This window comes from Helianthus annuus, chromosome 5 (assembly GCF_002127325.2).
Source record: "Helianthus annuus cultivar XRQ/B chromosome 5, HanXRQr2.0-SUNRISE, whole genome shotgun sequence".
Taxonomy (NCBI): domain Eukaryota; kingdom Viridiplantae; phylum Streptophyta; class Magnoliopsida; order Asterales; family Asteraceae; genus Helianthus; species Helianthus annuus.
The window spans coordinates 80,546,809-80,618,897 of NC_035437.2; the positions used below are offsets into that span (position 1 = coordinate 80,546,809).

General features: G+C 39.6%; 1 protein-coding gene and 1 non-coding gene across 3 annotated transcripts; both read right to left on the bottom strand.

Moving 5' to 3' along the window:
- Positions 1–21,048: 21,048 nt before the first annotated feature.
- On the bottom strand, positions 21,049–27,089 carry LOC110940605 (omega-hydroxypalmitate O-feruloyl transferase). Of its 2 annotated transcripts, none has more exons than XM_022182157.2 (2): positions 26,390–27,089; positions 21,049–22,174 (listed from the first exon to the last, which is right to left on the bottom strand). In XM_022182157.2, the coding sequence occupies exons 1-2, from the start codon at positions 26,879–26,881 to the stop codon at positions 21,278–21,280; spliced, it is 1,389 nt and encodes a 462-aa protein (XP_022037849.1). In that variant the 5' UTR covers positions 26,882–27,089; the 3' UTR covers positions 21,049–21,277. The 2 variants fall into 2 exon arrangements, with proteins under 2 accessions (XP_022037849.1, XP_022037848.1); XM_022182156.2 differs by having other exon boundaries at positions 21,049–22,177; positions 26,390–26,992.
- A 25,917-nt stretch (positions 27,090–53,006) lies between these two features.
- LOC118492612 lies at positions 53,007–53,113 on the bottom strand. Its single transcript, XR_004894618.1, has one exon. It is a non-coding gene; the product is annotated as a small nucleolar RNA R71 (small nucleolar RNA).
- Between the last annotated feature and the right edge of the window lie 18,976 nt (positions 53,114–72,089).

Genomic DNA, 72,089 nt, shown 5'->3' on the forward strand with positions numbered 1-72,089 from the left:
TCCACTTCCGAACTCACCGAGCTTCGTTGTAGGACCTCTTGCACCTTTGGATGAGTGTAGATTGCTTGAAAGATGATGTGAGGGTGGTGGTATGGTGGTGGTTGTTGGCTGCTGAAACAAAGGAAGAAGGAGGAGAGAAGTTTGCAAGTGTTGGAGGTTTGTGAATGAGAGGATCATGATCTTTAGGTTGCTTATATAAACCAAGTTCATCTTTAACCACCATACAATATGTTCCTTAATCCACTAGCAATCAAATAAAATATTGTAAAGAATTGTGGGGTGTCCCCACTTTCTTCAACCGGTTTTGGGGGGGGGGTATGGGGTTGGGTTGTAAGTATTAGTTGAAATCTAGTTGGGGAAACCAAGTGTTATATTTATGTGTTATGAGTGTTATTAATATTTAGTGGGTTAGGGTGTTCGGGGACCCTAATTAGCTCAGAAAAATAAAAACAATGTGTTTGACAATATTTTTATGTTTCGGGTAAAGTCCGGTTGTTCGGTTCGGTGTTGTTCCGTTAAAGTGCTTAATTAATCTGTAAAGTGTCATACATATATATTTTTGTAACGTTTTTAATTATCAACACTCAGGAAAGCATAACGGACTATTTAATGACTTTTCTGTACACTATTAGTATGTTAACAAGTACATGTAAGTATAACACAGTAATCAGAGAGCAGTTAAGTAATTCCACACAGTCGTCAAGCACTTTAATTATCATTAATGAATTGTACGGAATACATGGAATTTTGAGGGTTGTCACATTCTCCCCCTGTTAAGAAAATTTCGTCCCGAAATTTAGCTCGTGGTTACTGAGGAAGCTAGTTGTGTTGCGTTGGTTTCCTGGTTTTCCTGGGGTGTCACACTTTCTAACTCTTTCAACAATCTTAAATGGTCCAACATATCGAGGTGCAAGTTTTCCTTTCTTTCCAAATCTTGTCACTCCCTTCCAAGGTGAAACCTTGAGTAGGACATGGTCTCCGACTTGAAATTCCAAAGGCTTACGTCGCACATCCGCATAACTCTTTTGACGGCTTCTAGCTGTCACAAGATTATCATGAATTTTCTTGATTTTGTGTGTCGTTTCCAGAATGAGCTCAGGTCAATAAGCTGAGCTTCACCGATCTCATTCCAACAGACAGGTGAACGACATTTTCGACCGTAGAGAGCTTCGAATGGTGCCATATTAATGCTATCATGATAACTATTGTTGTATGAGAACTCGATCAATGGCAAATGAGAGTCCCAATTACCACCAAAGTCTATCACGCATGCTCTAAGCATATCCTCCAAAGTTTGAATCGTCCTCTCAGATTGTCCATCTGTTTGGGGATGATAAGCAATGTGTAACACCCCAACCCGGAAGGGCTGACGTGTCACAATAACGGTAACATAAACAAAAGTCATAATTCCATTTATTTATTTATTTGATAAGGATACAACCACACGACTATTAAAATTAAGATTAATATACAAGCGGAGACATTCATCTTAATTAACTAACATCTTCAGATTTATTCCTAGGCTTTATTCTTCTCTCTTTTCCCCTCCCAAAGTAACCTGTGGACCTGTATATACAAAAAAAATTTACGGAATGAGCCGAATGCTCAGTACGGAATTTTAGGCTCAAATAACAAATAATGCTTCATATGAAATCTTATACGGATGGAACTTTAGGCGAAAATGATACGATGCAAGAACAAAATTTCATAATCATATCTTACGGATGTACCCATGAGCAAACTTAAAACGTGACAATACACAGGTAGCTACTCCTGCATAATTATCACATGAGATGGCGAATTGGCATACCCGTTATCCACCTCCTTATACTTAAATCCTAGGATCGATCCATACGCCTCCTAATAGCCTTATGTACCACACTTGTACTTAAGAGACGCCGTGAACTGATCTCTCCGTCACGGATGGAGCACATGATGTTGATGCCACAACAACATGCTCGTGGGACACTCCACGAGAAGCGATACTCAGGGTATCAGAGTACAAATGGTCTTATTCACATAACTTATAAAACTTATTTTCATAACAAAACGGAACATATATTGGAACATGCGATAATGAGTATAACAACATAATACTATCGCATGACATGCAAGTTAAATCAAATGATTAGGATAGGAATCGAACGGACTGTCAAATGAATCGATAATCAAAGACGTGAGGAGTTTTTTAACAGATATAGTAATTTAGTGGTTTTATAATAATTTGAATATGAAGCAATAAAGAGTGGGGTAAGGATCCGTACCTTAATAATTCCAAAGTGAAGCTACCTTGTGCTAATATTTTAGATTTATACGGGCAGAGTTTAGACTACTGATTAATCTTTTAACCTAATTTAAATAACATGCACACAAGCTAGGTTAGTAACTTAATACAGCATTTACGTCAATTTACGAGATCAAACCCTCACAACTATTATCAAGTGCAATACTTAATAATTCAATCGGATTCACAACGAATAACAGAGCATAGTCCGAATTCGAACAGCACTCAAATATTCAAGTTGAAATCACGACGAATAATCAAAGTACAAGCTCAATTTGAGCAGCACTCGGACAATCGTTGGATAGTTATAATCGATCGGACGTTGAATCGTAATAGCGATCGAGTTATTACCCTGATTGCGGCAGCGTTTCGAGGTCTGTGTGTGTTAATTGTGGTAAACAGAGCATAACTTCGTGTATAATTCGACTTTTAACGTCGATTTTGTGCCAGAATTCAAGTCCCAACCTCCACTATTTATACACGAAATTTGACCCTGTCGCGTAGCGCGAGGGGTACCCCCATGGGCGTCGCGCTACGCGAGGGGTAACCTATGTTTATAGGGTAGCTACGTGTGTAACTAGGCTTGCTGTGTTGACAGTTTCTTAAATTTCGAATTTGACAGATAGTTATGAGGCTAATCGTAACTAGGGTTTTGCCCCCCCCTGAGTTTTAGGGGCCCTGATCCTGATTCTGATGATTCTGAAAATTTTAGGGTTAGTGCAGAATTACTTGGGTGTCTTAATTAGGGTTTTCTTAGTGGTTAATGATTTTAAATTTAGGGGCATTACAACTATTACCCCCTTAAAAGAAATTTCGTCCTCGAAATTTTTGCAAATAAGCATATAACCTATCGCATAAGTACCAGAAATGAAAATTTTATAGCAGAGTTACTAACTTATATAACTAGAACCTCCTAACCACACATGTGTATCTGAAATTTATAACTAAGGTCATGACTATACTTGTCAATTATCCTATATATGTGCCCTAATGGTCCTTCTTAAAATATTCTTTCCGTATGAAAAGTTAATAGAGACTTACAGATACTTAGAGTGACTATTAGTACTGACATTTCCTACATAGATATACTTAGTCATAGCTAAAATATCTTCTCATAAGGTAAAGCATAATTGACCGTAAACAGAAACAAATGAACATATATCAAATAGCAAGATTTACCGTTACTCGACTAAAATTCTATTGCGAGAATAGATTAGGGTATAGAGAACGAATTGATTCTTCAGATTCCCATGTTGCTTCGTGTTCAGAGTGATTTTTCCAAAGGACTTTAACAAACGGAATTACTTTCCTACGCAAAACCCTTTCTTGTTGATCTAAGATGGCTTCTGGTTCCTCTTCGTAGGACAAATCTTCGTGAATCGTAAGTAACGGATAACTAATGACGTGGAGTGGATGATAATTATATCCTCTTAAAGAGGATACATGAAAAACGTTATGAACGTGAGAGAGTTGAGGCGGTAAAGCCATTCGATATGACACTTCTCCAATTCTTTCAAGGATTTCAAATGGACCGATGAAACGGGGACTAAGTTTCCCTTTAATTCCAAATCTACGAACACCACGCCAAGGTGATACCTTTAAGAATACGTGGTCACCAATTTTAAATTCGAGGGGTCGTCTATCTTGATCTGCATAGCTCTTTTGTCTACTCTGAGCTTCTTTCAGTTTTTCTCGGGCTATAGTGACTTTTTCATTTGTAATCTGAACTAATTCTGGCCCTTCAATAATCTTTTCTCCGACTTCATCCCAGCATAATGGTGCGCGACATTTCCGACCGTACAAAAGCTCAAAAGGTGCCATGCCAATACTTGCTTGCCAACTATTGTTGTAAGCGAACTCAACAAGACATAGATATTCATCCCAGTTTCCAGACCATTCAAGTGCGCATGCTCGGAGCATGTCCTCCAAGGTCTGAATCGTACGTTCTGACTGCCCATCTGTTTGTGGATGGAAAGCCGTACTAAACTTTAGTCGTGTCCCCCAAGCTGCCTGAAAACCTTTCCAAAATCGTGAGGTGAAACGTGGGTCTCTATCGGAAACAATGGAAGATGGTGTGCCATGGAGTCGAATAATTTCTTGAAGAAATATTTCGGATAACTTATTAACCGAGAATCCTTGCTGAATTGGTAGAAAATGTGCTGACTTTGATAATCTATCGACAACCACCCATACAACATCATTCTTCTTGAATGTCTTAGGTAGACCAGTAACAAAATCCATTGTGATCTCATCCCACTTCCATATGGGAATATCCAATGGCTGCAACAGACCGCTTGCTCGTTTGTGTTCAATTTTCACTTGTTGGCAAGTGAGACATTTACTTACGTATCGAGCAACGTCTTCCTTCATGCCATTCCACCAGAAGTTCTGTCTTAAATCTCTATACATCTTGGTAGATCCTGGGTGAATCGAAAATGGTGAGCTGTGAGCTTCGGCTAACAATGACTCACGAAGGGTGGAGTCATCGGGTACACAAAGTCTTTTGCCGCACCAAATCACCCCCTGATGGTCTATACTAAATTCAGATTGCTTACCCACCTCGAGATTTTGCACAATTGCCCAAAGTTCTCCATCTTGCTTTTGTGCTTCTTTAATCCGGGATATGAGGTTGGGTTCAATCTGCATTCTAGCTAGATATCCATCAGATTTACTAACCTGAAGCCAAATGTCCATCCTTTCGAGATCCCTCCTAATATGAGGTTGAATTTGTAGGCAAGATATAGTCCCGGAATTCTTTCGGCTTAATGCGTCAGCTACAACATTGGCTTTGTCTGGATGGTATTGAATATTTGCGTCACAATCTTTTAAAAGTTCTAACCACCTTCTTTGCCTCATATTTAGCTCCTTCTGCGTAAATATATACTTGAGGCTCTTGTGGTCGGTAAAGATGTCACAACTTTCACCATACAGATAATGTCGCCAAATCTTAAGTGCAAAGACGACTGCGGCTAGTTCTAAATCATGTGTAGGATAGTTAACTTCATAAGGCTTCAACTGACGGGAGGCATAAGCGATAACCTTCCCATGTTGCATTAGCACACAACCTAATCCTTTCTTTGAGGCATCACTGTAGACTTGGTAACCTCCTGATCCAGAAGGGAGAGCGAGTATCGGAGAGGATACAAGTCGTTTCTTTAATTCTTCAAAGCTTTTCTCTTGTTCCTCATTCCATGAGTACTTCACCCCTTTCCTTAGGAGTTTTGTGAGTGGTAAAGCAATTACCGAGAATCTTTCAACAAATCTTCGGTAATAGCCAGCAAGACCCAAGAAACTTCGTATTTCGGTAACAGAAGTGGGTCTTGGCCATTTTGTAATAGCTTCAACCTTTGTTGGGTCTACCATAATTCCCTCTGCTGATATGACATGACCTAGAAATGACACTTGGCTAAGCCAAAAGTCACATTTGGAGAACTTCGCGTACAATTTCTCATGCCGCAAGGTTCCAAGTACTTCATGTAGATGTGCTTCATGCTCTTCGCGACTCTTAGAATACACCAGAATGTCATCGATAAAGACAATAACGAATTTGTCTAGGAATTTGTGAAATACGCGATTCATCAAATCCATAAAGACTGCGGGTGCATTAGTTAGCCCAAAGGGCATAACCAAAAATTCGTAATGACCATATCGAGTACGAAAAGCGGTCTTGGGAACATCATCATTCTTAACCTTTAGCTGATGGTACCCAGACCTCAGGTCGATTTTTGAGAAGAACTGAGCCCCTTGAAGTTGATCAAAGAGATCATCAATGCGAGGCCGAGGATACTGATTACGAATAGTAATCTTGTTCAGCTCTCGGTAGTCAATACATAAACGCATACTACCGTCTTTCTTCTTCACAAATAAGACCGGAGCACCCCAAGGTGAAACACTGGGTCTTATGAATCCTAGATCTAACAATTCTTGCAATTGTTCCTTCAACTCTTTTAGTTCCATCGGAGCCATACGGTATGGAGCTTTAGAAATAGGCTCGGCACCAGGGATCAAATCGATGGTGAATTCTAACTGACGGTCGGGTGGTAATCCCGGGAGTTCATCCGGAAATACATCAGGATATTCACGAACAACGGAGTGGCTATCGATACTCTTAATACTAGCAGAAGTATCCTTAATCGATGCTAGGAATCCAGCACAGCCGTTTGATATGGATTTTCGAGCCTTAAGCGCAGAGATAATTTTAAGAGTTTTATGAGCTTGAGTTCCCTGATATATAATATCAGGATGATGAAGATCACCGAAAATAACTCGGCGAGAATGACAATCTATAGTTACACGATGTCTAGACAACCAATCTATTCCTAAAATAACATCAAAGTCACACATATGTATTGGAAATAGGTCTGCCTTACACACAATAGATTCAATACGGATCGGACAATCTTTATATACGTAAGTGATTACGGATGAAGTTCCTATGGGAGTGGAAATGGTAAAGGTGTGATCTAAGAGAGTTGGTCTTATCGGAAGATACTTAGTAAACGAGTGGGATACTAAAGAATGGGTCGCTCCTGTATCGAATAACACATAGATACTACGTTCACCAATCTGAAGGATTCCAGATACAGTACCTGGAATATTAGCAGCGTCAGTAGCAGAAAGTGCGAAAATTCTTCCTCCAACATTGGGTTGATTATTCTTCTTAGTATCTTTCTTAGGACATTCCTTGATCATGTGTCCAGTTTGGCCACATCTAAAGCATGCTCCTGTACTTCGGTGACATGTGCCCTGATGTCTTTTACCACAAGTATTACATAGAGGATATGTAATTTGATTCGGGTTTACTTGTTGATTCAGTGGTTGAGCTCTAATAGGTTCTGCATACAACTGAATCTTGTTTTGAGCAGGCCTCGGGTTTTGAAGTCTAGGTTGCCATGGACGTGCTTGATTTCCAGAGTTTTGATTTCCTTGCACTTTACGATCTTGATGCTGTGGTGTAGTGGATGATTGGCCGATTTCTTGCTTAAATTGGCCTTCTCTATTTCTCTTCTTATTATCCCCAGTTCGAGATAGGAATTCTTTCCTTTCGAATTCAAAAGTTTTGATTGCATCAGCAACTTCGGTGATATCCTTAAATTTCATGTACATGATCGATTTCCGAATTCGATCATTAACTGCCCACTTGCATTTTTCTACCTGGACTTCTGCTGATCCTGCAACATCTCCTACAATACTAGCCAACCTTGAAAATCGAGTAATGAACTCAGAGGCTGGTTCATCACTCCCCTGTCGAATTATTGCATACTCCCTGATATAAGCTTCTTTATCAGCGGTCGAAAAATACTTATCGTAAAAGATATTACGAAAGTCGACCCATGAAAGATTAGCGTCAAAATCATCCCCTCCTTTGACTTGCTTATATCCTTCCCACCAAGTTTGTGCGTCATCTTCCAATTTGTAGGTAGCTAGTCTAACTTTGTATTGCTCCGGAACTCCAAGAACTCCGAAGATCTTTTCAACATGAGCTATCCAGTTTCTTGCTTCGACTGGATTAGTAGCGTGACTAAAGGATTTCGGCTTTTGTTTTTGGAATTTACTAATCCATATGTCTATACTATAAGTAATATTGTTAGTGGTATTCTCACGAGTTTCACCACCAGAGATTGGATTAGTGTTAGTGCGTTCTGGATGAAGAGTTTGTTGAATAACGGCCTCAGCTGTTTGAGCAACCAGGTTTGGAAGCAACCCAGCAACAGCCTGGTTGATAGCATTAATTATGTTTGGATCAACTGGAGTCTCATTCGAAGAAGTGTTGTTACGTTCATGGTTAGTACGAGTATTCCTACGTGGCGGACGACGAGGAGGCATCTATAGGAATAGACATAGGAGTTAAATCAAATAAGAGATCAAGTTGAATCCTATCATAGATATCTACCCATTCCTCACAGGTCTTAATTACTATTTTCAAGTTTTCTACAGGAAAGAGCCTTTGCTCTGATACCATAGCTGTAACACCCCAACCCGGAAGGGCTGACGTGTCACAATAACGGTAACATAAACAAAAGTCATAATTCCATTTATTTATTTATTTGATAAGGATACAACCACACGACTATTAAAATTAAGATTAATATACAAGCGGAGACATTCATCTTAATTAACTAACATCTTCAGATTTATTCCTAGGCTTTATTCTTCTCTCTTTTCCCCTCCCAAAGTAACCTGTGGACCTGTATATACAAAAAAAATTTACGGAATGAGCCGAATGCTCAGTACGGAATTTTAGGCTCAAATAACAAATAATGCTTCATATGAAATCTTATACGGATGGAACTTTAGGCGAAAATGATACGATGCAAGAACAAAATTTCATAATCATATCTTACGGATGTACCCATGAGCAAACTTAAAACGTGACAATACACAGGTAGCTACTCCTGCATAATTATCACATGAGATGGCGAATTGGCATACCCGTTATCCACCTCCTTATACTTAAATCCTAGGATCGATCCATACGCCTCCTAATAGCCTTATGTACCACACTTGTACTTAAGAGACGCCGTGAACTGATCTCTCCGTCACGGATGGAGCACATGATGTTGATGCCACAACAACATGCTCGTGGGACACTCCACGAGAAGCGATACTCAGGGTATCAGAGTACAAATGGTCTTATTCACATAACTTATAAAACTTATTTTCATAACAAAACGGAACATATATTGGAACATGCGATAATGAGTATAACAACATAATACTATCGCATGACATGCAAGTTAAATCAAATGATTAGGATAGGAATCGAACGGACTGTCAAATGAATCGATAATCAAAGACGTGAGGAGTTTTTTAACAGATATAGTAATTTAGTGGTTTTATAATAATTTGAATATGAAGCAATAAAGAGTGGGGTAAGGATCCGTACCTTAATAATTCCAAAGTGAAGCTACCTTGTGCTAATATTTTAGATTTATACAGGCAGAGTTTAGACTACTGATTAATCTTTTAACCTAATTTAAATAACATGCACACAAGCTAGGTTAGTAACTTAATACAGCATTTACGTCAATTTACGAGATCAAACCCTCACAACTATTATCAAGTGCAATACTTAATAATTCAATCGGATTCACAACGAATAACAGAGCATAGTCCGAATTCGAACAGCACTCAAATATTCAAGTTGAAATCACGACGAATAATCAAAGTACAAGCTCAATTTGAGCAGCACTCAGACAATCGTTGGATAGTTATAATCGGTCGGACGTTGAATCGTAATAGCGATCGAGTTATTACCCTGATTGCGGCAGCGTTTCGAGGTCTGTGTGTGTTAATTGTGGTAAACAGAGCATAACTCCGTGTATAATTCGACTTTTAACGTCGATTTTGTGCCAGAATTCAAGTCCCAACCTCTACTATTTATACACGAAATTTGACCCTGTCGCGTAGCGCGAGGGGTACCCCCATGGGCGTCGCGCTACGCGAGGGGTAACCTATGTTTATAGGGTAGCTACGTGTGTAACTAGGCTTGCTGTGTTGACAGTTTCTTAAATTTCGAATTTGACAGATAGTTATGAGGATAATCGTAACTAGGGTTTTGCCCCCCCTGAGTTTTAGGGGCCCTGATCCTGATTCTGATGATTCTGAAAATTTTAGGGTTAGTGCAGAATTACTTGGGTGTCTTAATTAGGGTTTTCTTAGTGGTTAATGATTTTAAATTTAGGGGCATTACACAATGCTTATGTTGGTGCAGTTGTCTGTCGACTACATCTTAGTTCGAGTCTTAGGTTAGGGCTGATTGTATCATGCACGGAAATTGAGAAATCATGTTTTAGACATGGTTCTGCTTATGTGTCATAGGGTAGTTTCGCTTGTGTGTCATTGGGATGGTTCCGCTTATAAGGTAATGATATAGTTCCGCTTATACGTACATGTACGTATAAGCGAAACCTACTTGCCTATATATAGGGTCATTCAAAACTATGTAGCAATTAGAGCAGTTGTGTTGTGTAACGGCGAAGCCCTGCCGAATCGTCTCCAGAGCTTGTAAATTGTTATCAAGTGCAATAAACAGAGACAAATTAGTGAAATCAAGCTAAACAAAGACTGAATCAATGAATTCCGCCTCTGATTCAGTCTGAGCACTCTTCTGATAGACTCGTCAGGTCGTCTAACGATCCTACATGTGGTATTAGAGCTCAGGAGGAAGAGTTCTTACCGTTTAGCTCGTTTTTCGCTCAAAATTCTGATTTCTACACCTTCTTTTATCAGTTCAGGAAGTTTTAACGGTCAAAATTGGATCAAAATTTCACAGATTGTGTGTTATTGGACAAAGACAAATCTTTGAAAATTTCGGACCAAATTACGGACTAAAAATGGGACAAATTACCTTCAAACTAGGTTTCGCTTATTCGAACAGCAGGTAGTTTCGCTTTTATGACCACCTAGTTCCGCTTTTATGACACCAAAATCAGGTAGTTTCGCTCCAAACATCAAGAGGTTCCGCTTGAAAGGTTCGCTTCAAGTGACAAGTTGGAGTTTCGCTTGTAGAGTTCCGCTTGAGAGGTTCCGTTTCAAGGGATAGTTGTGATAGTTCCGCTTTTGTGAACAGATCAGTTTTGCTTATTTGGACAGTGTTTCGCTTGGTTGAACAACACTGGTAAGCTTATAAGACATCAGTTGTTCCGCTTATTTGAACCAACTGGTTTCGCTTCAGTGACCAATTTCCAGTAGTTTCGCTTTTGTGTCACTTACTCTTGGGATTTCGCTTTTGTGACATTTTGAGCGGAAGATTTGTCGGGTTTATTTGAACAATGGCAGAAATGTTTGATGAAAAGGAAAACAATGATCTTAAAAGGTTGAATGATTGGTATCGAGGATATCTTAGTAGTTCTTATCAGAAATTGCCCAAAGAGGTTTGGAGTAAACGTTTCGAATGTTTTCTGAGTAAGAAAGATGAAAAATTGGATGATTTGGAGAAACGTTTTGATCGTTTGATTGACTATTTGAAGGAAAATCAAATAGTAATAACATAAGCTGACATGATATCAAAGTTTGCTAATGGATTATCAGCTGAATGGGATGATTGTTTGAAAAATTTGAGAGAAGATTGTAAATTTTCAAAATTATCTCTGAATAAATTCATTAGAAAACTTAAAAATCACGATTATGAGAATTATCAAAAGAAGAGAGATGTGTTGGATAAGACAAAAATGAATTTGGATGATTTGAATTTAGATGTGATAAATGAAATAAACAAAAGAATCAATGGTTGTTGGGTAGCAAAAAGAAATTTGATATATGATATGAAAAGAGGTTGTTATATTGATGATAATGGAAATCCTATTGATTTTGTTACAATCTTTGGTGCAGGTACATATAAGATAGAGAAAGAACAAGTACCAAAGGTTGAAGAATCTGTGAAGTATGAAACTTCAAGTTCTGAAACAGTGTGCTTCAAATGTGACAGCTTCAAGACTGAGAATGAAAAACTCTTGAAGGATGCGGAAAGTTTGACATCGAAAGTCAAGAAGTTGGAAGACGAGAAGCAAGCTGATATTAAACAGATTCTTATGTTGCAGGGAAATTGTGAGAAGCTGAAATATGAAAATGACAAACTGTTAAGTAATTTTGACAGTTTGACATTGGAAAACCAGAAGTTGAAAGATAAGATTAAAGACCTTGAAAGCAACAAGAAATCCTCAAAAAATGAAGATTTATGGATAAAGCTTGAGAACAAGAATTTGAAAGCTAATGAAACGAAATTTCAAGAACAGATTAAAGTTTTGGAAAATGAAAAGACTGTTCTTGAAAACATGAAAAAATGAGAATGATAAATCAATCAAGTCTCATCTTGAAAGGATATCTCAGCTTGAAAATGAAGCTGAGAATTCTAGAAACAAGATCGATGAACTTGAAAAGAAATTGACAGGTTTTGTGACTGCATCAGACAGTTTGAATTTTCCCTGTCCGAAACCAATCAATTCTGTTCCAATAAGTGACAATGTCACAAACTTTGACAATGTCAAAGTTGAAGATTGTGATGAGAAATCTGATGATGTAAAAGAAAAATTTCAGAAAACTGTTCTACAATCGACTGAAAAGGGAGAATGCTCTAAGCAAAAACCTTTGAAGAAGAAAGTGGAACAGAAACAGAAAAATAAAAATTTGAAAAATGTTCAAAAAGAAAATAAAAGCTCATCAGATCAATCATCCAATCGAAATCAAAAATTAAAAAAATTGAAAAATGAAAACTCAAAAACTGTTGGTAATAAGTGGTGCAGGTTGGACCACAGTGCTCAAAAGCCAAATCCAGCAAACATGAGGAAGGAATATCACCAAGCCAGACAATGCTATGATCTGAGCATTTGGTGTAAAGGTGGTACATGGTACGATAACAGAGTGTGTTACCGATGCGGTTATCAAGGACACATTGCTGTTAACTGCCAGAGAAGGAATTTTGAGACAAGAAGATGTTTTAACTGTCAAATTAGAGGTCACATTGCCAGAGATTGCCCAAGGAGATCGAATGACAGATTGAGGGCTAAGTCTCAGAAATTGGCAAAGATTCCAGTCAAAGTCAAGCCTCATGAACAGAAGGTTCTAAAACCTAAAGTTCAAGAACAGACAATTCAAGAAAAAAAGCTAAACTTTCACAGGGGCAGAAAGACAGACTGAGGAAAAAGAGGAAGAAGGCGAGAGAGTATCTTGAGAAGATATTGTCCTCGGGTTCACCGAACAGATTGAATAAGAGTTCTGATGAATCAAATTCCGCAAATGCAAAGTCAAGCAAGACGAATTCATCAGATACAAATCTGAGGACAAAAGAGGAAAAGAAGAAGATGAAAGGTGTCGGCGATGAATCTGGCTCATCTAAGTCAGACAAGCCACACTCAGGCAATGATTCTGGTTCGTCAAAGCCAGAGGAGCCATTGGTTGAGGTAAAAAAGGAGAGTTCAGGTTTAATAGTGGATGATGCAAACTTTCCACCATTGTTGAACAAGAATTCGAAATCACCCAAGGACCGTCAGGCTTGGGTGAATCTGTTTAAATAAGAAAAACCTGACTTGCCGGAGTTCCCAGGTTGGTAAAAGTGGAACATGAATCGGCACATTTCTTGAGAAATTTCACTCTGGTGATTTTTCGCCTTACATGTGGTAAATCAGGGACATTAAGTTGTACTTGATTTTCTACAAATGGTTTATGGTAGAACTGGAAATGATAAGTCTTTCAAATGTTTGAAGAAAACAATGTGATGAAGTAACCCCAAACCTACAAATGATTGGTAAACAAACTAATTTTTTCGGAAAAACCATTTTGATTAAAACAAACTTAAGTGTTTTGAAATCATAATGGGAAAATAGTTTGTTGTGAGGGGGAGTTCTGATTGTTTACGCCAAGTGGATGGCGAATTGATGCGATTCGATACCATGTTGTCAAACTTTGTACAGTTTGTTTCAAATTTTCCCAGAAAATCAAAATTGAAACATATTTTTATTTTAGGGGGAGTAAAAATTTAAAAAATTTGAAAATTTGAAAATGTCAAAAATATCGAAAAACTTAAAAATGAGTTTTGGTGCGAATAGGGGAAATGATAGTACATCAGCTAGACTGGCACAGTACGCTAAAGATTTGTAATGTATAAATGCAATTAAGCAGTCTCGCTAAAGATGTGCCGATAGGTTTTCACAGAATTAGTAGATCAGTTTGAGATATAAACATAAATTTCACTTACGTTTACGTGGGGAACACCTCCAGGATATATAGGTAACCTCTGAAATCCTGTTTGAAGGGTCCCGTATTCTGAGATACTAGGTCTTTATGCTCAGTGATATCTGGGGTGTTATCCCGGGACTTCTGCTGTATGGAAGTACTGACCTAGTCCCCGGATAATACTTTCTGCAAAAGCTTTGAAATATAAGCTCGCCCTGAGCATGCTGATGAAACAATAAAATTGATAGTCGCTACTGTTGAAAACAAAAGATCCTCTAAAGGGGACACACCTTAAAGTCGAAGCCGTCATCTCTCTGCGTATACGGAAGTATCGACCTGAGCTCTCACGGCCCTCGCACTTACCCCTTAACAGATATCAGCTGTGGTATACTCACCTGTAAGACTGAATACTGGGGTCTGGATACGGGAGTATATTCTGAGGTGGGACACATGTAGATGTTTAAGTTCTAAAACACTAATTCTGTATCCCGAACAGGTTGAACATTTTGTGAGAATTTAAGTGGATCAATATATCGACAATCAATGCGAACTGTTTAAAAGTTTAAAATGAAATAACAGCTTAACGGTGCTAGTGTTTAGTCGGCAGCTGATATGATCCTCTTGCACGAACTCACAAAAATATGTTTGTATATATTTCATTTCTGCATTTAATTGTTGTTATTGCTTTTATGTTTCATTTTTTGAAAAGTCCAAAAAGATTTTTGACAACTGATGTTGGAGAGCTGAAATTCAAAATATTAAAGGCTAAACATAATGAACAAGAGGTTTGGTTAAATTGATTTGATAGGTTTAATCAGATTTTGGAAAGTTTAAAAGTTAATAAATTGTTAAATGTAAAAAATTCTCGAGTGATTAGCTGATTCATTAAGTTGAATCACAATTGTGTTTGTTTTGTGATAGAGTGTTTGAGTTGAGGTTTCTGATCCTGTTGCTACGGAAAGCCAGGAGATACATCAGAACCTGAGAAGAAGTTTAAACTGATAAAGCCAGGAGTTGATTTCCATGGTGATAACGAATTCCAGATGGCGATCCCAGCTTGATGATAGGGGGAGTCTGATGAAAGTTAGAGCCAGAGAAAGATCCAGGTTCATAATTCCAGGAAGAGTTCCTGAAGAAGACCGATTAAGAGTGAAGAGCTGTCAATGTTTGAAGACTCTCACTGAAGATTCCGTCAACATTCAAGGGGGAGTTTGTTGGTGCAGTTGTCTGTCGACTACATCTTAGTTCGAGTCTTAGGTTAGGGCTGATTGTATCATGCATGGATATTGAGAAATCATGTTTTAGACATGGTACCGCTTATGTGTCATAGGGTAGTTTCGCTTGTGTGTCATTGGGATGGTTCCTCTTATAAGGTAATGATATAGTTCTGCTTATACGTACATGTACGTATAAGCAAAACCTACTTGCCTAATTAGACGACCTGACGAGTCTATCAGAAGAGTGCTCAGACTGAATCAGAGGCAGAATTCATTGATTCAGTCTTTGTTTAGCTTGATTTCACTAATTTGTCTCTGTTTATTGCACTTGATAACAATTTACAAGCTCTGGAGACGATTTGGCAGGGCTTCGCCGTTACACAACACAACTGCTCTAACTGCTACATAGTTCCGCTTGAATGACCCTATATATAGGCAAGTAGGTTTCGCTTATACGTACATGTACGTATAAGCGGAACTATATCATTACCTTATAAGCAGAACCATCCCAATGACACACAAGCATAACTACCCTATGACACATAAGCGGAACCATGTCTAAAACGTGATTTCTCAATTTCCGTGCATGATACAATCAGCCCTAACCTAAGACTCGAACTAAGATGTAGTCGACAGACAACTGCACCAACAGCTTAGATTTAGTTGGGTTCCCATAGCAGATTGCATGGTCTTCCAAAAATGAGATGAAAATTGAGCATCACGATCAGATATGATGTCCAAAGGAACACCATGTCAAGATACAATCTCATCAACGTAAATCTTTGCAAGTTTATCAGCAGATAGATCCTCGCGAATCGGAATAAAATGAGCTGACTTCGTTAATCGATCGATAACAACCCATATAGTATCATGACCTTTAGATGTACGCGGTAATTTAGTGATGAGATCCATCGCAATGTTCTCCCACTTCCAAACCGGTATCTCTAGTTGTACAAGCAAACCAGATGGTCGTTGATGTTCAGCCTTGACTTTGAGACAAGTTAGGCATTTCGATACGTACAAGGCAATATCCTTCTTCATACCCGGCCACCAAAACTTAGTACGAAGATCCTTGTACATTTTATCAGCACCAGGATGGATAGAATATCGAGACTTGTGAAATTCGTCCATCACTAAAGTGCGAAGATCGTCTTGTTTCGGAATCCACAAACGATCCTTGAAGTAGAGCAATCCATCGCCCTTCGCTCCGAGTTTAAGCTCAAGTTGATGTGGTAATTCCCTACCTATCAGATTTTGTGAAACACAAAATTGCTGAGCTTGAAGGACATGAGTTTGAAGATCAGAGAGAGTCCGAACAGAATGAAGCTTGACTCGCTCCTTTCGACTAAGCGCGTCGGCTACGACATTCGCCTTACCAGGATGGTAGCGAATCTCGCAATCGTAATCGTTTAAGAGCTCAACCCAACGTCGTTGCCTCATGTTCAACTCCTTCTGATTAAGAATGTGCTGGAGACTTTTGTGGTCTGTGAAAACCACACACTTCGTGCCATAGAGGTAGTGTCTCCAGATTTTGAGAGCGAAAACCACAGCTCCCAACTCAAGATCATGATCGTATAGTTCTTCTCGTGAAATTTCAGTTGTCTAGACGCATAAGCTATGACTTTACCTCGTTGCATAAGAACGCAACCAAGTCCTAGATTCGACGCGTCACAGTAGACAACGAAATCATCATTTCCCTCAGGCAAAGATAGAACAGGAGCTTCACAAAGCTTCTGTTTCAGCGTTTGGAATGCTTCTTCTTGTTTGGGTCCCCACTCAAAAAGCTTATTCTTCTGAGTCAAAGCAGTGAGTGGAACCGCAATCTTTGAGAAGTTCGAAATAAACCATCGATAATATCCAGCAAAACCATCGAAATAATCCTTAATAGCAGTTATTTGGATGGATCCACATGAATACCCTGCTCGTTGACTATATGACCCAAAAACTGAACTTCTTTAAGCCAAAATTCACACTTGGAGAATTTAGCAAAAAGTTTTTCCTTCTTCAGGAGTTCCAAAGTCAAACGAAGGTGTTGCTCATGATCGGATCGAGACTTCGAATAAACAAGAATATCGTCGATGAACACAATGATGAACTTGTCTAAATATGGTTTAAAGACCCTATTCATTAAGTCCATGAAGATGGCTGGGGCATTCGTCAAACCAAAAGGCATGACTGTGAACTCGTAATGCCCATATCTTGTACGGAAGGAAGTTTTGGGAATATCTTCTTCGAGAACACGAAGTTGATGATACCCAGAACGTAGGTCGATCTTGGAAAAATAGGTAGCATCTTGCAGCTGATCAAAGAGATCATCGATTCGAGGTAGGGGATATCGATTCTTGATGGTAAGCTTGTTAAGCTCACGATAATCGATACACATTCGAAAAGATCCATCTTTCTTTTTCACAAAGAGGACAGGAGCACCCCAAGGTGAATAAATCGGTCGGATGAATCCTTTTCAGATAACTCTTGAAGCTGTTTCGATAACTCTTGCATCTCCGACGGTGCAAGACGATAAGGTGCTTTCGCAATCGGGTTAGCATTGGGTACAAGGTCAATATGAAACTCGACTTGACGAACTGGAGGCAAACTAAGCAGTTCATCAGGAAACACCTCTGGATAATCCCGAACAATCGGAATATCCTGAATACTCTTGTTCTTGCCCTTCTCCTCAGTGACATGTGCCAGAAAAGCAACATATCCTTTTCGTAAATACCTTTGGGCTTTCGTACACGACATGAGTTTCAAACCAATAGATGGTTTCTCGCCACGAACCCCTAGGACATCACCAGACGAAAGAGGAATACGAACGATCTTATCGAAACAAACAACTTCGGCATGATGTTTGGTTAACCAATCCATTCCTACGATGATGTTAAAACTCCCAAGTTGCATTGGCGTGAGATCAATAGGAAAAAGATGGTTATTAAGGTTCAACTGACAACCACGAAGAACAGAATCGAGTATGAGAGGTTTACCAGTAGCAACTTCGACAGATAAGGGTTTCCTCAGTTTAGTTCTAGGTATCGCAAGTAAAGGCTCAAAAGATAACGACACAAAACTCCTATCAGCACCAGAATCGAAAAGAACAGATGCAAGTTGATTGTTAACAAGGAACGTACCGTTAACAACCTCGTTGTCCGCCCTCGCCTCGTTCGCGTTCAGATTGAATGCTCGTCCACGAGCGGGATTCACATTCGCGATCGCGTTCGGATTCGCATTTGCATTTACCAACCTCGGGCAGTTGTTGCGGAAATGACCCAACTCTCCACAATTGAAACACGAACCAGGTGGGAATCTCACGGCATTCCCCTGAACTTGTGCTGGAACCTGAGCAGCCTGATTTTGGCAAAAACGGCAAATGTTGGCCAGATGCCCAAGTCTACCACACGTAGTACACTGTTTACAGGCCTGTTGGGCAACATGGTGACCCTTGCAACGAGCACAGTGAGGTGCGGTACCAGCATATTGCTTCTTCGCAGGAGGTAGGGCTGGTGGGTTCTGAGGGTTCTGGTTGGTGACAGCAAAGTTATGGGAAGACTTGAGCTTCCTCGACTTTTTAGAAGTCTCACCCTGCTTCTTACCCTTACCCTTGTCTAGTGCAGAATCAGCTGACTTTTTCTTATCACCCTTATGGGTCAATTTCCCTTTTCTGACCTGAGACTCGGTAAGTGTAGCAGCCAACTCAATCGCTTGACGGACAATGGTAGGATTACTGCCAGTCACAAAACCGTTAAGATCATTCCTTGCTAAAGAGGGAAAGATCTTGCCCATCCATGTGGGCTAGTGGTATTAGGATACCATGGGACATCAAATACCAGTCCATAGCATGAAAAACCAGGGATTAAAACCATTAGAATAGGTGGAAATGACCAGATTCAATGTTTCTACAATTCTGATGTGCTGGGGACTGCTTACAGACCGTGAGCATAGGTCCATACGGTCCGTAAGGACCTTGTAGACCAGTAACTTTCACTTAATTACAGTTTTGCCACTGCACTATGTTTCGTCGCGTTTCGGCACTTCTAACACCCGTCAAACCCATTTTCAAGCTCCACAATGATGTTAAAGCAAAGGAAACATGAAATATACTCAAAAACATCTTGGATGTCGGTTCGTTTGGTCGTACGGTTGCATTGTTCGGTTAATTACGATGGAAATCGTAACGAACGCGTGTAGATCCAAATTGAGCGACGAATGGAATCTTATCATGCCAATCACTAAAATAAAATATTTTAATGATTACATAAATTTTTGGGTGTCCAGATATATTCAGAACGTAAGATATGCGCGAAAATGCAAACTTATGCACTTTTTGACGCTTTTAGTCCCTGCTTGATCAAGAAAGTTTGTTTTTGTGCACCAAACACCTCAAAGCCTATTTCTAAGCTATGTAAAGGATATTTAGGGCATATTTAACTTATGATCAAGTTTCGGAATGTTCGTTACTATACAAATCGGTATAGTTTCGCAGTTTGACACAAATAGTCCCAGCGATCGAACAAACTTGATTTTGACACACCAAACCATCCAAAACTTATTTCTAAGTTATGTGAAGGTTATTTAAGGTATGTTAAGCCTATGTCACTATTCCGGAGTGTTTGTCGCGTTAAACTGGCTGCGTTTACGCACCAGTTTGCGTATAACCTTCCAGAAAGCGATTTAAATCTTGAAATCGGAATCAAATCAAATCGTAAAATCACCAAACACAAATACACATATAATAACACCAAAACACATTGCTTTATTAATAATTGATATTGTTTTACATTATACATCGATTACAGAGCACAGTTGTCACATTTTCATCGAATCGAATAACGAATTTTCGAAATATTCGAATCGAATTTTTTGAAAAAAAAAATTAACTGAATTCATATTCGGTTTGATCAGTATTTGAAACTCGAATTAGAATCGCATTCGAACCAAATTCGATTTAATTCAAATTCACCCTAAACAATAACTTATTTTACTTTAATTTTTAAAACTACTACAAACTAATTATATTTGACATAAAATATATTTATCTGCAAAATTAACTATCAATATGTGAAAACACCAAAATTTAGAAGGTAGGTTGGTTACTTGTAGCGATTTAAGTTAGATAAAAATTTAGAAATAAGTAGTATGGGCTATTTGTGAGTAGGTTTGGTGATGTTATGTATAATAAACTTATCACTTATGGATGTAGCTCATACTTTGACAAAGTTTAGAAGTTATATGTGTGTATATGTTTGTGTGTGTGTATACATATATTAAAAAATTATATACAAACGGAATTCTAATTTCGAATCGAAACAAATTGAAAATCATAAATTCGTATTCGATTCGAATTCGATTACTAGACTCGAATACGAATCAACTCGAATTAAAACCTTATTAATCGAATTCGAATCGAGTCGAATTTCGAATTTTTCGAATCCGAATCGAATTCTAAACACCCCTAATTAAATATATGTTACTTTTAACCAAAATCTACGCAAATAATTTTTATTTACAAATGTATATAAACATAAAAGTAAAATATAAAACAAGGTGTGCCCGAGTCTAGCTTCTGGTTAAAAATATACTCAACAGCCATGGGCGTAGCATAGTGGGGGTGGGAGGGGGCGGCCGATCCCCCGAACTTTTCACTCAGTAGTGGAGAGTATGTAGTTTTCGTATAGAAATTTTTTGGTATGTACGTTTTCGACCCCACGGTTTTATAGAAATTTTTTGGTATATACGTTTTCGACCCTTGGTCGGAAATCTCAAGCTTTGCTACTGTCAACAGCAAAGCTTAAGTTTCTTAAATCAAATGAGTTAAGGTCAATCTCGGATGAGCTCTAGCTTGCCTTGACAAATAGTTTATAAGTATTTATATAAAATATGTTTTACTCACGAATCATCAAATAAGAAATTCAAAATCCATATACAACACCACCACCGGCCATAGCATCTTTCAATAGTATAAAACATATAGATATATTCTTATGTCTTGAAAGACATAAACCTTAAGTAGTTGAATATATATATTATGCTTCATAATCATTATATATTCTTATGTCTTGAAAGACATAAACCTTAAGTAGTTGAATATATATATTATGCTTCATAATGATTAGGCCAACAACTTATGAAACAAGACCTCAAACTTTTCCATTTCTTTGCTAGGCAAAGCCACCAACACATTGACTTCATTGTTGTCGCTTGAACCAACAATGTCTGGAAATAGCAATATTATATCTTTCCTGTGATAAACCACGGGACAACTGTATCTGGGTTTCCCCCAGGGGTATTCCACATCAGCAAAGCCTAACCGCCACCATGATGATATCAGAAACTCCCCATTTGGAAATCCTTTATTCACCTCACCCCAATCAATCACCGATTGAGCATACTCACCCGTCATTCTATTTGTACCTTGGGTCACTAGTTCCACTAGTTTTACCAACGGTGCTTCTTCAATCTCTTTGCAACGAGCCGATGCATATGCACTAAGAACCGCATTGCCAGCTAATGATGATGGCAGGTTCAACCTTGACCGGATGTCTACAGCGTATAGAACCGTGGATACCCTTTCCGGGTCATAGTCCGACCCTGATGACAAAGCTTTGCACCGCCATACATGGGCTGCAACCACATTGAAACCTGTGATTTTGGCATTGCTTGAGCCCCCCGACCACCCATCTTTGGCTTTCTTTTTCAGACGGGCTATGTCATTTGAGGTGAGATTGAAGATCTTGAAGTTAAGTTGACCTTCAGGGCAATCAAAAACTGTGGGCTTTGGGAGGTCTACTCCGGTGGGGATTTTGACTAGTTCCGGGTGGTCGAACTGGATCTGTGGCGGTGATCTTGCAGCCAAGAGGTAGCGGTCGTTGCAGGGAACGGTGGCGAGTGGTTTACCAGCTGCTAAAGAAGCAAGATTTTCAAGAAATGTTTTAAAGCTTATGCCATCAAAAGTTGCATGATTTGTTGCCACTCCTAATGCAAATCCACCACACTTGAAGGATGTCAACTGCTACACACACATACCACAACTTTAGCTGTTCATATTAGTTAGCTTAACTAGGGATGCTAAACGGGTACTAGTGTTCGTGGGTTACCTGAACCCGAAAATTTTACACGAACCTGAAGCCGAAATCATATCATACATATGAACCCGAACAGGACTCTTTCAACCCAAATTTTTTATTTTTTTTCTGAAATTAATATATGAAAATTAAAATTTACTTAAATAACACAAATGTATATAATAATGTTATAGACACCTCGTTTAATTCATGACATAAAATATATTGTTAAAAAATATAATACAATATAATATAAGTGTGTTAAACGGGTCAACCCGCCAACCCGACCAGGTTGACCCGAACCCAACCCGGTAAACCTAAACGGGTACGCGGGTTCAACCTGAAACTTGCCCGAACCCGTTTAGACTAAACCTAAACCAGCAAATTTCGTGTTAGGTCCGTGTCGTATTTTCAGATCGTCTCAGAAATTCACACCCCTAATCTTAATCAACCCAATCCCTGAAATTCACACCCCTAATCTTAACCAACCCAAGCCCTGAACAACTGAACGTGTTAATACATGTTTGGGTCATGATGTGTTAGATAATAAGTCAACACAAGTTCGCATCATTATGACTGAATTTTCGTTACACATAAAATCATGTCACGTTAGTTTTAGTTGAGTTGAACACCAATGATTCGACCAATAGGCTGGAAACAAACACGAACAAGGCCTTGCTCGTGTTCATTTGTTAAGAAAATAAATGTGTTCACGAACTTTTCTTGAACATTTACCGGACGAGATTTTCTGGTTGTGTTTGTTCATTAAGAAAATGAACTTGCTCGTTTTTGTTTCTCTCCGTTCGTTAATTTTAGGTAACGAACATAAACGAACGCAAATGAACATAAATGAACACATACAAACGTTCATGAACAGAAAAGAACAGGAACCAACATATATATTTAATTTCCAATAATATACTGATATTTATTAAATGTTTTATTAGCGAGAATTTTATAGTATTTAAATAAAAACTACAACTAAAAGCCGTGTGCATTGCGGCGCGGGTATATCGTAAACATTGAATGGATTAGTCCAAACATTATGTGTTGTATTAACCGTATGAAAACACGCGTTTCGACGTATCGTATTGTATTAAATTCAATGTAACCTGTATAAGCATTGCGATTAGATCCAAAAGTAAATTAATCAAATTCATATCGTAAAAATCATAACGTATTATATGTGACCCGACTCATACATAGAAAATATAACGGGTATGAAGGAAAAACTGATACGTGTAATCAAAAGAGATTAATTAGAGTTTTTGAAAAAAAAGGAAAAAAGAAACTACAATTTAACCCCACTCGGTTCGAAATATACATAAAATAAGCATTAAAACATATTATATTTGACCTAACTCTTTTCCCAAAAAAGTTTACGTCGAAACGTAAAACAACTCTAATTTATAAACATACATAAAAAATATGCACGTAAAAATGGTTTCTTTAAACGAAAACATATTACATTTGACCTGACTCGTTTTTATAAAAAGTTTACGTCGAAACATAGAGTAAATCATATTTATACCGACACGTACATAAAATATGCACGTAAAAAAATTAGCTTTTAAGTAAACAAACCATTTAATAAGTTAAAAATGTTCGTAAATCCGTGCCAAGTAGCACAAATGCCACACCGGTAGTGACCCTCAACATCGAAAAAACTCGTAAAAATAAAATAGATAAAATATAAAAAAATACACTAAACGAAAAGCAGGCGTAAAATCGTTGAACCACACACACCCGTTACAGTGTATTAATGGGAAGAAATCAGATAGAAATGTAAAACATAAAAAAGAATAACTAAGTCGATTTAGGACCAGCCCGTTGCGCCGAACTTGTCAAATGGGGAAATATGGACACATTGTGACGGGCTTGTCAAGTGTGAAAAAATAGACCAAAATACGGTGAACCTCACACGCACGTCGCGACGTGTTAACTTGCAAAATTTAGAACGAAACGTAAAACGAAAAGCTTGCGAAAGATAAAAATTATGGAAGATCAAAGTTGTAAATAAAAAAGTGTTGGGTTAAATTATAAAAGATGAAAAACTTTGGTTTAAAAGTAAAAAAAAAATTAAAAGGGGTTAAAATAAAAAATATGAAAATCTTTGGGTTAAAAGTGAAAAATTAAACTTTTTTTTAGAAACTCCTCATGCTTAACGTACAACATCACAATGCAACAAAATGTTGCTAATTTGTATTTTGGAAATATTAAAATGAAAAACCGTATGAACTATAGTACAAATACAACTAGAGTTAAATGCCATTTTAGTTCATGTGGTTTGTGTCATTTTGTCAGTTCATATAACTAAATGAACGAAAATTTATTCATGTCCGTTCATATAACTAAATGAACGAAAATTTTTGTTAATGTTTGTTCATTTCTATCAAACAGTTTACAAATTGTTCGATAAACGTTCAGTTCATTTACACCCACAGACGTACCAGTACGTCTCTTTTTATCTTTGAATTTTAAAACTAACAGATAACTGTCATAAAAAGAATTCATTTAAATAAACTGAATAATATGTTAAAGTCATCTAAAATATTTAAATAATATTTTTCATTCATTTATTTTATTAAAAACTAGAGTTAAATGCCATTTTAGTTCATGTGGTTTGTGTCATTTTGTCAGTTTAGTACAAAGGTTTCATTTTTCGCCTGTGAATTCAAAAAGGTTTTACCGTTGCAATTTTAGTCAACTGAGTTAACTTCATCCGTTTTTTCTGTTAACGAGAAGGGCAATTTAGTCATTTTATATGTAATATTGTTAACTAAAAGGGCAATTCAGCCATATAAAATGACCGAATTACCCTTCTCATTAACAGAAAAATAGATAAAGTTAACCCAGTTGACTAAAATGACAATGGTGAAACATTTTTTAATGCACAAATAAAAAATGAAATCTTTAAACTAAACTGGAAAAATAACTCAAACCACATAAAATTTAACTCTAAAAAGTATAATTTAATAAATAGATTTACACTTTGGGTCATGCATGTGAAGGCACTTAATTTGGGAAGCTAGGCCATTTAATTATGAATGCATCATCTCATGTCTTTCTTTAATATGGCAGACCTAATTGTACGGTTACATATGCCTTTCTTTATGGCCATTATTAAACACCAACTTTTCTTTTCTGTTTCTTTTTTTCTTTTACTGCAAAGGTTACGTAACACTAATCCATGCTGAATTACATCAAATTTTACTCCATGCTATTAATTGAACCCTAATCACTCTTTAAGAGACGTAAAGCTTCTACCTCCCCACCAAAGTGGTAATGACACTAACTTTTCTTCTACAATTCTTTTTAGCAACATGGTTTTCCAAATAATAACTGATAGGAAAGAAAAATAAAATTCCGAAGGATACAAAAATGTTTTGAATTAAAGCGTATAAGAACTAAAAGTAGAATTAGTGTTTGTATTTTGAAATTAGAAAGTCAGTATAGTGTTTTGTAACGGACAGTAAAGAAAAGGTAAATTAAAAAAAAAAAAAAAAAAAAAAAAAAAAAAAAAAAAACTTTTCACGAGTTCCACAGAGACCATTCATCATCATAGAGGTATGTAGTAGTAATGACTAGATAATTTTAGTCAAGCAAAGACTCGTATCATAGAGGTACGACTAGATAATTTTAGTCAAGCAAAAGCCGGTACTCTACCAGCTAGCAGACTAACCCGATAATTAAATAATGTGCGGGCTGGAATCGTTTAAACTAAACGTGTAGGTAGTATGTTCAAATCGGTCCAACCCGGAACTACACGATGACCAAACAACCCGAACCCGATTGTGAATTTATGATACGAATTGATTATAAGATACAAAATCATACATAAAAAAAACCAGACCCAAACCACCTGAAACTCTAATAATAAACCCAATCAAGACGACAATTAAAATAAAGCGTGGTTTGGTGGCCAAGGGATTAATAAATGAGTGATGGTTTTTTTTAGTTTTGGCCAAAGTTGTAGATGATATTGAAACGTACATAAGTTTGGTTTACGTTGGCATCACCATGATATTCTCAAATTAATGAAACACATAGCCAATCGTTATTTCCTAATCCGGACATCGTCCAAGTCCAACGACGGTGTTGTTAACATGTCACGTCCATCTCTTTAATTAATTAACTTGCCAATAAAGAAAGTACTATACCTGCAAAATGCATACGGGTCGATCATGCATAGCCACGTCATCATAGCTCTTTTGAACCAACTGTCTGAACCCAGGGTTCGGATATACCAAGTCACCAATCTCACCCAACTCAAACTCACTCGAACCCACCACGAACTGAGCCCCGGCCCCATTGCAATCGAACTCAAACCGCTGCGACTCAGGGTTCAGCCTCAACCTCCCTGCCAGGAAATCATAAGGCACCAACGCCTTACTTAGAGCAGATTTAAGCTTTTCTGCCACCGATTCTGGGGGGAATTCAGGGTGTGCTACGAAGAAATGGACCGTTTCAACGTTAAAGTTGAGAACTTGGTCGATGTTCGATAAGAACATGGACCGTTTTTCGGTTTGTTGAGGTGGGAGGATGGTGACAGTCTCATGGATGATCACTTTGAGGTCTACGATTATGTTGGGAGTAGAAGATTTGGAAGTATGGGCTTGGTAAACGCTTCCCATTGTGTTGTAGGATTTCATCTTGTTTTCTCTTTTTATAACAAACAGATAAAGAGCTTCTTAACTTTTCAATCTACTAACATCAAATCAAAACAAAGTTTTTTTTTTTCTTTTAGTGTGTGAAAAAAAAATATTATTTAACAGAATACAACAAGTAAAAAAGATCAAGGTGTCGGCTTTGTTTAAAACAACCCATTGCTATTTTTTGTAATGTTAATTCACCCTTCACGATATACTTTTGAAACTTTTATAAGTTATCACATCTCAATTTCATAATAAAACAACAAAAATAAAAAAATCTTAGGGTCTGTTTAGCATAGGTTAATGGAATTGATAAGAGAATGGAATGGACGATGTAATGAAATAGACAAAGTAATGAAATGAATCATTTCATTCCATGGTCTTGTTTGGTTACTATGGGTGGCAGTAGTCGATGGCGACGATGGTGGTGGGTTGTGGTGGCGGAGACGCTGGTGTTCGGTGAGTGGCGATGGTCGCAATGGTGTTGGTGTTGTGGCGAAGGGTGGTGGCGGCGGGTGGCGGAGGTTGTCAGTGGTAGTGGCCGGTGATGTCGCCAGAGTTCGGTGGCGGCGGGTGGTGGAGGTGGTCGGTGTTAGTGGTGGTGGGATGTGGTGGCAGGGGTCAGTGGTGTTCGGTGGTTGGTGGCGGTGGTGGTGCCAATGTTCGATGGCGCAGGGTGGCGGTGGAGATGATGGAAAATATAGGACCAGGAGAAGTAATGCTCTCAACCCAAGCTTCTCCAAACCCAATAGAGTTAATTGCCAAAATCGTCCCTAAAATGACACTTTTGTACCAAATTGCCACCAACGTTTGTAACTTTTTGCCATTTTCATTCAAACCACTAACTTGGTTTTTTTTTTTTTTTTTTTGTTAAATTGAGGATATTTGAATGAAACTGGCAAATATAAAACCACGGGGACGATTTTGACAATTTACTCAAACCCTTTTTAGTTTCTTTATTTAATTATTTTTGTTACATATATAATAAAAAATAATATAATAGAGTTTTTAGAAAAAAAAAAATTAATAGTTTTGTCACATAATTTTTATAAATTTTCATCCAAATCACTAACTCAGTTTATTTTGTCTGTTATGGTGAAGGATGTTTTAAATTTTATAAATTTAGATAGAAATTAATTTACAGCTTCTTTATATAAATCAGTTTTATAAAGAGAAAACGTCATTGGTGTGCAACACATAATAATCGATTACAACTTTTAATATTTATCAGTTTTAAAGATATAAAAAACTTGTAAAACGTTACATATTTTTTTAAAGTGTTGAGCACATAGGAAATATGTTGGTAGCAATAAAATATTTATTTAATTAAGATTATAAGGGTAACTAACTAATACTTATTCAGAGTGGCTTGAGTAAAGAAACTTTTGGTTCATAACATTATAATTACAATTTGGTGGGTAATTTTAAGGTTTGGTAACGATACATTATTTGATAGGGAGGCACTGACTTCTGTTTTTCCTTAGGAGCGAATTAAAAACAGTAGAGGATGAATTACAAACTTGGTACATATGATAAGATTTTTTATTTGACCATTTTCAACAAGGTCACCAGCATTTTAGTTTTATAAAATTTAGAGGTTTAAGTAGATTTTATTTTTATAAAACTGATCTATATAAAAAATTAGAAACTAATTTCTATCTTATTTTATAAACATCCTTCGCCTTAATAGAAAAACTAACTTAGTTAGTGGTTGGATGAAAATTTATAAAAATTATGTGACAAAGCTATTATTTTTTTCATATAAAAATTGCATGTATATTTTTTATTATATATATAACAAAATTAATTAAATAAAAGAAATTTAAAAGAGTTTGAGTAAATTGCCAAAATCGTCCTATGGTTTTATATTTGCCAGTTTCATCCAAATATTCTCAACTTAACAGAAAAAATAAACTAAGTTAGTGGTTTGGATGAAAATGGCAAAAAATTACAAACGTTGGGGACAATTTTGTACAAAAGTATCATTTTGGACGAAAATGACAAACCTGCCTAAACCTCAGGAACGATTTTCACAATTACCTCAACCTAGTATAATAGTATAATAATACAGTATGTATTTAGGAGAAGTAAGTTGAAAGTGGAAAAGATGGGACCAGGAGTACGTGGTGTCAGTGTTTCTGCATGATACAACTGGTCATGGTGGTGGCTTACTGGCTTTAGGTACAAACGTATTTATTCATGCTGCAATTTTATAGCTTATTGTGGATATAATTTTACAATGCTGATGAAACAAAGATTCATAAATTTAAGGGAAAATTACCAAAGTGGCCGTTTGACCAAGCCATTTTCCAAAATAGCCATTTGACCGGGCATAATGCACCCTCCCATCAAAGTGAACTCCCATATTTATGCACCTTCAATCCAACCACCAGCTAGCCGACACGTGTCCCTGAAGCCTGAACCGGCTTTATGCCGCGTCGCCTGGCAGCCGAGCCGCTTCCCCCCCAAGCCAAGCCTCTTCACCGCCTGCCCACAAGTACAAGCCATGCCGCCTAATTTACAAGCCAAGCCGCGTAAAGTACAAGCCGAGCCGCGACAGTTGCATTTTTTAAAAAATATCAAAATATATAAAAAAAACATCAAAAAAATATCAAAAAACATCAAAAAATATAAAAAAAATCCAAAAATATCAAAATACTCTTTCTCTCCATATATTTAATAACTCGGTTGAATATTGTGAATAATAGAATTCATTTTTTATCTCTTTTCTCTTTATTTTTTATCAATTATTAATTTAATAATTTAATATTTTATTAAATTAAATAAACTAATATTTTAATAAATTATTTTTTGGTTAACAAGGTTAGTAGAAAACTAACCTAGTTAGTAGATCCTTTAATACATTCAAAATAACCTAGTTAGTCCAAGTAGGTTAGTTTTTATAAAAGAAACCACTAACTGAGTTAGAAAACTCAGTTCAGTTAAGAGTCAAAGCGGCATAAATCAGGTGTTCTGCGAAGCGGCTTGGCTTGGGGGGGAAGCGGCTCGGCTGCCAGGCGACGCGGCATAAAGCCGGTTCAGGCTTCAGGGACACGTGTCGGCTAGCTGGTGGTTGGATTGAAGGTGCATAAATATGGGAGTTCACTTTAATGGGAGGGTGCATTATGCCCGGTCAAATGGCTATTTTGGAAAATGGCTTGGTCAAACGGCTACTTTGGTAATTTTCCCTAAATTTAAATAATGAATGCTAGCTATGAGTGTGACCACTCCACTTTTATGGTCACCAAGGCCGTTGTCATTAATGTAGTCATCTTGGGTATTTTACCGACTCTCGTAGAGAGTACATGTAGATAGACGACATTCTCAAGAGCAAAGAATAATGTTAAATAGTACAAAGTATTCGTGCAACATTATATACAGAACAAATAACACACATTTTAAAATATATAGTTTGGGATTACGTTACAAATGTTTTAGTTTTAATTTTATATTATGAAAAGGTAGAGTAATAGATTCTATGGTATTTAAGATAGGATGTACCTATTGACACACCAATTTGCCTATCTACACACCTTAAAAAATGTTTTTTGTCTTTATATGCACATCCTGCAGTGTCGAACTGTGGCCAAAACGCGGCGTTTTTGGTCCGGTTAACCTAACAAAGACTGACGGATTTCTGACGGGTCTGTTGACCGGACCAAAACGCCGAGCTTTGGCCGCGTTTTGGTCCTGTCAACCAGACAAAAGACTGACACCCGGTCTGGTTGACAGGACCAAAACGCGGTCAAAGCTCGGCGTTTTGGTCCGGTCAACAGACCCGTCAGACACCCGTCAGTCTTTGTCTGGTTAACCGGACCAAAACGCTGCATTTTGGCCAAAGTTCGACACTGCAGGGTGTGCACATAAGTATAAAAAACACCTTTTTTGGGTGACTATCTACACACCAAGTGTGTAGATAGTTTGGGCCTTAAGATAAAGGGTAGGATCAAATAAAAAAGTTTATTTTCATTAAGTAAGATAAATGGTAGGATCAAATAAAAAGTTTATTTTGATTAGAGTAAATTACAAGTTTTGTCATTTATATTTATTTGTACCAAATTGCACGCATTGTTCTTTACCTTTAAATTTGACGAGTTTTGTCCTTAACGTTTCAAAATCCTTCACGTTATGTCCTTTAGCCCTAACTCAGTCATCTTTTTTTGTTAAATATGGTCATGTGCAAGGGTATTCTTGTCATTTTACCTACTATTATGTAAATAACTTATATCAACGGACTAAATATGTAAAAAGATTAAAGAATAAGATATTAATTAAAAACCCCACTCTCTCTTTTCTCTCTCTCTCTCTCTCGTCTTCATCTCTACTCTCTCTCTCTTCTACATCTCTTATCTACACTCTCTCTCTCTCCCACTGGCGTTACCACCGATGAAAACACCAATTGTTGAATCCCTAACTGTTGAACTTCAAACACCAATTGATATTCCAAAAAAGATGTTTCCTCGCAATGATTGTGGCAAAGCCAATACACATAAAGCCAACGGTTGTTTCCATAAAACCACCACCTGCTCCTGTTGTTTCATAAACAACTACCATTCCAATCATACAAACTCCTACTTCTGGCCTCCTAATGTACTAAAAAAAGCAAAAAAAAAAAAAACATTTGTTGTACAAGAAGAAGAAAATAGTGAGAAAACCCTATCTCCACCAATCAAAAGAGGTAAAAATGCAGAGGACTTAATCAAGATAACAGATGGTGAAGCTCATGAAAACGAAGGAAAGGAGGAATTTAGAGGTAAGAAAGAGCGCCAATCTGGATTTGAAGCTAACCAGTATACGGCTGGATCTAACAGAATCCAACATTCTAACCGATCTATCGTACAATTCAACTAGAATCCAATAGTTGAATCAATAAAAAACTTATAACCATAACCTTACAAACTACCGTATCGAAACATTACCTGAGCAGGAAATCTAACGACAGTAGACATAATCGTATCGCCATCTCCACCAGTACCGGCGATGTAAAAGGCAACAGTGCCGGTAGCATCAGCGATCAATCCAAAGAGAACAGAGATGAAGAATATAAGTGCAGTGGTGATTGCGAGAGAAGTGTTGCCTTCAACGCTAATGATATCGGAGATTATGGAGGCGGTGGCGCCAATGGTGGAGAGAGAGAGAGAGTGCAGATGAGAGATGTAGAAGAGATAGTAGAGATGAAGAAGAACAGAGAGAAGAACGAGTGTGGGATTTTTTTTATTAATGTTTTATTCTTTATTCTTTTTATACATTTAGTCCATTGATATAAGTTATTTACTTAATAGTCCCTGGAGTGGTAAAATGACAAGAATACCCTCATTTGCAAGGCACATGAGCATAAACGTTAAGGACAAAACTCGTCAAATTTAAAGGTAAAGGACACCGCCTGCAATTTGGTACAAACATAAAGGACAAAACTTGTAATTTACTCTTTTAATTAAATAGGATGAGAAGAAACTTTAACCTTTCATTTTTCATCAAATCAATGGTTAAGATGAAAATGTAGGAAAAAAAAGAGTGTAAAGGTATCTTTGGAAAATCTTATTTATTGTTTTTTTTTCTCTCTACATACAAGGCACATGCATATTCCACGTTCATAGCTTGTTGAGTTACTTACGTTTTTTGTCCATGTGGTTTGTTGAAAATCACTATTTCAATCCATTAGTTTAAAAATTGCCAAACTGTCCCTCTAGTTTCACTTCTGTAACTGTTACTGTCCACCTTCGTTAACCTAATCTATTTATTTCGTTAAGTATATGTAAATGACTAAATTACCCCTGTTGAACCAACTGGCTATATACTCCATAGTCTAATTTAAATTAAAAATGTTAGTCACAGGATTCAAACCTTCAAACATATGACTTTTGCTTTGAAATGTAGATTTTAAACCATTGAGCCATGTATTCAATTATTATTTAATGCATATTGTTTTTCTTTTAACATAAAACTCAAGCTCCTTATCATCCACACACCTCCCTATCTTCAACAATCTGCAACAAACTCAAGATGCATAACAATCTTCAACGGATCTGATTCGAAAATCATCAAACTTAGAGATAGAGAAGAAGGTGCACTGAAGAAGTACATGAGACTTTAAATTCAATCAATAATTTATAAAGTTCTGTGCTTTCATCCTGTTTCCTTTCTATTTAAGTCAAGCACCAGACTTTGCCATTTTCATATTTCCTCTGTTTTCAACTTTAACTTTATACAAATTAGATAATTCACACACTAATTGAACTATTTTCTCATTTTTTCATGTTTTTACCATTGTAAAACTTGTAGTTTATAAAACCGGTTAGTATCGAAAGCTCGAAAATGGATGAAAAATAGTTGTGGATTTGAATGCCCCTCTACTCTAAGTCACACAATTATCAACAGTCGGTTCAAATTCAGACTAAATATCTTCAAAATCCACTAGAAAAAAAACAACCAACAACAATTACTTCCGATTGCTAGATCCCAATGGGAACCCCAACACAGTCACAAAACATGTATCTTCAGTGCACCTTCTTCTTCGTCTCTATGTTTTATGATTTTCAAATCTGATCCGTTGAAGATTGTTATGGATCTTGAGGTTGTTGCAAATTGTTGAAGATTGGGAGGTGTGTGGATGATAAGGAGCTTGGGTTTTATGTTAAAAGAAAAACAATATGCATTAAATGACAAACTTAATTCATGGCACAATGGTTTAAAAATCTACATTTGAAAGCAAAGGTAGTAGCTTCGAATCTTGTTACCTAACTTTTTTTAAATTGAATTCTGGAGTGTATAGCTAGTTTGTGACAACCCTCACAATTACAGGTATCTGTACAATTAATTAATTTTAATTATGTGCTTAATGACTGTGCTTGATTACAACTGACAGTTTAAACTGCTCTATGATTTTTGTATCATACATACATATGCATCATATTTCATTCAGTCACTCCATTTATTACATACAAACATTAGTGACATACTTGATGCACAAAGCACAGTTAGCACACTGAACGGATAATTCAGAAACATGCTGACAATGCCAGCACATGGATAGACAATATTTTTTAGGCCAGTATGAGCCAGGGACAGGATATTATACTAGTATGGAGTGTAGGGAAGTAAGGACCATAAAACTACGTCACTAGGTGATAGTTAAAGTGCCGGGACGTGCCTAAAACACACTTTAAGTGCAGAATTCTACATTTATTTACAAAATTCAGCATTGTAACATGCTAGTAAGGTGCAAAAATATGGCAGAATGATCATGTATGCTTTCCTAAGTGCCGGGAATTAAAAGTGTTACAAAATATATATATAAAAGACACTTTACGGACTAATTAAACCATTTAACAAAACGATATCTAACCGGATAACCGGACATTACCCGGGACACCAAATTTTTGTCAAATACATTGTTTAACTATTTTTGAGCTTGTCATGGTCCCCGTATACCATAACACCCACTAAATTCTCCACTAACTAATATATGGAATTACATACTTAGAATCTAACTTATATTTACCAACTTTTATCAAAAATTTACATTCAACCGCCCCTCCCCATACCCGATTTCGGTCACCCCAAGGGGACCTACAAAATTTCACCAACATGCCTTCCTAGATTACATATTATTATTTTATTAGATCATTGCTTGTTTTTTTGAACATAATATTGAACAAATCTTTATAAGTATGGCTTCATATCTCTCCATATCCACTCAAAGATCACACTCTCTCACTCACTCACTCTCTCCTCCTCCCTCTCGGCCACACATAACCGCCACCACCTCCACCATATCACCACCATCTTCATCCAATTTTGAGCTTCATTCAAGACTAGAAGGTGATTCAAGGGAGCTTGCAACTTGTGGAACTTCAAGGAGCTTTATTTCTTGCTTTTCACCATCATCTTCTTCATCCTTTTCACTAGAGATCATCCCTAGCCTTTGTGCTAGTAGTAAGTTCTTGTTTAACTCTTGATCATCTTACTTTTATGGTTAAAAGTTGTAGTAAGACTAGTATGTTTAGAACACTAAAGAACAAGAACACTAAAAAGGGTTAAACAAGAAACATGAACATAAAAGTTTACATGAAGATGAAATGTTGTTAGTAGGATGTTGTAGTGAATATGTTGTTGATTGTATGATGATTCTTGGTTGTGTGATGTTAATCACCATAGGGAACTTATTAAATGATGATTAAAAATATGATTTAACAAGATTAGAAGGTGATTAGAAGGTTATATAGAGACTGTAATGTCCTGTTGGAGAAATTAGACAAAAGAATCATGCATTGGAGAAATAAGCTTCTCTCTTTCGCAGGTAGAGTGCAGCTAATTGTTTCTGTGTTATCGTCTATGCATATTTTCTGGTCCTCTGTGTTTATGCTTCCGAGTAAAGTTGTTCTTGAGTTGGAGGCAAAGATGAGAATTTTTTTGTGGTCGCAAGACACGGTATTCCAGAAAGGTAAAGCTAAAGTTTCTTGGAAAGCAGTTTGCCTTCCAAAATATGAAGGGGGTTTGGGTATTCGGCGTATCGGTGATGTAAACAAAGCCCTTATGGCTAATCACATTTGCAGTATTCTTACGAGGAGGAAGTCTTTGTGGGTGGATTGGGTTCATGTTTACAGGTTAAAAGGTAAGAGCTTTTGGATTGCCAAAATGCCATCTTCGTGTAGTTACTCGTGGCGTAAGATTCTTTGTAACACCCCCAAAATTCCACCTGCGGAAACCCCGCGAGGCGTGTTACGCATCAGAGTTCGAGCCACCAATCACATTGAACCAATGATAAATATTTAGGTAAGTCATAACATTAATTACCAAATAAGATGTCTACATGATATCAATTCTCAAAAGTTGTGTAGCGGAAGCATGTAATCGTTTCATAATAATAATCAAATCAATATATTGTTTATAAGTGATTCCAAAAGTCACAAACCATGACCACTCCAGCACTTCCAGATAGCAAGTCCATGTTCCAAGGCTAACGACCTACAAGCATGCAAACAAGTGTGTCAGACTACGCTGGTGAGTTCAAAGTGTTGCTTACGTGTTGTGTTACCAGATATATGTTAATGCGATTCAACGATGCGTTACGATGTTGCTCAAGTTAGTTACCCTAGGGACTACGCCCTTACGTAACCGAGGAGTGTGCCTCTTAGCAACCCACTATGTTGTCCAGTTAGTTACCCTAGGGGAACCGCCCTTACGTAACCGAGGAGTGTGCCTCTAAACAACCATAGTGAAACCCAGATAATTAGTACCTAATAGCGCTATCAACTAATCACCCCCATTGCCCTCCAGGCAATAACCAAAACCGATTAAGTTATTTACCCAATGTTTCCCTTCCAAATGTTTACCAGTTGTCCCAAACCACCGGGACGCATGCTTGAGAAAAGTGCAGTGAACTCACCTTCGGTTTGCTCGGTTAGATTAAATGCTCGTTAAACAGTTGATCAATCAAATCCTATCGTGATTACCAGAGACAATCAGTTTCATGAATTCACAGTTCACGCATCTAATCACACGTATTGCTCAAGCAGTAAATAACCAAGCATATAATCATCGCGTATGTCATAATAAGCATAGTTCATATCATCACGTTTACAATTACTGCTTAGGGGCACGCACTAGCATATCAATCACACGACTTTCGTTCACACTACACTAATAATATGTCAGAAAACACCCCGCTGTACATAACCCAATCCGCAATACACAATTAATCAACATATTTCACGAACACATAAGAAAGACAGTTCTAATGTGCAAACTAAACAAGACACCCTTAGTGCCCTCAATATTGTGTCGACTCAATTATAAGAGAAACTTAACACCCGGCCGAAGCATGTGTGTTTGTTATACATAAATGTGGAGTAATTAGTTCAAGTACATGTGGCCTAAGTACATTTGGACCAAACATATGACCCGCAGGCCGGTTCGCAGCCCATATCCCAATCGTATTACCCGATGATGTGTGGCCCAATCGGGTATATATATAGACCAACCGTTAACACCCTACCTGACCCAATGTATAGAGTCTAAACCCAAACCGAACACCAATTACTCGTGGACTTTTAACCCCCACGCGGCCCAACTTAGTCAGCCCGAAACCCACTCAGCTGAAGCTGGATCCTTGGCCCAGATGCACCCCAGGCCCACCCGAGTGTGCGACCTAGTTTGCTACTACAGTTTATTTCACAAAAAGGGCCCAAATCCTGTGGGTGTGGACTGATGGTGCGATCCATTAAGGCCTTCGGCCCAGATTCATGATATATGGTTATGGTTTAATAGTTGAGTGTCAAACAGGCAATCGAGTCTTATATTTTCACATTCAAAACATCCTAATAAATTAGTTATCAACTAAGTTTCATGGATTTTAAATCATAATATAACCTGGATTAAACGTATAGCCATTATTATCTAGCAAAACTCCTGACCAAACCTGACAATTGTTCCTCCACTCAACCAACAAAATCATTTAGCACAAATAACCATGAATATTTATAAATCATGTGCATCTATTTACTAGCATACTATGACCTAGATCATGCGCATCCATTTTCCCTCATGTCAGTCGATGATTGCAGACATTTATTCAAATATACATACATACTAATCATTGACTAATCACACATCAGTTTGTCATGCATACATCATTGCTACCAACAAGTATTATTATTTCCAACAAGATGTGCAACCGATCAATATACACATATAAGAAACAAGATGCTATAAACTAACCAGGCTATGAATAGGGCTAGGCACAAGGTATGATCTTCAAGAGGAAGAGTTTTGACCAGGGGGGGGGGGTCTCCTGCCGCATAATCACTTGGAAGAATGAGGGTGTTTAGGGTTTTTAACTAATTGGCATACAACACACACAACTAACGTATAAAAAGAGGAAAAGGGATTGGGCCGACTTGTTTCAAACATGAAGAAGTAACATAATGAATTGGGCCAAGTGGTTTATGTAAGACTATGGTGGCGGCCTAATACTTAACCGAATTGTCGTACGTTACAATTTAAGTTTAACGGAGTTATTATACGTCAAGATTTAGTTTAACAGAATTATAATGGTACAGATTAATGTCATTGACCTTGAAAGTTCGGGTTATCACATCATCCCCAACTTGAAAGAAATTTCGTCCCGAAATTTGACAAGTAAGAACTGAGGAGTGAAGTGAGGAAATTAGGATTATTGCGAATTTTGCTCGGGTGTCACATCCTCCCCATGTTACAGAAATTTCGTCCTCGAAATTTAGGCTATATTATACTCTAGGCTCCAATTATGAGTTTGTCAATCATTCACTAAACACGTAGTTAAATACGGTTTCACGAAAGTTCACTAAATAATATAAAAGTCATATAGCACATATGGTCAGATAACATATAAATTCACATAAGTTATATTTCCTTATTTGTTCAGGAATAGTGTTCTAATTGTTCATCAACGTTCGAGTACAACCCATGTGTAATTCCGTAATTCCCCGAATTACCGTTACGTGAGTGTTATGCATGAATGAGTGTTTGAGGTAACAGAGTTTGTGTTAACCGTGTTAAACTAAAAATGTCTTGCTCTTAAGTAGAAACACAAGTTGAGTTAACAGGAGCTTGATAATGAAGAATGTTGTGACAAGTTATGCTAAGCTCGAGAGATGCTCACAAAAGTTGAAATACGAGTGTGTCATACATCTGTATGGCATTGCCTGATGCATTTAACATGTGCGACCGGGGGGGGGGGGGTTGTTGCACTAAATATAACTTGGGTGAGCTATACGCCTTCGAATTTGGGGACTTGCCAAAAAGGCAGTGTTTAGTTATCATGGATGTTGTATATTAAGTAGCCAACACTTCACGAAGCAAGTGTATCTAATGTTTATCTAGAGCTTACCAGAATTGAGGCGAATGTCGTACATCATAAACGAAGGGTCGACGAGATAAACCGAACTGGAAATGTGTTAAGGTAGTTTGTTACAGGCTAAAATGCTCAACCCTCAAATCACGTGTGTCGGGCGCACTACCAAGATTTTCTCGAAGCAAAATATGTGAATGTGATAAAGTGAGTGTAAGAGATATATGTTTATATATGGTATCGCTACCGGCGATCAGAACTGGTGCAGTCACCCCTATCGAAGATCAAAGGTGATGCCATCGTATGTAAGAATTCGAGAAAGAAAATATAATTTCTTGGAACAGGTGATTCAAGCAATCCAATCAATCGATTGAATGAAAACTCAAGTTAGGCATTAATCCCTATTTCAGACTGGTATCATCTTGACTCGTTCGTTCAGAGGGAAAAGAGATTTTCAGTTGATATTGATCGTGATAATTTGGTCGCAGTTGGTTGTAGTAGATGACCAGCCTTCGGTCAAAGGGAGATAAGCATGGAACAAAGAGGTCGATGAAGCTATACATGAGTATGGTGCTTTCACACAAGAGGGAATTTTGACCTTGGCATACCTTACGTAAGTAATAATTTTATTTTTATGTTATTGCACATTGATGATCTTAAGTATGACTCATTCCTCGAGTGACGTTCGTAGAGAGTGATTTAGCCAAGCGAGGATTAGCGTATAACAGGGCTATGCAAGAACTATGGTATTCATTTTAGCACAACAAGATAAGACGTGAAGAATATACCAAAACGCGGTTATCATCAATCTGTTCCATCTAATTGTTTTAGAATCATGAGTAAAGTAGCAAATCCGATGATGATGGTGTAGTTGGTTGCACACACAAGCGGTATAAGTAGAAATAAGGTGACACTACCGGTCATTGGAAGCGTTACATTGAGGGTGTTGACACAATAAGAATTATGTTGAAGAGTAACGGTTGGTCGAATTCATGGTGATCCGGTTTATTCGGAGCGTTTTCCACAGTTATCAAGCCTGCCGTATACGAATAAGAATGGTTTACTAAAATCTATGTACGAAATTGAGTGTGTAATTAGTCGAACATGTATGAAGCCAACCTTGAAGGGTTGAACTAAGGCGTGTGTATTAGGAACATCAAGTACGTCACCAAAAGGTTTCATTACAAGGACACGAAAATATTTTCGAAATGATATGGTCATAAAATAATACACAACCATCCTCAGAGTACAAGAAGTGATCACTACGTATCAAAAGAAGAGTTTATCAGGTTATTTTTAAACTAGAGCACAATTTTATAGGAGTTTATGCGTAGACAATCGAGAATGTAGTGTGACCATGATAATGGAATGATAGGTTTATCTATATCAAGAACAGTATCTAACTGTCACCTTAAACGGTAAGCGTCGGCCAAGGCAAGGGCTAGGGGATAGACTAGTTTAGAGAGGAAAACTGGTATGTAATAGCAATTCTAGCAATACAAGGAGTAAGATTATTGTTTATATCATCATGTTTATCCGGGAGTTGATTAACTTATACCTCCGTCCTCCGTTGTCCCTCATGGTTCTATATAAGAGAAGGGAACAATCTTAAGGGTCGAAATGGGGTAAAAGTCGAGTATCACATCGAAATCTACAAACTACCAAGTTTACACACAATAGGGCAGAACCCTTCTCACGCTCGATAAGCCTCACTGGGACTTGCATGCACCTCGCGTCATTATTATGTGTGCACCCATAGTAATAAGGCGATTTGCATGCTTATCTCAATGCCTCTTAGCTTGCGCTCGAAGTTTCCCCCGTTCAAACAACACAACAGATGATATCACAGTTCTATGGTTTACATGAGTCGAAGAGTAGTGTCACACTATCAAGTCACTATGGTGTTAAACGTTTCAGTTCATGTATGCTGTGAGTGTGTGACTACTAAGCAAGTAATGCATAAAGTGAGAGAGAGACGAACCTTGCAATCTGGAGCTGAGTGTCATGATCGATTTTCGAAGTTGTTCGGTTATAGTCTGGTTTTACAAAACGTTTTAAAACCTAGTTCACTATAACCAGTGGCTCTGATACCAACTGTAACACCCCCAAAATTCCACCTGCGGAAACCCCGCGAGGCGTGTTACGCATCAGAGTTCGAGCCACCAATCACATTGAACCAATGATAAATATTTAGGTAAGTCATAACATTAATTACCAAATAAGATGTCTACATGATATCAATTCTCAAAAGTTGTGTAGCGGAAGCATGTAATCGTTTCATAATAATAATCAAATCAATATATTGTTTATAAGTGATTCCAAAAGTCACAAACCATGACCACTCCAGCACTTCCAGATAGCAAGTCCATGTTCCAAGGCTAACGACCTACAAGCATGCAAACAAGTGTGTCAGACTACGCTGGTGAGTTCAAAGTGTTGCTTACGTGTTGTGTTACCAGATATATGTTAATGCGATTCAACGATGCGTTACGATGTTGCTCAAGTTAGTTACCCTAGGGACTACGCCCTTACGTAACCGAGGAGTGTGCCTCTTAGCAACCCACTATGTTGTCCAGTTAGTTACCCTAGGGGAACCGCCCTTACGTAACCGAGGAGTGTGCCTCTAAACAACCATAGTGAAACCCAGATAATTAGTACCTAATAGCGCTATCAACTAATCACCCCCATTGCCCTCCAGGCAATAACCAAAACCGATTAAGTTATTTACCCAATGTTTCCCTTCCAAATGTTTACCAGTTGTCCCAAACCACCGGGACGCATGCTTGAGAAAAGTGCAGTGAACTCACCTTCGGTTTGCTCGGTTAGATTAAATGCTCGTTAAACAGTTGATCAATCAAATCCTATCGTGATTACCAGAGACAATCAGTTTCATGAATTCACAGTTCACGCATCTAATCACACGTATTGCTCAAGCAGTAAATAACCAAGCATATAATCATCGCGTATGTCATAATAAGCATAGTTCATATCATCACGTTTACAATTACTGCTTAGGGGCACGCACTAGCATATCAATCACACGACTTTCGTTCACACTACACTAATAATATGTCAGAAAACACCCCGCTGTACATAACCCAATCCGCAATACACAATTAATCAACATATTTCACGAACACATAAGAAAGACAGTTCTAATGTGCAAACTAAACAAGACACCCTTAGTGCCCTCAATATTGTGTCGACTCAATTATAAGAGAAACTTAACACCCGGCCGAAGCATGTGTGTTTGTTATACATAAATGTGGAGTAATTAGTTCAAGTACATGTGGCCTAAGTACATTTGGACCAAACATATGACCCGCAGGCCGGTTCGCAGCCCATATCCCAATCGTATTACCCGATGATGTGTGGCCCAATCGGGTATATATATAGACCAACCGTTAACACCCTACCTGACCCAATGTATAGAGTCTAAACCCAAACCGAACACCAATTACTCGTGGACTTTTAACCCCCACGCGGCCCAACTTAGTCAGCCCGAAACCCACTCAGCTGAAGCTGGATCCTTGGCCCAGATGCACCCCAGGCCCACCCGAGTGTGCGGCCTAGTTTGCTACTACAGTTTATTTCACAAAAGGGCCCAAATCCTGTGGGTGTGGACTGATGGTGCGATCCATTAAGGCCTTCGGCCCAGATTCATGATATATGGTTATGGTTTAATAGTTGAGTGTCAAACAGGCAATCGAGTCTTATATTTTCACATTCAAAACATCCTAATAAATTAGTTATCAACTAAGTTTCATGGATTTTAAATCATAATATAACCTGGATTAAACGTATAGCCATTATTATCTAGCAAAACTCCTGACCAAACCTGACAATTGTTCCTCCACTCAACCAACAAAATCATTTAGCACAAATAACCATGAATATTTATAAATCATGTGCATCTATTTACTAGCATACTATGACCTAGATCATGCGCATCCATTTTCCCTCATGTCAGTCGATGATTGCAGACATTTATTCAAATATACATACATACTAATCATTGACTAATCACACATCAGTTTGTCATGCATACATCATTGCTACCAACAAGTATTATTATTTCCAACAAGATGTGCAACCGATCAATATACACATATAAGAAACAAGATGCTATAAACTAACCAGGCTATGAATAGGGCTAGGCACAAGGTATGATCTTCAAGAGGAAGAGTTTTGACCAGGGGGGGGGGGTCTCCTGCCGCATAATCACTTGGAAGAATGAGGGTGTTTAGGGTTTTTAACTAATTGGCATACAACACACACAACTAACGTATAAAAAGAGGAAAAGGGATTGGGCCGACTTGTTTCAAACATGAAGAAGTAACATAATGAATTGGGCCAAGTGGTTTATGTAAGACTATGGTGGCGGCCTAATACTTAACCGAATTGTCGTACGTTACAATTTAAGTTTAACGGAGTTATTATACGTCAAGATTTAGTTTAACAGAATTATAATGGTACAGATTAATGTCATTGACCTTGAAAGTTCGGGTTATCACATTCTTAATCTTCGTCCGGTTTTGAGGGATTTCTTTTGGATTGATATTGGTAATGGGGCCTTGGCTTCGGCTTGGTACGACCGGTGGAGTGACATTGGGCCGCTTGGGGAATTTATATCGCCAAGAGTTATTTCAAATGCTGGGTTCCGGGTAGAGGATTCGGTTTCTCACATTCAGGCCAATGGTCAGTGGAAGTGGCCGGTTGCTTGGAGGGATCTCTTTCCTGTTCTAATTCAGCTAGATCATGTCAATGTCCGGCCGAATAATCCTGATAGAGTTATGTGGCGTGATGGTAATAACACAAGTGTTTTCTCGTCTTCGGAGGCTTGGAATTCGGTTCGTTTCAAAGGTACAGAAATAGATTGGTGCACTGTTGTCTGGTTTAACCAATGTATCCCGAGGCATGCTTTTTTAATGTGGCTGATTATGTGAGGTAAACTACTCACGCAAGATAAGATCCTTAAGTGGGATATCTCTCGTAGAAAGACTATGAATATGATGTGTTGTCTGCTTTGCTATGCTAATCATGACTCTCATAGCCATTTGTTCTTCGAATGTGAATTTTCCACGAAAGTTTGGTATATCGTAAGACAAAAAGTGGGCATGAATACGGTTCAACCTAAGTGGGAGGATATCATCAACTGGCTTCGTGATCGATCCAAATCAAAATTAGCATCTGATTATGTTGCGAGGCTGGTGGTGGCGGCTTGTGCTTATGTTATTTGGCAGGACGTAATTTCAGGATTTTCAAGAATCGGATGCGACCTCCAGAGACTGTTAGTGAACATATCATTAGTCTGGTTCGATACAAGCTAATGGGTGCGAGATTGAAGACAACGGAAAATGTGCGAAGACTTTGGAGGGAGTGGGAGATTCATGGTAACGACATCGTAGATGATGGTGGCTGAGTAATTTTGTGTCTTTTTGCATTGGTTTGGTCTAGATTGTAGTCTAGTGGGTCGGTTCAGTTGCTTTGTGTTGTCTTTTTTGGATTCTTTTGTTTCTACTTTCATGGGGCATGTCCCATGATTGAACTAGTGTAGTTTCTCTACACTACTTGGTTTTATTGTTTGTGAATATATAGAATCACCGGGGTAACCCTTTACCCAAAAAAAAAAGATTAGAAGGTGATTATGTGTTACATGAGGTAACCACCTTCTAGTTAAACATGAACTTGATAAAATTGATTTTTCTTGAAAAATGGGTGAACAAATTAAGTGATGACCATGTAGATCCGGGTTTTTACAAAAGAATTTTCAAAATAAACCAAGTTTAAAAATCGATTTTTAAAAGATTATGACTTTTACATACACTTACACATTTTTGGAAATGAAATAAGTGTAGAAACCTTTTATTTACAAGAAGAGTTCAAAAGATTAATTCTTGTAAAAATTGTTTACAAGTTGTAAACACTAAACATTTTCAAGAAAATGATTTTTAAAGAAATAAATACGCTTTGGAAGGTAACTAAGTCCACTAAGAGCTTCACTAAGTTACTACGCGTTTTTACTAAAAACCAAGTTCATGTTATTATTTAAAGTCTATTGTTTTTGCACTTGGTTAGTGTGACGTTTAATAATTTGTTGTGATTGGTTGAATGAATTTTTGAAAAGAAAATGATATGCTAATAAGTATGGACACCTCCGTTTACAAAGGAAACTCTGACGAAATTTTCTAAAAATTCCAACACTTAGAAAATATTTTTCCAAACAAGTGTTACAAGTATATTTTATAACCTGTGTTTCGAATATAAACTTCGCCATAATTTTTGTAACAAAATACAAGTGTCGGAGGTTGATTTTCTTAAATAAAAATGGATAAATATATATTTAGAATATATATTTTAATACTAAAACGCTTGTGTGATTATTTGTTTATTTTGTGAACTAGTTATATTATTTACGGCAAAATAATGTAACTTAGCAAAATACCATCACATTTATAATTCCGGAAAATACTTTTATAAATATATTTTGGGTAAATATTATTTTGATACAAAGAATGAAAATATATTATTTTTGGGAAAAATATATATTTTGGGACTACATTATTTCGACAAATGCGTTAAATATATTTTTCTAAGTCAGACTTAAAAATATATTATTTTCGGAACCACCAAAATACATGTATAAATACCCCCATCCTTGGGAAGGAAATACGCATATAAAATACTTGAGAAGTACGAATACAAAATGGTTGCCTAACCATTATTCCAAAACCCTAAAAATAAAACTTAAGTTAAAATAATTATTATTATTTTAACAAGAAGTTATAAAGACAAGCCTTTTGTTTGGGGAACCGAACAAGAATCTGCTTTTCAAATCCTCAAGCATATGCTTTGCAATGCTCCTGTTCTCACATTGCCCGACGGAAACAACGATTTCATTGTCTATTGTGATGCTTCCAACCTTGGTCTTGGCTGTGTTCTCATACAACGGGACAAGTTTATAGCTTACGCATCTCGTCAGCTCAAAATCCACGAGAAGAACTATACAACCCATGATCTCGAGCTAGGCGCAGTTGTTTTTGCATTGAAGATTTGGCGACACTACCTGTATGGTACCAAGTGTACAATCTTCACCGATCACAGGAGTTTACAACACATCTTTAATCAGAAAGAACTTAACATGCGTCAACGCCGATGGGTAGAACTTCTTAACGATTACGACTGTGAGATTCGTTATCACCCAGGAAAAGCAAATGTTGTTACCGACGCGCTCAGCAGACGGAGTTATTTGCTCAGTATTCTCAATACCCAAGCCCAGCATGATCTCGAAAGCCTCATCCGCGAAGCCCAGCATGCTTGCTTTAATGAACGCACTTTGAAGAAAGAGAGGATCTATCATGATGGAGCTCAGCTGGTAAGCAAAGCAAATGGCATCTTCTATTATCTGGATCGAATTTGGATCCCTAAGCGATCCGATTTGCGAAAGATTATAATGGACGAAGCCCACAAATCCCGATATTCTATTCATCCCAGTGCCGATAAAATGTACCAGGATCTTCGCTACAAGTACTGGTGGCCGGGAATGAAACGGGATATCGCTCTTTATGTTGGAAGTTGCCTGACTTGTGCGAGAGTTAAGGCTGAACATCAACGACCTTCTGGCTTACTAGAACAACCTCCAATCCCTATATGGAGGTGGGAGAGTATAGCTATGGATTTCATAACCAAACTTCCGCCCACGCCATCAGGCCACGACAGCATTTGGGTTATAGTTGATCGTCTGACCAAATCAGCCCACTTTTTGCCAATACGGGAGGACTACAAGGTAGAACGACTAGCCCGAATCTACACCGACGAGATCATTTGTAATCATGGTACGCCTCGTGACATCATTTCAGACCGTGATGCTCAGTTTACTTCGCGATTGTGAGAAACGTTTCAAGCAGCTCTTGGTACGATGCTTAACCTGAGTACCGCATTCCATCCTTAAACCGACGGACAGACTGAAATGACGATCCGTACTCTTGAAGACATGCTCCGTGCGTGTGTCATAGACTTCGGTGGCAGTTGGAACAAATACTTGCCATTAGTCAAATTTTCGTACAACAACAGCTATCATGCCAACATACAAATGGCACCATTCGAGGCCTTATATGGAAGAAGATGTCGTTCACCTATTGTGTGGCACGAGATCGGTCATTCGCAACTAACGGTCCCGAGCTACTACAAGAGACGACTGTCAAAATTCTCCAGATTCGAGAGAACTTGTCGAAAGCCAGGGATAGACAGAAAAGTTACGCCGATAGAAGACGCAAGCCCCTTGAATTTGATGTTGGCGACTACGTACTCCTAAAGGTATCACCTTGGAAGGGTGTGGTCAGATTCGGCAAGAAATGGAAACTAGCGCCTCGATATGTTGGACCTTTCAAGATTCTGGAAAGGATCGGCAAAGTCGCCTACAGACTCGAACTACCGGAGGAACTTAGTAACGTCCACCCGACTTTCCATATGTCAAACCTCCGAAAATGCCTAGCTGATCATGATCTTATTGTACCTCTCGACGACCTTCAAGTCAACGAAACGCTGCACTTCGTAGAAAAGCCTGTCGAAATCATGGATCGCCAAACCAAGCAACTCAGACGCTCGCGCATCCCTATCGTGAAAGTCCGATGGGAGGCAAACGAGGCGCCGCGCTTTACTTGGGAACTCGAAAGCGACATGAGGGCTAAGTGCCCGCAGTTGTTTAAATGAAGATCTGAAGCGAGAAATTGGTAAGATCATTCACGGTGCTGTGCAGTTTTCAGCCTAATTTCGGGACGAAATTCCCTAAACAAGGGGAGGCTGTAACACCCTGTGTTACCGAATGTCAAAGTCAAAGTCAAAGTCAAAGTCAAGTTTGACTTCTTTGACTGTAACTAGTCTAATTTGTGTGTTACTAATTGTATTATGTGGAGTAAGTGTTGTTAATCAAAGGAATCGAGGTAATCGAATGTTTAATCAACGCGAAACGCTTTACGACTGTGAATAGTAGGAAGTATCAATACCATAAAGTCAATCAATCAATAATCAAGCTAATCGAATCATCAATCGAACCCGAAACTCGAATTATGCGAATTTGGTGTTATATTACGTGTGTGTGTGCCTTACGTGTTACCTGTGCGTGCTTACTTTATGTTATGTGTGGAAATCAATCGAATCGAAACTCGAAACTCAATCGAACTCAATTGAAATCGAATTATGATGAATGGTAGCGAAAGGATAGTGTGAAATATAGATGCTTGTATGTAGATATAGTGGTTGGGATTAAAAGTAATGTGAATAGGAAACTCTATCGTACTCGTATCGCCTTTAATCGAAATCGAAATATCAGAAATTGTCACACCGAACGCTCAAAGCAGGCTGTGAATCGATCAGGCTCCTAGCCGATCGAACAGCCCAACCGATCGGACGGACTGTCCGATCGAGCAGGCTGTCCGATCGGGATGCCTGGCCGATCGGCCAGCTCTTTCCCCTTTTGGAAGCCTATAAATAAGCATGTCATTGTCATTCTTTCCACTTTTGGAAACCCTCTGACCGACCAGCTCGTGTTCTTCACTATTTCTCAGATTTCTCTCAATCCCGGTAAGATTTCATCCTAAATCTTGTACTTTCTTGATCTATGCACACTCCTACACCTTTCTATCTTTCAAATCTTGGTTTCTAACCGTGGAATCATCAAGATCTAAGTATTCTAGGATGACGTCATCATGCTGTTCTTCAAGAACTTCATGTTTTGGCCTCAATCCACCAAGAATCACTTGGATCTAGCCGATTTCCACATAAACAAACTAAGATCTATCACAGATCTGAACATTTACATGGTGTGAAGTATTGAAAGAAGGATTTCCAACTTTCTTTCAACTCTTTTACACTCAATGCCTTCAAACCGGTAGAAACGGAGCTTGAGCCAACTCACAAATCATTTTAATGGTTGTGTGGTTCAAGATTCGGACTCTATCTACGAGGTTCACCGACTTCGGGTTAAACGTTAAACTACTGTTCTGAACTGTTCACCGGCCGAACATTGGGTGATTCCTGTCCGAGCAGGGGAAACAAGTAAGAATGAAGGTGCCATGGTTCAGCTCGTTGTCAAAATACCTCGATATAACGTCAAACAATCAGAACAGCCAGGTGTTAGACGAACAGGCCGACCAGGTCAGAATGCTGATCGATCGAACAGGCTGTTCGAACGAACAGCCCAACCGATCAGACATGTCAGCCGGTCGACCAGGCCAGCCGATCGGCTAGCACATGGCCCCACACTTTAACAATTTCATGGAGCCTAGTATGGAACAAAGTGCGGTTCGATCGAACTACGGTTTGGGTTGAATTATTCTTCGGATCATGAGATACTATGCTTCAACACTTAATCGATTTTCCAACTCATTCAACGTATTGGAGTGCCACCCGATCGAACATGCTGTCCGATCAGGTGACATCCTGCTGAGGACTTACTACTGAAGTGTCTAACCGATCGGTTAAGCCGGCCGAACGAACGGCCTGTTCAATCGATCGACCTGAAAGGTAAGAACACTTCAATGTTCTCAAATACTACAACGAAAACTTCAAAAGGACAAGCCATCATACACAAACACATCCTACTCAAAGGAAGAAACAATCCACTCGAACAGTCCAACCGATCGAGCCTACCGGCCGATCGAACAGGCTGTCCGAACGGACTATCTAACCGAACGAACATACCGTCCGATCGAACCTACAGTTCGATCGACCAGGCTGTTCGACCCATCAACACTTGTTTCCATTTAACGCGTTACTCATCGTTATGCTATCGAACTATTCAGGCTAACCCTACTCTCAAGCACTCCCTTCAATCCATCAATCAATCGCTGTGAGTATACTCGAACCCTTTTTGCTTTAGCACTTTTGGGTGTTACATACGTTACTTACCTAAATCACAATCGAACACACTACTCAATTATTTAAACGCTAACCGTTCTGCATGTATTACGTGACTAAATGAATGGTTGTTGTTATGTTTACACGTGGAATGCTGTCTACCTGCCTTAACGACGTAGTACTATAGTTTGGACTCAGCACCCGTTCACACGGGGGTTGTGAAGGACAATTACTTGCATGGATTACGGTGGTAATCATGTATTGCGAACAGCCTCGGGCAGTCAACCCGCAGTCATTAGTATCGATAGATCCATGTCGATAATTAACATGCTTCGTTTTCCTCTGTGTACTTGCTGGTTATGCGTAAAGTATTTCAAACTCTATATGCTATATCAAACTTGTATGCTCACCTTTAGATTCTATGTATTAACTTTATTTTAACGTATGTGACAGGCAATTAGGATGCTTATCTGCTAGGAAGGCGAGCTTAGAATAAGCGTCTAGAGCATAGTTGTTTGTAGATCTTGCAGATCGAGTCTCTAGAAGCATTTGATCAATATTTATATTTGAGTCTGAGTTGTCGGAACAGAATATTTGACTAGTTGTTATCTGTAATAATTTGTTTTATTATTTGGGATACGGTATGGGACGTATTAATTAAACTAAATAGTAATGATAGTTGTTGTGGAAACTTCTGGACAATCAGTTTCGCTCAGTGCCATGCCCCGATTATTCCGCCATCGGTTGGGGTGTGACAGATTGGTATCAGAGCCATAACTGTAGGGAATTAGGCTAGACACGACCTAGTCCGGGTCGTTGTCTTAGAGACCAAGACTATAGTTAGGAACCAACAGACCAAGCTTATGTGCTATATTGATGTGTGTAAAATGCAACATATAAATTACATCAAATGAGGCATAAAACTAACCCTTTTTAAGTACTAATGTTGGAAAAAGTGTATTTTTGTCTTCCTTTTGTATTTTCAGGATTAAATGAGCTCAAATTAACAAAAGAAGCAAAAAGACAGCTAAATGTAACATAAATACAAGAAAAGGAACAAAAGTGGATTGCCCGACCCCTCGACAGCATCCTCCGAAGCAAAACAGAGAAGCCAGAAGACTAAACACGCCCCGTGCTTAGCGAGCACGGGGCCATGCCCAAGAAGCAGCAGAAAAGACAAACCTGTAGAAGCTTCTATTGCTCACCACGGGGCCATGCCCAGTGAACACGGGGGCGTGCCCAAAGTACTGCAGGCGCATTAATTGTAATTGCGAATTACAATTAATGAGGAGAGATAGTGTTAGACGGGCACGGGGCCGTGCCCAGGCTTCTGTTCAGCCTATAAATAGGAGTGCTTGGATCCATTGCAACTCATCCCTTGGCACACCACCACTCTCACACTTCATCCACCACCCACCACCATCACAACACCATCATCCACCACCATCATCCATTGTCCATCATAGAGTGTGTGAGTCGTCTCGGGATCCAAGATTGATCGTAAGAGTTCTTGACAATCAAGGCCTTGTTTGCCTAAGTCTCTTACATCACTTGGTGAAGACAAGTGTTTAGTATAATACTTTTTATTTTTAATCTTTTGTACTTCTTAATTGGTTTTGTATTAATGACTTTAATAACTAGTTTCTTATGTTGAAGGTGATTCTTCCTTATCGTTTGTCCGTGGTGTCTTGGCATTATTTTACTGTCTATATAAAATAAAAGATTTTCACCATTCATATCTCCACGGTCTATATGGAGGTATGTTGGCTACCTGGTCGGAGGTTAAGGGAACGGTTTGGTAAGGGTCTTGCCTTGTTCAGCGCTTAGAGGTCCTGCAAGGGACCTGGGTTAAATTTAGTAGGACCTCCTTCAATACCCAAAGGTATTGAATGGCGGGGGTCCAAACTCTTTGATCCCCTCATAAGTTAACTACTATTAATACTATAACTCGGCTATTTAGGACTGTATCCCTGCTGACTCAAACTACTTAGTCGAGGGTAATGTCACCTCCAAAAGAGGGGCCTACCGTAATTTGCATTAATAACTTAATTAATTATCTTTCAATAATCCGACCCTTTAGGATTGTATCCTTGCTGACTCAAACTACTGGGTTGAGGGTAATGTCGCCTTCAAAAGAGGGGCCTACTACAATAACTAAGATAATCTCTTAAACAAGTGCAAAAGTGCAAAAATAATCAAAGGTTATACTAACACACGAGTCGGATCCAAGTGATTCATCTTGTCTATCTGTTTTTATTTTTATTTTATTTTTCAGCATTTAGTTAGTTTTATTTTCTTAGTTTAAAAATCTTTTTCTAACGTTTTGATTTGATTAGACGTTGAGGATAAACCGGTACTAAAAGCTCTTGTGTCCTTGGACGACCTCGGTATCTTACCAACACCAAAACTACGTCCACGATGGGTGCACTTGCCCATATGTGTGTTTAGTGTTAGTAAATATCGTGTTTTATAAATTTAAAACTTGGCTAAAGTGTAAAAAGGGCTTAAAATATATACCTAAAACATATATACACTAACACGCATCAAGTTTTTGTCGCCGTTGCTGGGGACACAAGGATTTTAAGAAAGTTAGGATTCAATGGCCTAATCAATTTTTTATTTTCTTTTTAATTTTTTAGGATTTTCTTAAATTTTCATCTTCTGCAGAGCTCAGCACGGGCCGTGTCTGGTCGGACACGGGCCGTGCCCAGCAGTGTTACTGGCAGTTTTTTGTTTTCCGAATTACAGAAGGCTGACCACGGGGCCGTGTCGGTGCAACACGGGGCCGTGTCCAACTCTCCAGTAACAGGGGTCCGGAAAACAATCACTGTAACTCCGACCACGGGCCGTGTTCACTGAGCACGGGGCCGTGGTGAACCTTCTGACCAACATTCTTTTCTGTTTTTGTTGCAGGACTTGGAACCAGACGCCACCTCTACGTAGTGTATGAGCTCCAGTTCTAATAAAGACATAAAAGAACCTCTAGAAGAACCCAAACGCTTTCTCAGAAAAAGACTAAAAGCTAAAAACCAAGAGAAGGTTTCGGGGAAACCACTCCCAATGGCAGACCAACGTACCCTCATGGATTATCTACGACCCACCGTAGGTAATCTCGGCGCCGCTATCAATGCACCGAATGTTGAAGCCAATAACTTCGAACTTCGGCCGCATTTGATACAGATGCTTCAAAACTCTGCAACCTTCCATAGGCTTGCGGACGAGGATCCCCATCTACATATTACTAATTTATTAGAAATATGTGATACCTTTCGGATCAATGGAGCATCAAATGACGCCATCCGCCTCCGAATGTTTCCTTTTTCACTAAAAGACCGAGCAAAAGCTTGGCTTAACGCCCTCCCAGCTGGATCGGTAAACACCTGGGATGAACTAGCCCAAAAATTTCTATATAAGTATTTCCCTCCCGCTAAAACGGCTAAACTAATGACTGAAATTAATACATATTCACAAGAGGACGGGGAATCCTTATATGAAACTTGGGAAAGGTTCAAGGAGATATTGCGAAAGTGTCCACATCACGGCCTTGCGATATGGCAACAAGTATCCACTTTCTATAATGGGTTGTTGCCACACACAAGGCAAACACTTGACTCTAGCTCTGGGGACTTTTAGGTAATCGCCGCCCACATGAAATATATAATCAAATTGAGGAAATTGCTCAAACCAATTTCCAGTGGCACACTCCCCGAGGCAATAAGGGCGCCCATAAGGTTGATGAAAGCACTTCTTTACAAGCCCAAATCGAGGCCCTTTCTTCAGAAATAAAAAAATTGGAAATGACAAAAACGGTCTCGGTTATGGCTTGTGAAGGGTGTGGTGGGCCACATGAAAATTGGACTTGTATTAAAGAAACAAACGATCAACAAGAATCGGTAAACTACATTGATAATAGACCTAGGCCGTCGGGTCCTCCAACGGGCTCCTACAACCAAGGATGGCGAAATCACCCTAACCTTGGTTGGAGAGAACCCGGCAATGGTAGTAACCAACAAAGCATAAACCAATGAACAAACTTTCAACAACCAAGAAATGAGTCACAAAATTTCCCTCAATAACAAGGTGGACGAGAAAGGCTTGAAGATACTATATCTCGCCTCATCTCCGACACTGAAAAGAAAAACTCGGATAGGTTTCTACAATTAGAATCAAATTTTAGAAATCAAAAAGCTAGTATTCAAAACATTGAAAAACAAATAAATCAACTAGCCCAAAATTTCTCCGAGAGACTGCAAGGCGCGCTACCAAGTAATACCGAGACAAACCCAAAGGCACAAGTTCATCTCATCACTCTACGGAACCGTACCGTGGGTCCCGCAGAAGGGCCAGCACCTATTGAGGAGGTCACATCTCCGCCACAGCAAGAGAGGGTCACTCCTCCACCACCAGAACCCACCAAGGCTCCTCCGGTTCCATACCCCGGTAGGTTAATCCATCAAAAGACCAATGAGCAATTCGCAAAATTCGAAAGTTTTCTAAAACAATTGCATGTCAACATTCCTTTCATTGACGTCCTAACCCAAATGCCTAAATACTCTAAGTTCATGAGGGACTTCCTTACTCATAAAAGGAAAATTGAAACATTGCAATTAGTTAACTTAGGCGAAGAATGCTCCGCCCTCGTACTCAACAAACTCCCCCAAAAGAAAATTGATCCCGGAAGCTTAACAATTCCTTGCTCGATCGGGGACTCCCCCGTTCGTAATGCACTAGCCGACCTCGGGGCTAGCATTAACCTCATGCCCGCATCAATGTTCAAAAGACTCGGCCTAAGAAAAACGAGTCTTACAAAAATGAGTATACAACTTGCTGATCGATCCGTCAAATTCCCGCAAGGTGTCATTGAAAATCTCCTAGTCAAGGTCGACAATTTCGTTTACCCGGCCGACTTTGTCATACTTGATATGGAAGAAGACACCGAAGTCCCCCTCATACTAGGGAGACCATTTCTCGCCACTGCACAAGCAGTGATGGATATGAATGACGGAACACTCACTTTAAAATATGGGGATAATGAAGTAAAGTTCGGGGTTGGGAAGAGAATAGAGGACGATGAACCGGTCAATTACATGAAGGTTATTGATTCGAGTTTGGATGATGCTCTCCGACGGTGCAACATGGGATGCAAAACATCCCGCTCGGAAAACATATAACCTCGCCTTGGGTCTAGCCAAGGACCCTTATAAACGTGGCGCACCACGGAGGCATTCCGCCGAACTTTCCTTAGTTTAGTTTAATCTTTTAATTTTAATTTGCAGAAATAAAACACACTCGGGATGGTCAAGGATAACAAGGGAAACGAGAAACATAGCCCCATGCACGAAAACAGGGCCATCCGACAACAATTTCTTCATTCCAGTAAGCTCAGCACGGGCCGTGCCCAGCTAACACGGCCCCGTGCTGAACATCCTGCAGACAAATGCTCAGTTCAGGTAACTGGACACGGGCCGTGTTCACCAAACACGCCCCCGTGTCCAGGCTTCTGTTTCTTTTCTTTAGTTATTGTTACTGGCACCTGAACACGGGGCCGTGCCCGGTCACCACGGGGCCGTGTCCAGACTGCCAGTAACCTAAAATTTTGGTTTTTAACACCATTTTACACATTCAATCAACCTAATAACAAGCCTTACACAAAACTCTATTGGAACCGCTAATCACCCCAAATTTTTTTCAAAAATTTTCATTTTTTTACTTGTCTAAGTTTAAGTTGGGAATTCTAAGTCTAACAAGGTTATATTTTTATAAGTTTACAACCGATAGCGTCGTGATAAAAAGAACCAACATAAAGAAAATTATGAAACAACATGACAAGCTTAGTTAAAATTTGATTATATATACTTGATCACATAAAAACCCATTCCCACAAAAGTGAGTTTTGAGCCTTTATTGAGCATACAAATATACATCTTTACGCTAAATGCTCATTTTTCGTTTCTTGTGTGAATAGCCGCTTGGTTCTTACGACTCTAGAACTTGCCACGACAATTCATTCCCTGTCCTTACCAACTTAAACCCAAGTAAGTAAATGATGGAGGCATTAGGGCTAACCCTTTTTCTTTCAACACCATTATTTTTATTTTTCTTTTCACCTACCCAAAAATTCCCCCTAGTTAACCCCTTTGAGCCTAAACCTTTTCATTTCTTAACCCAAATAAACAAACAAAGCTCCTCAAACAAAAGCTTGTTTGAATAAATACTTCATTAAAAATAGAAAGTCACAAAAACAAAATGTTTTACGAAAACCGACGCTTTTTACGCCTTTCGCCCTTTTCTACTAACCACTAACCCAACTACCCACCTATAACCCAAGCCTAACCCTTCACCCAAAAAGTCCTTTTGATATTTACAAAGGTATAAAGTTAAAAAGGAGGAGGATTGATTGCTTGGCAAGCTTATGGTAGGAATAAGTTCCATGCCGCTCTCGAGTGATTCACTAAAAATACACCTTCGGCCGAGTGTGAGTGATTTCCCCCATGAGGTATGTGAACTTGTATATAAATGAAATTTTAAAAAGGTATGTTATGCCTTAATAAATAATTTACCTTATGAAAAGTTTTTAATAAATCATGACGAATAGAATTGTAAATAAGTAAAAATAAAACCTAAACAATCTTGGAAATTCCCGACACTCTATGACAAGCCCAAAACCTTCTCTTCTACCCATTCCATTTGGGAGTGTAAGCCACATATTAAAGAGTTTTGCTTAAGGACAAGCAAAAATTCAAGTGTGGGGATATTTGATGTGTGTAAAATGCAACATATAAATTACATCAAATGGGGCATAAAACTAACCCTTTTTAAGTACTAATGTTGGAAAAAGTGTATTTTTGTCTTCCTTTTGTATTTTCAAGATTAAATGAGCTCAAATTAACAAAAGAAGCAAAAAGACAGCTAAATCTAACATAAATACAAGAAAAGGAACAAAAGTGGATTGCCCGACCCCTCGACAACATCCTCCCAAGCAAAACAGAGAAGACAGAAGAATGAACACGCCCCGTGCTCAGCGAGCACGGGGCCGTGCCCAAGAAGCAGCAGAAAAGACAAACCTGTAGAAGCTTCTATTGCTCACCACGTGCCTAGTGAACACGGGGGCGTGCCCAAAGTACTGCAGGCACATTAATTGTAACTGCAAATTACAATTAATGAGGAGAGATAATGTTAGACGGGCATGGGGCCGTGCCCAGGCTTCTGTTCAGCCTATAAATAGGAGTGCTTGGATCCATTGCAACTCATCCCTTGGCACATCACCTCTCTCACACTTCATCCACCACCCACCACCATCACAACACCATCATCCACCACCATCATCCATTGTCCATCATAGAGTGTGTGAGTCGTCTCGGGATCCAAGATTGATCGTAAGAGTTCTTGACAATCAAGGCCATGTTTGCCTAAGTCTATTACATCACTTGGTGAAGACAAGTGTTTAGTATAATACTTTTTATTTTTAATCTTTTGCACTTCTTAATTGGTTTTGTATTAATGACTTTAATAACTAGTTTCTTATGTTGAAGGTGATTCTTCCTTATCGTTTGTCCGTGGTGTCTTGGCATTATTTTACTGTCTATATAAAATAAAAGATTTTCACCATTCATATCTCCACGGTCTATATGGAGGTATGTTGGCTACCTGGTCGGGGGTTAAGGGAACGGTTTGGTAAGGGTCTTGCCCTTGTTCAGCGTTTAGAGGTCCTGCAAGGGACCTGGGTCAAATTTAGGACTTCCTTCAATACCCAAAGGTATTGGATGGCGAGGGTCCAAACTCTTTGATCCCTTCATAAGTTAACTACTATTAATACTGTAACTCGGCTATTTAGGACTGTATCCCTGCTGACTCAGACTACTTAGTCGAGGGTAACGTCACCTCCAAAAGAGGGGCCTACCATTGCTGACTCAAACTACTGGGTTGAGGGTAACGTCGCCTTCAAAAGAGGGACCTACTACAATAACTAAGATAATCTCTTAAACAAGTGCAAAAGTGCAAAAATAATCAAAGGTTATACTAACACACGAGTCGGATCCAAGTGATTCATCTTGTCTATCTGTTTTTATTTTTATTTTATTTTTCAGCATTTAGTTAGTTTAATTTTCTTAGTTTAAAAATCTTTTTCTAACGTTTTGATTTGTTTAGACGTTGAGGATAAACAAGTACTAAAAGCTCTTGTGTCCTTGGACGACCTCGGTATCTTGCCAACACTATACTACGTCCACGATGGGTGCACTTGCCCATATGTGTGTTTAGTGTTAGTAAATATCGTGTTTTATAAATTTAAAACTTGGCTAAAGTGTAAAAAGGGCTTAAAGTATATACCTAAAACATATATACACTAACACGCATCAATATCCTGTTACTCTTCGCTATCACTGCACTCGAATTTTCGAACAAAGTCAAGCGATTTAGTCGGGACTAGGTGTGAAAACCGCAAACTCTCGACTAAATTGTTTGATCAATGCTGATTTTACCAATTTATCAATGGTTTTCTCATTTCTTTCAATAACAAACGAGGAGAGTTATACCAAATCAGGAGTGAAATCCATATCTTGATGAATAATCTCCTCAATTTTTACTAAAATAAGGAAGAAGTTGCTAAGCTAGGGGTGAAACCCTAACCTTAACAACTTGTTCCGGATTTTATTTTTCTCACCAAAGACTCGACGGACTCCAACGACTTGAACTCACAAGCATGACCTAGGGAATGCGTGTTGAATGCCCAAGAATCGAGGCAGAAACACGACCCTGAAAGTCGAAAAGTGACGACAAGTCTATTGAGAATAGTCGAATCGCTTTGGATAGTCGATGTCTAGTAGCCGCAGACGATCTAATTCTCGATTTTATGTGTTTCTGAGTTGGTAGTAGCAACTCTGATGATTCGTCGATTTTATGTGCTTTAAGTGTACTTACCTGTCATGTGTTGAATTTTTTGGAGGATTATTCGATTTTTGCTATCACTTCGATCGACACACACGACTTGTATTGCTATTCTATCTCAAGACGCCAACAAGTCGCTGCAGTTTTAGACAATATTATGCTATGATACACGATTATACTATACTACTCGACACGCTATACGACTATACGATGCTACTCGATATGCTAATCGCGACCTAACATACGAACGACACGCGAACTTGGAAGGATAGGTTTCTGTATTCTGACTACTTCTGTGATTAAATGCCTATGTGCCTATGTGCTTCTGTGATTACGTGAATCTGTGGTTTTGTGCCTATGTGTTTATGTGATTCATGCCTTATCGTGTTCCTGAGCTTTAGTAAGTAGTAGACGTGTGAGGTGAGATTCGATTTGTTGTGTCTGAGACGTACGACAATGTCTGTTGCAGACCATGTCGTCATCTGGACACCGAACCCCTCTTACTCGCCAAGAAAAGAGAGATAAGCGTCTCGCTGCTATCATCACCAAGCAAGTGGCAAAAGCTGTGAGCGAGGTGTATGAAAACGTCAGCAAATCGTCTGAGGAGTCGCGAACTGAAGCTCCTAAGGACGCCAACAAGACCGTTTTCAGTTTCAAACAGTTGAAGGCATGCGGACCAAAAGAGTTTACCGGAGAAGATGGCCCTACCGCCATGTTTCAATGGTTTGATTCGGTTGAAGTCACTCTGCGCCAAAGCGGCTATCCTGAAAATCTCCGTACCCTCAATGCGACCGGTGTCTTCCAGTCCCGAGCTCTAGACTAGTGGACGGCCGAACGAAACAAACGCGGGAATGATGCAGCTTATGAGCTGACTTGGGAAGAGCTGAAGGCCATCATGATGGACGAATTCTGCCCTCCCCATGAACGCCAAAAGCTGGAGGATGAGTTTTGGAACATCAAGCAGAAGGACGGAGACAACGCTGCTTTGACTGCTCGCTTCAAGCAACTTAGCATTATCTGTCCCGATCAAGTCAAGACGCCCGACATGGCCATCAAGAAGTACATTCGAGCTCTACCTGATTGTGTTGCCAACTTTGTTCACGCCGCCAAGACATCATCAATTGAGGAGACCTACTTGCTTGCCGCCGAGATCAATGACAAGCGGGTAAAATCTGGTTTCTGGGATAAGCCATCCAAGTCTCTGCAACAAGCTACTACTGCACCAACCGCCGACACCACCACTGCTCAACCATCCAAGTCATCACGCCGCAAGAAGAAGCATAACAACAGCAGCTCCAGCAACAAGAACTATGCTGTCACAACGACTGCTGCCCCTCTGCAAGCCGTACAGGCTTAGCAGCAGTCTCATCACCGACCAGCTCCAGTGACCAATGCACCGCCAACAAAGCGTGCTTACACAGGTCCCCACCTGCTCTGCCCGACATGCTCATATCATCATCCGGTGGGACTCGCCTGTCGCTTCTGTGCTCATTGAAATCTCTACGGTCATTTCACTGCGAACTGTCGCTATGGTCCCCGAAACACCGCAGCTCCTTCCGCCGCTCATCAAGCTCTACTCCCAGCCCCTCAAGGCCAACCCGCAGCTCAAGCACCCGCGGTCAATGCTCGAGTCTGCTTTGCATGTGGTGATCCTAACCATTTTGCAATCATGTGCCCGAACAGGGTGGTGAAACAAGAGCCCCAACAGCAGCAGCAGCCTCAACAGCAGCAGCAAGCAGCCCATGCCAGAACCTTCAACATCAATGCCCGTCAAGCCCAGGCTGACAACAACGTGGTTAATGGTACGCTCCTTGTGAATGGTAATTATGCATCGTGTTTGTTTGATACTGGAGCCGATAACTGCTTTGTGTCGTTTGAATTCAAGAAGCTCCTTAGTCGTAAGCGCTCTTATCTCCCTTCGTCATTCGAAGTTGAAGTCGCTACTGGAAGAACTGTCGCCGTTAACTCTGTTCTCCGTGATTGTACTCTCGAGCTCAACAATCACATCTTCCTGATCGACCTTATTCCGATGCAGCTCGGAAGCTTCGGTGTCATAGTAAGCATGGACTTTCTTCGCGAAAACCATGCTGAAGTTGTGTGCTTTGATAAAATGATTCGATTTTCGCTCGCGAATGGTGATCTATTATGTGTGTATGGTGAAACAGCTTCGAAAGGTCTCAAGCTCATGTCATGCATCCAAACTAGTAAGCATCTCCGCAAGGAATACAGAGCTTTCTTGGCCAACATTGTAGTAGCGGAGAAGGAAAAGAAAAAGAAAGCCAAAGTTAAAGACGTTTCAGTGGTCCGTGAATTTCCTCAGGTGTTCCCTGATGATTTTCCAGGACTACCGCCAAGTCGTGATATCGACTTTCGTATCGACCTCATTCCTGGAGCTAATGCCGTAGCCAAAGCTCCTTATCGACTCGCACCATCCAAAATAAGGGAACTCTCGAACCAACTCCAGGAATTACTCGAAAAAGGTTTTATTCGCCCGAGCACCTCTCCTTGGGGCGCACCAGTCCTTTTCGTTAAAAAGAAGGATGGGTCATTCAGGATGTGCATCGATTATCGGGAATTGAATAAGCTAACCATCAAGAACCGTTACCCTTTGCCTCGAATCGATGACTTATTTGATCAGCTGCAAGGTGCCAAGTGTTTCTCGAAGATCGATCTACGTTCATGCTATCATCAATTGCGCATTCAAGAGGGAGACATTCCTAAAACCGCTTTTCGTACTCGATACGGCCACTATGAATTCGTTGTTATGCCTTTTGGTTTAACCAACGCACCCGCGGTTTTCATGGATCTGATGAATCGTGTGTGTAAGCCATTTCTAGACCGTTTTGTCATCGTGTTCATCGACGATGTCTTGATTTATTCCAAGTCGAAATCCGAACACGCGCAACATCTACGTTTGGTTCTTGAGCTACTCCAGGGGAATCAACTCTATGCCAAGTTCTCCAAGTGCGAATTCTGGCTAGAGGAGGTTCAGTTTCTGGGTCACATCGTTAATAGTCAAGGTATTCATGTCGATCTCGCAAAGATTGAAGCAGTTAAGAGCTGGATTATGCCTAAGAACCCGTCCGAAGTTCGTTCTTTTCTCGGACTAGCGGACTATTATCGACGATTTATTGAAGGATTCTCTAAAATCGCTGTGCCGCTTACTGCCCCTACTCGTAAAGACAAGCCTTTTGTTTGGGGAACCGAACAAGAATCTGCTTTTCAAACCCTCAAGCATATGCTTTGCAATGCTCCTGTTCTCACATTGCCCAACGGAAACAACGATTTCATTGTCTATTGTGATGCTTCCAACCTTGGTCTTGGCTGTGTTCTCATGCAACGGGACAAGGTTATAGCTTACGCATCTCGTCAGCTCAAAATCCACAAGAAGAACTATACAACCCATGATCTCGAGTTAGGCACAGTTGTTTTTGCATTGAAGATTTGGCGACACTACCTGTATGGTACCAAGTGTACGATCTTCACCGATCACAGGAGTTTACAACACATCTTTAATCAGAAAGAACTTAACATGCGTCAACGCCGATGGGTAGAACTTCTTAACGATTACGACTGTGAGATTCGTTATCTCCCAGGCAAAGCAAATGTTGTTGCCGACGCGCTCAGCAGACAGAGTTATTTGCTCAGTATTCGCAATACCCAAGCCCAGCATGATCTCGAAAGCCTCATCCGTGAAGCCCAGCATGCTTGCTTTAATGAACTCACTTTGAAGAAAGAGAGGATTTATCATGATGGAGCTCAGCTGGTAAGCAAGCAAATTGCATCTTCTATTATCTGGACCAAATTTGGATCCCTAAGCGAACCGATTTGCGAAAGATTATAATGGACGAAGCCCACAAATCCCGATATTCTATTCATCCTGGTGCCAATAAAATGTACCAGGATCTTCGCTACAAGTACTGGTGGCCGGGTATGAAACGGGATAAAGCTCTTTATGTTGGAAGTTGCCTGACTTGTGCGAGAGTTAAGGCTGAACATCAACGACCTTCTGGCTTACTCGAACAACCTCCAATCCCTATATGGAAGTGGGAGAGTATAGCTATGGATTTCATAACCAAACTTCCGCCCATGCCATCAGGTCACGACAACATTTGGGTTATAGTTGATCGTCTGACCAAATCAGCCCACTTTTTGCCAATACGGGAGGACTACAAGGTAGAAAGACTAGCCCGAATCTACACCGACGTGATCATTTGTAATCATGGTACGCCTCGTGACATCATTTCAGACCGTGAAGCTCGGTTTACTTCGCGATTATGGGAAACGTTTCAAGCAGCTCTTGGTACGACGCTTAACCTGAGTACCGCATTCCATCCTCAAACCGACGGACAGACTGAAAGGACGATCCGTACTTTTGAAGACATGCTCCGTGCGTGTGTCATAGACTTCGGTGGTAGTTGGAACAAATACCTGCCGTTAGTCGAATTTTTATACAACAACAGCTATCATGCCAGCATACAAATGGCACCATTCGAGGCCTTATATGGAAGAAGATGTCGTTCACGTATTGTGTGGCACGAGATCGGTCATTCGCAACTAACGGGTCCCGAGCTACTACAAGAGACGACTGACAAAATTCTCCAGATTCGAGAGAACTTGTCGAAAGCCAGGGATAGACAGAAAAGTTACGTCGATAGAAGACGAAAGCCCCTTGAATTTGACGTTGGCGACTACGTACTCCTAAAGGTTTCACCTTGGAAGGGTGTGGTCAGATTCAACAAGAAAGGGAAACTAGCGCCTCGATATGTTGGACCTTTCAAGATTCTGGAAAGGATCGGCAAAGTCGCCTACAGACTCGAACTACCAGAGGAACTTAGTAACGTCCACCCGACTTTCCATGTGCCAAACCTCCGAAAATGCCTAGCTGATCATGATCTGATTGTACCTCTCGATGACCTTCAAGTCAACGAAACGCTGCACTTCGTAGAAAAGCCTGTCGAAATCATAGATCGCCAAACCAAGAAACTCAGACGCTCGCGCATCCCTATCGTGAAAGTCCGATGGGGAGGCAAACGAGGCGCCACGCTTTACTTGGGAACTCGAAAGCGACATGAGGGCTAAGTACCCGTAGTTGTTTAAATGAAGATCTGAAGCGAGAAATTGGTAAGATCATTCACGGTGTTGTGCAGTTTTCAGCCTAATTTCGGGACGAAATTCCCTAAACAAGGGGAGGCTGTAACACCCCGTGTTACCGAATGTCAAAGTCAAAGTCAAAGTAAAGTTTGACTTCTTTGACTGTAACTAGTCTAATTTGTGTGTTATTAATTGTATTATGTGGAGTAAGTGTTGTTAATCAAAGGAATCGAGGTAATCGAATGTTTAATCGACGCGAAACGCTTTACGACTGTGAATAGTAGGAAGTAACAATGCGATAAAGTCAATCAATCAATAATCAAGCTAATCGAATCATCAATCGAACTCGAAACTCGAATTATGTGAATTTGGTGTTATATTACGTGTGTGTGCGCCTTACGTGTTACCTGTGCGCGCTTACTTTATGTTATGTGTGGTAATCAATCGAATCGAAACTCAAAACTCAATAGAACTCAATCGAAATCGAATTATGATGAATGGTAGCGAAAGGATAGTGTGAAATATAGATGCTTGTATGTAGATATAGTGGTTGGGATTCAAAGTAATTTGAATAGGAAACTCTATCATACTCGTATCGCCTTCAATCGAAATTGAAATATCAGAAATCGTCGCACCGAACGCTCAAAGCAGGTTGTGAATCGAGCAGGCTCCTAGCCGATCGAACAGCCCAGCCGATCGGACGGACTGTCTGATCGAGCAGGCTGTTCGATCGGGATGCCTGGCCGATCGGCCAGCTCTTTCCCCTTTTGGAAGCCTATAAATAGGCCTGTCATTGTCATTCTTTCCACTTTTGGAAACCCTCTGACCGACCAGCTCGTATTCTTCACTATTTCTCAAATTTCTCTCAATCCCGGTAAGATTTTATCCTAAATCTTGTACTTTCTTGATCTATGCACACTCCTACACCTTTCTATCTTTCAAATCTTGGTTTCTAACCATGGAATGTTCAAGATCTAAGTATTTTAGGATGATGTCATCATGGTGTTCTTCAAGAACTTCATGTTTTGGCCTCAATCCACCAAGAATCACTTGGATCTAGCCGATTTCCACATAAACAAACTAAATCTATCACAGATATGAACATTTACATGGTGTGAAGGATTGAAAGAAGGATTTCCAACTTTCTTTCAACTCTTTTACTCTCAACGCCTTCAAACCGGTAGAAACGGAGCTTGAGCCAACTCACAAATCATTTTAATTGTTGTGTGGTTCAAGATTTGGACTCTATCTACGAGGTTCACCGACTTCGGGTTAAACGTTAAACTACCGTTCTGAACCGTTCACCGGCCGGACATTGGGTGATTCCTGTCCGAGCAGGGGAAACAAGTAAGAACGAAGGTGCCATGGTTCAGCTCGTTGTCAAAATACCTCGATATAACGTCAAACAATCAGAACAGTCAAGTGTTAGACGAACAGGCCGACCAGGTCAGAATGTTGACCGATCGAACATGCTGTTCGAACGAACAACCCAACCGATCGGACATGTCAGCCGATCGACCAGGCCAGCCGATCGGCTAGCACATGGCCCCACACTTTAACAATTTCATGGAGCCTAGTGTTGAACGAAGTACGGTTCGATCGAACTACGGTTTGGGTCGAATTACTCTTCGGATCATGAGATACTATGCTTCAACACTTAATCGATTTTCCAACTCGTTCGACGTATTGGAGTGCCACCCGTTCGAACATGCTGTCCGATTAGGTGACATCCTGTTGAGGACTTACTACTGAAGTGTCTAACCGATCGGTTAAGCCGGCCGAACGAACGGCCTGTTCGATCGATCGACCTGAAAGGTAAGAACACTTCAATGTTCTCAAATATTATAACGAAGACTTCAAAAGGACAAGCCATCATACACAAACACATCCTACTCAAAGGAAGAAACAATCCACTCGAATAGTCCAACCGATCGAGCCTACCGGCCGATCGAACAGGCTGTCCGAACGGACTGTCTAACCGAACGAGCATCCCGTCCGATCGAACCTACAGTTCGATCGACCAGGCTGTTCGACCTATCATCACTTGTTTCCATTTAACGCGTTACTCATCGTTATGCTATCGAACTATTCAGGCTAACCCTACTCTCAAGCGCTCCCTTCAATCCATAAATCAATCGCTGTGAGTATACTCGAACCCTTTTTGCTTTAGCACTTTTGGGTGTTACATACGTTACTTATCTAAATCACAATCGAACACACTACTCAATTATTTAAACGCTAACCGTTCTGCATGTATTACGTGACTAAATGAATGCTTGTTGTTATGTTTACACATGGAATGCTGTCTACCTGCCTTAACGATGTAGTACTATAGTTTGGACGCAGCACCCGTTCACAGGGGGGTTGTTAAGGACAATTACTTGCATGGATTACGGTGGTAATCATGTATTGCGAACAGCCTCGGGCAGTCAACCCGCAGTCATTAGTATCAATAGATCCATGTCGATAATTAACATGCTTCGTTTTCCTCTGTGTACGTGCTGGTTATGCGTAAACTATTTCGAACTCTATATGCTATATCAAACTTGTATGCTCACCTTTACATTCTATGTATTGACTTTATTTTAACGTATGTGACAGGCAATTAGGATGCTTATCTGCTAGGAAGGTGAGCTTAGAATAAACGTCTAGAGCATAGTTGTCTGTAGATCGTGCAGATCGAGTCTCTAGAAGCATTTGATCAATATTTATATTTGAATCTGAGTTGTCGGAACAGAATATTTGACTAGTTGTTATCTGTAATAATTTGTTTTATTATTTGGGATACGGTATGGGACGTATTAATTAAAATAAATAGTAATGATAGTTGTTGTGGAAACTTCTGGACAATCTGTTTCGCTCAGTTCCATGCCCCATCGGTTGGGGTGTGACATGGTATGGTTAGCTTAAGGAGGGCATACTACTTAGATAATGTGAGTGGTGGGCACGACACTTAGAGCCATTAATCCTCGTTGTAGGACCGATGGACATGAGTGATAGATCTATTTGGGTGTAGCGAGCCCACACCCATGAGGCCGGGGCGGCCCATAGAGGTGACTGTGTCTTACAGCCGGAAGCCCGGTGCAACTCCGCTAGGTTTGAGTTTTCCCAGACCATTTCACACATACCAGTAGCTTTGCAACCCATTGATGATCTCTTTTTTCCTTAATTGCTACATACCAGGGACTTTCATACAGACATATTTCAAAGGTTTATACATACTCACTTACACATGAACTCGCTCAACTTTTGTTGATTTTTCAAACTACATGTATTTCAGGGAACTGATCGGATCTGGCAAGTGTCTGCATTGGTGTCAAGCTGCGTACTAATAAAGATGTCATCCAGGGTCGTAAGGTTTGGGAGGTGTAACCCTTTCCTAGATGGGTCACATGTCACCAAACCTCGTTTTATTTAAAGTCCTTTGTGGTGTCTTATGAACACGTTTAAAACAAGCATGGTTTGTAATTTATCCTAAGTGTCGACAATTTCAAACAATGATGTTGTGGTAGTACTAAACTTAATGAATGGATGATCATCTTGTGTTTTATTTTCATATAGCATTGTTATGATTGTTGCTATGGTATTAAAAAGTCACACCAAAATAATCCACGCTTCCGCAAAAGCCAGGGTGTGACAGCTTGGTATCAGAGCCTCGATCATAGCGAACTAGGATTCTTTCTCGAGTCTAGACTATGAACACTAGGGCTCTCACAAAAACATTTTTTTCACATTGCATACATTAAACGTCCAGATCCAGGGTACAAACATTTTTACAAACAAAAGGCACAAGTGCATATCTCAAAATTTATATTTCAGTCTTAGAGACTGAGGGAGTTCAGCCTTAGAGGCTGGGGAGGTTTAGTCTTAGAGACTGAGGGGTCCAATCTTAGAGATTGGGGAGGTTTAGTCTAAGAGACTGGGAGGTTGGTCTTAGAGACCAGGGATTTAGTCTTAGAGACAAGGAAAGTTGGTCTTAGAGACCAGGGAGTTGGTCTTAGAGACCAGGGACTTAGTCTAAGAGACTGGGTGGGATAGTCCGGGGAAGACTAGGACGATTACTTGCATTATTGCGACTTACGTGTTTATTTGATTATACGTTGATATATGTGCAATTGTCGTGACTGTTTGTTACAGACATCATGTCTTCTTCGAGTGGAGTTTCTGGCACACTAGACCCCATAGCAGTAGATCCAGATGATCTGATGCCCACAGATCCCGAGATTTATACATCTGATACTGACAGTAGTGATGATGACGATTTTCAGCCTTTTGCTTTGCCCAATTTCGGGGACGATTTTTAGCTCGCTGATGGCATTCCTGATGGGGATCTACCCCTCGTGTAGATCCCTGCTTCTGTTCCACTTGTCGCATTTCCCGTAGAGGATTTGCCACTCAATGTTGTGTCTGATGACAACATCGATCTTTTCGTCGAGGGTCCCCCTGAGGACGACCATGAGGGTGGGGCCCCGATTGCTGATGATGTCACCATTCCTTTGGTTGAGGTTCCAGTTGCGGATACTGACGTTTTACCACCTGTTGAGGCCCCCGCTGAGGAGATTTTCTGATCAGCCCGGTACCGATTCATTTGAGTCAGTATCATCTTCCACTTTGCACACCATCGGATTGCGTCGATATCCTACCGACTCCGACTCCGATACAGCTATGTCAGCTGTACCTGTACCTGGTTCACCCCACGAGTTTGAGTTTGATCCTGAGTTCGAGGACAAGTTTGATCCAGTTTTTCCTCCTGATTTTGATCCCGATCACGAAATCGAGTTTATTCTTGATGACCAGCCCTTGGAGGCACCAGTGGTTCCTATTGATCAGCTTCTTGATGTACCCTGTACTTGTGCACGACCCTGTTCTTGATGATGCTCCAGTCGTTGCACCGCCTGTTGTGGATGCACCAGCCATTGCACCACCCATTGTTGATATTCCCGTTATTGCACCGATATTACCTGATTCGGCCTATGTGTATGCTGACCATGCACCTTTTGGCGCTCACATCGATCCACGAAACGCTGAAACCACAACGGGTGGATCGATGATGACGATTATCCCCCATATGTTAGACCCGTCATTCCCTCTTGTGCACCCGTCTTTGCACCGATTGATGTTGCCCCTCATTTTCTCCATGTGTCTGATATCCATCGCACCGACCTTCCTATCACTTTTCTCTAGGATATTCCTCCACCTCGTCCTGGGGAGGGTTCGTCGAGACAGCAGTCTGCTTCTGTACCGCCTGTGTCGTCAGCTGTTCCATTCATGTCTCAGTTTCCTCACACTACACCATCTTTTGTACCTTCGGGCGAGCCGTTTTGTCACACCCCCAAAATCCACCTGCGGAGTATCACCGCTTGGGAGCGTGACTGACCAGAATCACGCCACCAATCATATAGAACAATGTAAATAGTAAAAGTAAATGTAATTAAACCAAACCAATCCATATGAAAGGTGTTCCAAAACATAAGTATAATAACAAAGTTTAGCGGAAATGTATGAGTAAAAGCCCAATCATAAATAAAGTATGTAATGTCAAAATGTTTAAATCAAGCATTCACGATCCTTGTCCACAACGACCGCGCCTCCCAGTGCAAGCTCCATGTATACCTAACGACCTGCAAGGCATGTAACAGAGAGTCAACAACTAGTTGAGCGAGTTCACAGAAAGTAAGTTCGTCTGCAATGTGTGGCTCTACTGGGCCGATAGTATGTTCTATTGGTGGGGGTTTCCCATAGTTGTATATACACTAGACTATTTGTAACCATAAGTGTTCTTCTTACCGAGAACAGTAGTACGTACAAAGTTTACGTAGGTTTTACGTAAGTGCCCTTCACAACCGAGGACAGGGGTACGCGGGGGTTTACGTAGGTTTTACGTAAGTGCCTGACACAACCGAGGCAGTAGTGAGTATAAGTTCACGTAGGTTTTACGTGAGTGTCCTTCGCAACCTGAGGACAGTGATGAGTACATGTATACGTAGGTTTTACGTATGTGTCCTGCGCATCCGAGGACGATGGTAGATAGTCTAGTAACAATGTAAGTACAGGTATCTAATCAACCTCATTCATTCAATCCCATTCCCAAACCCCGGGAATCCCATGCCTTGGTAAGAGTGTGAACTCACCTTGGTTTGCTCGGTATGCTAAACTATGTGCTCAAAAGAAATCAGTCAAGTCCTATAGTTATGCATGTATACACAATCAGTTAAGCTCGCATGGATTCGTATGCAGTATATGTCACGAAGTGTGTTTAAGCAAATCATCATCATGTATCACATAACAGTTATTTCACGTTCATCAAATCATGCATCATATGACAGTCAATTCTAACATAGTTACTCAATAACACACTTTAAGTTTTATCAGGGTTAATAACATAACCAAATTCGGACTGTATAAACATTAACAAAGCTCAGACTACACAAGCATCATGAAATTCGGACAAGGGCATCAAGCATAAAACTCAGACAAACACCCCTAGTGAAACTCGGACCACTCATAATTCAATCAGAAGTTCGGACCCTTCATTTTTATCAAAAGTTCCATACAAATTTTTTTTTTGGGTAAAGGGTTACCCCGGTTAAATTTCATTCAACAAACCAAACAAAACAAGTGAGGGACAGAGTGTCACCCCAGTTCTCTAGAATGACATGCCATAGCTAGAGTATTACAAGAAAACACGCAACAAACTGCAAACAAAAACACAACGAAACTCAACAAAACAAGTAACCACACACGGCTACAAATGCACGGTAGTAAACTCAGCCAAAATCATCTTTGTCTAACAGCAACTCGCGAGGAAGGCTCCACTCGCTTAAGATCTGGTTCACGCTATTCGTCCTTCGAAACTTCATAGTATGTAGTTTCATTCTAACAGTCATCAGTACCACCTCGATAAGTTGAGCCACATTCCTTTTGTTAGCCGAGAATAATCTGCTATTACGTTCTTGCCAAACAAAATACGCCGATGCCGCCACCACTAGTTTACCAATAATGTGAGAAGCATGTTTCGAATCCGCATGAAGCCTTAGGTAATCCATGATGTCGTCCCATCCTTTTCCGATCATTTGCATGCCCACTTTGTCACGAACCCCATACCATACTTGAGATGCAAAGTTACACTCGAAAAATAGGTGTTCATGAGAGTCCGGCCCCAACGTACATAGAGAGCAACATAATAAATTGTAATTTGCATTACCCGCTGCCCGCCAGTTACACATGATGTCCTGGGTTTTAAGTTTCTTGCCAACAATAAGCCACATAAGAAACGAATGCCGAGGAATAGCCTGTGGATACCACACTATCCGTTCCCAGTCAACCGGTTGTTGAGTGTCACGAATATCATTCCACACTCCAACTGTGCTATACTCCATATCTTCACCACTTCTAGACCGCCATATAGCTCTTGTGGTAGTAATGTAACATTCTCGAGCTGTTGCAAGATCGGGACCCTAGCAACCCAAGATTCCGGCCAAGCCCACCCCCCGTTATGTACCAAATCCGCAACCGTAGCCCCCATTTCTAGACCTGCATTAGTTATCATTCTAGGAGTGATGAATCGGCTCAAAGGACATACAGTATCCCATTTATCAAACCAGACTTGCGTATTAGCGCCATTGCCCAATTTAACCCATATGTGTTGACGAATGATCGGTCTTAATTGAAGTATCTTACGCCAACCCCACGTGATGTTATTCCGAATAGGCAGATCCCAAAAACTTCTACCCCTTATACGATACGAGTGAACCCATTTAACCCATAAGGATTCCCTGTGAGTCAAAAGGCTCCAAATATGCGCTACCATAAGAGCATTGTTCATATCATAGATTCTCCTAATGCCCAACCCACCTTCTGACTTAGGTAAACACACGCGACTCCATTTAACTTTAGCTTTACCTTTGATGTTATTCCCTTGAGCCCATAGAAACCTTCGCATCCTATCTTCAAGCTCGTGAATAATTCTTTTAGGCAAGATGAAAACAGAGGACCAATATATATGCATGGAGGCTAAAACTGATCTAATGAGTTGAAGACGACCAGCAAATGACAAGCTTTTAGCTTTCCAATCAGTGATTCTGGACTCCAGATTTTCAACCAGCTTTTTACAGTCCGAATAAACTAACCGAGAGGAGATAAGAGGGACCCCGAGATACCGGACCGGAAGTACACCTTCCTCAAACCGCATCGTGGTTAAAATTTGTAGCTTAACATGATTGGGAACTCCACCAAAGAAAGTCGTGCTCTTCGTCATGCTCGGAACCAGCCCCGACATATTCTTGAACATTTCCAACGATTCTTGAATGACACCCGCAGATTTAGGATCACCCCGAGCAAACAAGAAAAGATCATCTGCAAAACATAAGTTAATAATCCTCTGTTCTTCACATTTATGATGAAACCTAAAATCATTAGACGTATCTACTTGCTTTTGCAGGATCAATGTAAGGACCTCCATTACCAACGTAAAAAGATAAGGAGACATAGGGTCCCCTTGTCGTAACCCTCGCTTCCCCTTAAAATAGCCATGAAGATTTC

Coding starts and splice junctions, on each gene's coding strand:
- LOC110940605 (XM_022182156.2), bottom strand. CDS start 26,881: ATGAAATCCTACAACACAATGGGAAGCGTTTACCAAGCCCATACTTCC. Junction 22,178..26,389: donor GACCCGTATGCATTTTGCAG/GTATAGTACTTT, acceptor ATGTGTGTGTAG/CAGTTGACATCCTTCAAGTG.